Genomic DNA, 71486 nt, shown 5'->3' with positions numbered 1-71486 from the left:
GTTAATTTTGATTAAAAAAGATAACATGATTTCAACAAACCGTTTTCTTTTTCTCATATAGATCCTTTTACCCGCATCCAACTAGTTCTTTCACTAGTCCAAATAACCATAGTCACATTGCGGATAAGGTTACAAGGCATTGATATTATAGATCTATTTTTTAGTATTGTAATTTTTTTTAATTAAGAAATGAAAAGATGGTTTTTACATTTAATAAAATAAATTAAGAAATATATATGAAGTGATAAATAAAAATATTTATCACTTCATATATCTTGTACCAAAGACTGAAAAATAATTAAAGAAAATAAATCTTCTATTAAAATTAAATTTTCAAAAACCTAAGATACCAAACATGTATCAATTGGAAAGTAGAAGGATCAAAGTAAACATTTCACATCAATTTTGAAACCGCCATCCATTAATTTTCTCTACCTCTTTCATTTTAATCATCTATCTTTTAATTTTGTTCTTTATCAACAAAGCTGCCTAAAATTATCGTTAATATTATCCTTTAAGGGTGAAAATAAAGAAGATATAGTTTGAGGATGAAAAAAAAATACTATCACAATCTACAGTGTTCTATAAAAAGCTATAATAAAAGTATCATTCCTTTTAGTATTTTCTATAATTAATTTCTATTAGTCTTACATTTTGCGAGTTGGCCTATCATTTCACTTCACCAATTATTTGGTTAAAAAATATATAATAAATAATCATTTCACTTCACCAATTGTTTGGTTAAAAAATAATGATTCAAGAATAAGACCCAAATACAGTCGGGTTTGGTATTGAGTAGATTTAAATATTGTTGGGTATGGTGTTGCCACACTCAAATGCTATTAGACTAGCAGCAACTACCAGGTCAGCAGCTTGGCCTAGTGTTGCCAGGCCAACAAGCTGGGCCCGGAGCGCATCTCTTGAAGGTGTTGAGTCAAAGAATTTTCTACCATCGTGCCCCGAGCGTGGTTGGATTTGCTCTACCCATGAATTTAAACATAATACCTGAATCTAACGTTATTAAATTCTATAAATTTTTACAAAAAAAATATTAGATGAATTATTTCTCAACAAATAAGCTTAATTAAACAAGTTTACACTCCATTAACAATATTAGGTGTATTAAAATTTTTCATGACCTGCTATGTCACCATCTTTTGACTGAATAAAATGAGTAGAATATAACTCAAAATATCACGAAAGTGAAATTACACTCTAAGTTCTATTTACAAAATATCAAGACTCATGGGTTATAAATACACAATGAATCCTTCAAAATAAAGATTTATAATTTATATTCTCTACTGCATGCATATTTGAGAGCATCTCTCTCTATCATATTATTGTATTTTCTCTCTCTAAAAATATACCTACTTAAGCATATGAGAATCTTCACATTTATAAAAAAAAATCTTTTATAAGTATTAACTATAAGATATCTTGATCTATCAAGTATTAAGTACAAACTATCAAAACCATTTTAACCATGAAAAATAAATGAGATTCCTAGGGACCATTAATTAACTAATTATTTAACTCGAAAGTTCTATTTCTAAATTATTTGGATTTTTGGTACTTTGCCACCGAGTCTATTAATATATGATGCGATAATTAAGAAAATAAATGAATTCTAATTTGATGCCTTTTTCTTCTTCTATTTTTATTTTTTTTTCTTGAGAGCAAATCGGTGGTTGCCATTTGATCGTGACCGCATCATAAAAGTGTGTTGCCATGCCAAACAACTAAATCAATAGACTTTTTTTTCAAGTCATAAACTCAATAGACTGAAAGGAACTGAAATGTTACTCAATAATAACACTTCCAGAACCCATAAATCCAAAAACACATAACAAAGGCACCAAGACGAAAACAAAATAGACAAGCCACCGTACCCTTTAAGAGAGAAGTTGCGTTTGACCAGCTTTTGATATAAAGTTTGGTTTGTACTAATTATCATTCCATCTTTCATTTTTATATATGCTTTGATTCATAAGTTAATTTGTTTCATATTATCAGAATTTGTCTTTAAAATATAGTATAAATATATCAATTTGTATACGTACGATTCACTTAAAATTCAAATCTCAGCCACAAAAATTAGAAGAAGAAAACAAAAATAAATTAAAGAGATTTTCAATAAGAAAAAACAGAAAAAATTATGTTCTCTAAGAATTATTTTAAGGGGCGACAAAACTAGAAATATTTTTCCAGGGGGGCTATAAATCTAAATTTCACTAGTTTTCAACTCTAAAATTTTAATTTACTAAAGTTATGGGGGGTATTTTTAAGTCTTTTCTTCTTCTTTTTTGCAAGGGTTGAGGTCTCCACCAACCCTCTGAAAATAATTTTTAGTAGTTATTTTTTAAGCATTTTTTGAATAGTGATTGAAGGATAAAAATATTTTAATTAAACTGAAATATTTCTTTTATTTTTCTCTCTCTTATGTTTTTTTATAAATAAAAATAAGTATAAATAATTATTTACCAAACATTATAAAATGCCAACCCCACCATTTACTTCTTAAAAAATACACCCCTTCTTTAAAAGCATCTCAGATTGGTAATATGGTTTTTTTTTTTAATTTATATGTACTCTAATGGTTACAAAAACTAATTATATTTTAATATATTTAATATACAACTATTTTAATAACTTGATATGACCCGATTGACTTGACATGTCTAAAAGCAACTTAGATGATTCTCAATCAATCCAATATTAAAGAATAAAATTTTAAAAAATAACCCGAGTAACTTAAATGAACTCGTCAAACTCATGACTTGGATCATAAAACAAGGATAATCTCATAAAAACAAATGAAAAAAATCATGTGAAAAAAACTAGTGAAAGATAAATTATTACAATAAATAGTGTTTTAGTATATATTTTTTTTCAAGATATATAAGAATAGCATTTTTATAAAAGAAATGATAAAATAACATTTTATTTAACACTACTTTTATAACATATAAAATAAATAATGAAAAGCTAAAATAATTTTTTATTTTTATTTTTAGTTTTCCATTTAGATGCTCTGCTTTTGACAAAAAGGTCGCCACAAACTTCGGCGAGTAACGGAGAAGTATAGATGACAAAAGATGACGTGTCAGCAGATGGAGCTAGATAGACAAAATTTTCCTTTTGATTTTGGAGAAAATGGTGTCCCACGTGCTAGTTACGGTCAAAAGACGGTGCCCATTACGGGACACGTGTGAGACTAACACTCCAATAGAAACCGTAGTGTTGGAAACATTGACCATGAGCATGTATTAGCAACTCTACCTTTATTACATGACCCTGACTGCCTATAAATCGTGGGTGGTCACTCTTCAACCAAAAAAGGATGGGTTCAGCTAATCTCCTATCCTTGTTCATCCAACCTTTTCATTTCATTTTATTTTTAATTTCGAGCCAAAATAATAATAATAATAACTTTCCCCAATTTGTAACAAGATTTTAGAAAATGAAATGAAATTTAACTAAGACAAATATTTTATTTTATTTTATTAACAAAATATAGGGAGCGTGAAAAAAATATTGTAATACTAGAGATAAATTATTATGAATTGCAATAATAAATTGACTATTATGAATTGCAATAATGAAATTTTTTTAGATTTCATATTTTTTCGCACATTAAAATTACAAACTTACCCTTGGAATGAAATTTAATTTAGGCTTACTTTGGGGGCAATTTTGGATTTTGATGTTGGGTTTCACGTTTTAATTAGATTAGCAGAGGGGTAAATTGATATTTTATATTAATTAAAAATTATTTAATTTTTGAATCTATCTGACGCATGTTATGCACATTGCCGAGTGTGGAAGGATCGCACACACTTTAATGGGGGAGTACGACGTCATTCGAAGGTGAAGCATTATCTTCCGCTGTATCATTAGATTCTTTGCAACATCTTCTTCCTTTACCGGCAATGCATGTTTTGTTTTTCTAGACGAATTTCAACTAGAGTTGCCTTTTTTTTCTCCTGTCAATCACGCCTGGTAATTAAAATCTCAAGGTAGTCCTATTTGTTTGTTGGGGATATTTGAGTATCAATCTTTATTCTTGTGATTTTTTATTATTATCTTTGGTCTTTTTATAAGGTTTTTTTTTCAATTTCAATCTTCAATTTATTTATTTTTTGTTTTTTCCTTTTTTAAATTTGGTATTGGTTATTTTTCTTCTTCATTTTTCTCTTTATCTCTTTTATAAACTTTCAATTGTTTTTAATTTTATCCATTGATCAAAATATTTTGTTTATTATTTTTTAAAAAAATTGGTCATTTTTAGGTGGGTTTTTCTTTTAACTCTTTTGTAAACTTTATTTTTTCTTTTTATTTTAGTCATTCAATCCAAAATTATCCACCCTTTAATTTTTTATCTTGAAATTTGATCCTTATTTTTTTTATTATTATTTCATATTTTTTTTTGTGATTGAATGTTTTTTCTTTAATTTTATCCTTTGACATTTGATTTTTTAAGGTTTAGACTTCATGATTTTTTTCAGGTTTGATGCTTCTGTTCAAATGGTTCGGGTCACGAGTTTCATGAGTTAACACAGGTTCTCATTTTTTTTTCTTGTGGATTTATTTTCTGTTTTGATCTCATTAATCCATGTTGATTTAAAAAAAAAATGCTTCATAGCTTTTTTTATTTTTTTTATAGAGTTATCTTAATCTCATAATCTGACCCAAGAGTTTAGCAACTTAATCCAAGTAGGCTTACACCTTCTTGTTCTTTTAGTTATTTTTTTTCTTTGGGATCTTTTTGTATTATTGACTTATTTTTGGAATTTCAATCACATATGATTTACACTAAAACATGATTAAAGAATTTTGAAGTTAAGAAATTAATTAATTTATCAATAACAAACTTTTATTTATAAATTCCGGTACTTATCTCATATATATAGGATATCGAGCGAGTTTGTTAATTACTTCTAATTAAAATACAGTTTGGGATAGCTTATAGTAATCAGCTAGAATTATGAATTATTACCATTTCTATTAAGTTAGCGTTAAAAGAATAAAGATTTTTGAAATGATCGAATACTAGCCATGTGTTGGTTATATAGTCTACCATCCAAAATATACATCAAGAACTTTAATGTTTTTTTTTTTAATTATTATTATCATGAAGAACTTAATTTCAAGCTTCTAGCTAGTAGCCCCATATTGAATAAAATATAGTAAGAATAAATCATGGGATAAAATAAGCATTGAACATGCAAAGGGGTGTCCATACCATATATATATAAAAAATCGTGGAATAAGAATCCTTTAACATTTTTGGTAAATAATTAAAATCCCTAGTAATAGTGAGCTATTTTATCAGTATTAGGCCTGGTTTTGAAAACTAAGAAATTAAAGTGTATAGGCATGTAAAATAAAGAAAAAGAAAAAAAAGAGGGTTTTCTAGACTTAATAATAATGCTCGTACCCTGTTAAGGATTCAACCTTTGTTGCTTAGTGCTGGACATTGCTAACCAAATTGATAATTTCTATACTTAAGTGAGACTTTTGATACGGTGGGTTGAGTTCAATTAATAAAAAAATAGAAAAGAGTGGAGATTAGCCAAACCTACCATCTAAACTAAATTCTCCCTCTCCCTCTCCCTCTCTCGCTCTCTCTCCCAAGAAAAGTAAAATAAAAATCTAACAAAAAGGTCTACTTTTTATTATAAGAAGAAAACAGGCATCTTAAGTAAATCCCCTTCTCTGAAGCTTTCAAGCATTGTGGTGTATCTAGCTAGTTCCTTCCTCCTCCTCCTCCTCCTCCTTCCACTTCTCTTAATTCCCTCTTCTTGATGTCAAATGAAAAGGAGGATCCATACCATTATGACCCCTTTCACTACAATATTCAGCAAGGAGCCAACCGGCCGGTGTCGGTGTTTCCATTCTTCAATGACAATCTCTCCATGTACAATCAACAAGCACCCACACAAAACTTACAGGGGTTTAGTGATCCCTCATTTATGAGCTTCACTGACTGTTTACATGGCTCCATGGATCACTATAACACCTTATCAAGAGCCCTCGACGTGTCTTGCTCGTCATCCGAGGTAATTAGTCCCGTTGATCAAGATGGTTCAAGGAAAATTGGTGCTGGAGAGTCAGCAGCTACAAATCAATATACTCCATCCACACCAAATTCCTCCGTATCCAATTCTTCTTCTAATGATGGAGCAACCGAAGAAGACCCTGGGAAGAGCAAGAAACATAAGCAGCCAAAAGAGAGCACTGAAGATGGGGATATCGATGGGGATGCTAAGAAAGTGTAGGTTTCTTGATTCTCTTTTCTAAGCTCATGGAAAAGGTTAACAAGCTTTTTAAGTAACTCCTGTTCTTTGGTTTTCAATTGACGGGTAATTAGGGTTTGTGGACACCACTTTTTTTTTTTTTTTCCAAGACAAATCGTCAAAGTCTTTAATAACTGGTGCAGTTACCATTGCCTTTTCTCCTTGATGGTTTTTGAACTTATTATAAGACTTTTTCTACTTGCAGTACAAAGGGATATGGGCGATCTTTTCTTATAAACTATTGTACCATATGCATAGAATTGAATACTTAATCTATCAGTTTCCAGGAGGTTAACGCACAAAAATCTAAATACAATATAGAGTATTATGTTTTAGTACGTCTAGAAGCCCTAGTCAAATGAAAGAAATTTCTGCTTAGCATTTAGATCACTAAGATCTGGCTCTATGTGCTTTGACTTCGTATTTTCTTGATCACCAGGAGCAAGACAAAAAAGAAGGAGAAACGCCAAAAGGAGCCACGGTTTGCCTTCTTGACCAAGAGTGAAATTGATCACCTTGAAGATGGATACAGATGGAGAAAGTACGGTCAGAAGGCAGTGAAGAATAGTCCTTATCCAAGGTCATTTTGCTCAACTATATATCTAATCACCCATAATTATATGCATTCATTAGAGATGTACTTGAGTATTAATCGATAAGAAATCGAAGAATGCATGCAGTTCCAAATGATTGATAATCATCGTTTGAGTTAAAATTATTTATTATATGCAGTTAGATTTTTATTAGCCGGATATGCTGATGAATTGTTAGCATATGTATTTAAATATCACATCTCTATTAGCTGTCATTGCATTCATGGTCTTTTACCCTCAAACTCTATATATCGAATCATGTTGTCGTAAAACTCCATCCCTCGCTACATTTACTGTCTATAGGATGCTGTAAGCTTCCATTTTGTGAAGCTAAATTTTAGCCAAGAAATTTACTACTCAGAATGGCAAGCAAATTAAGACCAAGAACTTTGGTGTCAAAGTTGTAGGAGCTTAGTTGCATTAGTCCTCTTTCTTTCTCTTGATAACGTACGTATTAATTCTCTTTGGACTATATATCATATTTGAGCCAATAGAATCTATATTTAGTGATTTTCTAACTTCTTTTGTACTTGAAGAACACGTATGTACATCTAGCTAGCTGACCACTGCATTTATAATGCTCTTATTACCCTAATAGTGCCTAGATATATAGTTGCCTTATCTACAAAGTAGACGTGAGGCCCAATAGTACCGCCGTTGGTTCACTATCTTTCATTTTCTTGACCCTTGCTTAACCACGTAACACTGAATAATCAGCACGTTACAAAATTTAGCAGTAGGCTAAAGTTTATGAAAATCTCCCAGCTGGAACCTGTAGTGAAGTACTCTCGAGCTATGATGTAATTAATCTGCAAGCACTTCTTTAGGTTCTTGGAAGCTTTATGATCAGTTTCGGTTTGTAAGTTTGGACCAAGGTCCATTGTGTTCCTTTTGATCAATGAATATATGTCTTCAAATTCACAAATTTAAAAAAAAAAAAAAAAACCTTTCTCCTTTGCCCGAAATTGCAGGAGTTATTACAGATGCACCACTCAAAAATGCATGGTTAAGAAACGTGTGGAAAGATCATTCCAAGACCCGTCAATTGTCATCACCACATATGAAGGACAGCATAACCATCACTGTCCAGCAACTCTTCGAGGTAATGCTGCTGGAATGCTATCACCTTCCCTTCTGGCATCCACATCGATAGGGCAGAGCTTTCCTCAGGATTTCCTGACTCGCTTGCTTCCACCAAGTAACCAAGGCGACCAAACTTCGATTTTCTATCAAAACCATGATCCACAGTATCAGCATCAGCTCTATGCTCCGGATTACGGCCTCTTGCAAGATTTAGTTCCCTCCTTCATCCACAAGAAACAGCCTTGAACTCTCTCTAGTCTCTCTCTCCCTCTCATAATTAATCTGTCTGTTTCTTTAGTGTACTTGGATTTTCATGGACGAACTAATACCAGTATGGTGCTCACATAGAGCATTGAATGCATATTTCTGACTACTGGAGTTTATGTACATGTATATACACACATGTATTTATGTTGGGGTGTATGTAGAATTCTGATTGATCCTATAAAGTCGAACCTTTTCCCATTTGTCAAAAGGTAAATGATGGGGTTCCCTTCAAGAGAACGGCAGTTTGCTTGAATCTGCCAAAATTGGAAGTGAGAGGAGAAGGTGCTGATAGGACTTTCACGTGTAAATGTTCAATTTCAAGTCGCTACACTATGCAAGGAGATCAGATAATTCACAATTAAAATATTTGGGTCTGTTAATTTATTTCTTCTTGTCAAAGTCTTTCAGTTCGGCGTGCTCTCCTTTTTCCTTGTAAATTTAATGATGATTCTGTAATGGTCACGATGCCGCTAATGCTTTGTTGCCCTCTCATTTTCTGTCAAACTACACAAATTATATATCTCTCTGTCAATTTTTATTTTTTTTATTTTTATAAATAAACTACATGCTAAAATTGACTTCTAGTATATATTGTATGATTGTGAATTAAGTAGAAATTATAACAATAAGTTGCTACCTTTTTCTTTTTCTTTTTTTTTGCAAAATCACACGAAGTGTAACTAAAAAAGATAAAGGAACGGAAAAAATTAGGAGGGGACAGTTTTCCCGATTGTGTAACAGAAGAGTACAAATATAATTGAGAATAGTATGGCCATACATGGTTTTATACACGAACATCCTCTATGTTTCCTTTTTATTTTATTTATTTTTGAGAAAATTGATTGATAGACAAGGCTATTGTAGATTTATTTATTTATTTATTTATTTTGCATCTAGCTAGAGTGTTTTGGTCCCATGGCTACTCAATATTTAATCTTCAGCAGTTCAGTCTCAGTTTGAACACTTTATGTTGGAATATTGACTCGTTTACTGACAGCAATTTGTTGGAAATCAGAAGGTATCAATTGTTTAATCCAACGAGTTCTGCACTTGATTCCAACACAAAATAATTTTAAACAAGAGACAAACATATGTAATGATTAAGTTTTCTTGGAATCCTAGCTAAAACGCGCTTGTCCAAAATAGTTGATCAGTTTAAAATAAATATAATAAAAATATAAATATGAAAATATAAAATAAATATTTTTCTAAAATTGAATTTCTATATTTTTAAAATAAAAAAATCATGAGAAACATGTCTTCTTTCTCCGCTCTATCTTTGCTTTTTTTTGCATTCCAGAACAATAATTAAATATTATGCCTTTTTATAACTAAAGTGGACTTTTTTTATATATATAAAAAATGTCATGACCTCCTAAATTGTAGGTTTTTAATTCATTACACATTATATTGTCTCCGAGATTTTTAATTATTAAAGATTTTCATCAATTTCAAAAGTCAAAATCAATTCAAATCCAAAAAAAAACACAGTCAAATGATACAATGGATTAAAACCAACATCCCAATCACACTGAATACCCAATTGTTTTCCTCAAAGAACAACGTCGAGGAGGCAGTACTGATCATGTCTCACACAATAATATTATTGTATGTACGCAGTAGCTGGGATTCTTAGGACGTGTCCTCGTACATAAACTAACCTGGCAAATTCTGGCAAAGACAACAACATTTTTAAACACAAAATCCATGCAAGTCAAGGAAATTATATATGTTCATTGTATAATTATGTTCTCATTCCAAGGAATCGTGTTGAAAAAATTGCGTTCAAGGAATTGTCATTGAGTATCTTTGTCGATCTCTTACATATAGTATGATGAGCTATGTCATTGACTATGAAGCTGTTATTATAGTTAGTTACAACTATATATTGTACTCAATAGAGCATTAGGAAATTAATGGGATTACGGTGAAGTAATGAAACAGTTAATGTTATATAATATGGAGAATTAGGAAACTAATTATAGCATCGATCCATGGTGGACTTCATATGTTAATTATTATTAAAATATGTAATACTTTTATTAATTTTATAACAGTTTTAGTTATTTACTAATTAATAATTTTGAATTGTGTTGTTTGATCATATCTACTATTTGAAAGGTTTAATTGAGCAGAGCTTAATGCATCATGATTGAATTACTTCATTTGATTTTTAAAGCATATAAATTAAACTTATATATATATATATATATATATGCACTAAATGAAAATTAATAGCATATAGAGCTAAATTACCGTTCAATATTTGTAGTTTAATAGTAGCATTTTAAGAGACATATGGAAAGCCTGCATATTTTATCTCATAAAAGCTTTCTGTAAGCAAAGTTGTAACAAGATTTATCAACTCATGTAGATGAATAAGAAGATATGAATCATCTAATAGGTGATCCAGTGGTAAGAATTTAAAATCAAAAAATTTATTTTTTATGTGATTTCAGATTAGTCGACTAATTAATTCCATGGGCCTTAAAAAATTAAGCACATCTCGACTAATAAATCCTCATGTGGTTTCAGGTAATTCATAAATATAATTTTTTAAGGTCCGTGGGATTAATTAATCGAGATACGTATAAGTTAATCCGGACACCCACATTAATAATAAAAATATATATATGAATTATGCTAATTAACTTTTAGGTTTTAAATATTTTTATTTATATAGATCATAAGTTAGAAGAAAACATTAGATTCTTATAGTGCTCCTCTATTTACATTAATTACAAAGATAGATCGTTTTTTTAGTTGGACAGAGGAACAATACACAGAAAGTGCTTAATAAGTTTCTCAGAATTAAATAATATTTAATATTCGGCTCTAGGCAATTCATTTTAATTACCGAGCCACTTTCCATCCCAAATCGGGCCATAATTATACAATGAACTAAAAGATTGTGTTTTACTAAAAAAAATTACTGTTCGCTCCTTTTTTTCTGTCAGTTTTTTTTTTATTTTAGTCCCTCAAACTTCTTTTTTTTTTAATCTCATCCTTTTATGTTATTTTCATGTTAATGATAGCGTAGTTATTCCTTTCGGTTTGTGTGAAGTTCATATAATGCATTATACTCTTCGTATCGAAAACTGCCCTGTCTTTTAATTGATGCCAAATCTTACGAAATCATATCTAAATTTATCGATTGAAAAAAAAACAATATGGACTATATTTAACATAGAGGCAAAGATCCAGCCCTATTTTTTTATTGTTCAAGTGGCGCTGAAAGTACATGTTGGTCCTTGAATTTTTTAATTTATTTATTTTTGGTCCCTTTTTTAAGGTTTGGCTTTCCTGTCCTATAATTTATTTATTTTATATTTCAATCTCTATAATTTAAGGGGGGAAAAAAGAAAGTAGTTGATAAATAGAAAAGGAGAGAAAAAATTGCTAGTTGTTCATATTTTAGCTACTAAAAAGGTTGATATTTATATTGATAGGTTCCCCTCAATAAAAAAAAATATATATATATATATATATATATATTATTTATGTGTTTTTGAACTTCCATGTCATCACAAAAATCATCACAAAAGGTTGTGGGATAATTTTTTCCATTTTATTTTGTGTTTTTCAACCGATTTTATGGATGTTTTAGGGTTAGAAATTTGTTTACTAAATTTATTAAGGTGTTTATTAAGTATTTTTAAATAAAAATAAATTAAAAAAATTAATATTTTTCATCTAAAAAATCCCAGCCTGACTTTGTGACCACAAGAGCCAGAAGTTAAGGCGTAGTATATTTATTTTTTAAAAAAAACCCACTTGTCATCCGCCCTTAAACTAAAAAGAAAATTAAAAGAGGCCAAGCGCTTCCTTTGTTTGGCTAAGAGAGAGGCCCAAATGCCCTTACCCTTTTCTATGTTTTTTTTTCCATAATGTTTTTTAAATTTTTATTTTAAAACACTACGACTAAAATGCATACATTTAAATTATTATTTAATTTTGGCATAGTTCTTAAAAATATTATGTGTTTTTATAAGAATGTTAAAATTTCTTTTTCAGATATTATATGAAAAAAGAAAAAAAACAATAAGAATTTGTTCATGAATATTTAATAAAGTTTAAAAAAAAATGTTTGTTTCTTGTATTTCTAAATAGATTCTTGACATGATTTTATCATATTAATTGGTTTTTTATTTTCTTCAATCACATGCAAAATATTAAGGGCATTATTTTAATATATTTTTTTTTATTAAAACTTGCTTTTTAAATCATAACAAATTTTTATTTAAAAAATAGAGCTTTCAATTAAAAAACATCTTTCTGTTAAAAGAATAAAAGGATGCTTCAATAAGGGAATAGAGTTCAAATTAGAGAGATATATTTTTCTTTCTTAATTCAAATGATTGGACATTTTAGCTAATCTTTGTTTTAATTTTCCATGTCTTTTATTCAAAAACATATGTTATAAAATATTATGTCCTTGTTTTATAGAAAACATGGTTTTTTAAAATGGTATTATTCATTTTGTTATGAAGAATTATGAATTAGCCTTATATATAATTTTTAAAATAATTTTCTCATTTATATTAATAATAATAAAATATCTATTTTCTTAAGTTTTATATGAAATTTTTATATAATTTTAATAACTTTATTGTTCTTATGTTCTTTATATATTAGTTTGCCAAAATGATCGATTGAAACTTACTTTCGCAACCATAATAAGTTTTTTTTTGGTTAAAAAACAATGCTTTTCATGAAAATAACATTTTTTTCATCAATTAAAACAACCAACAAAAGTGTGCCCAGCATTTCCACTTATTAGAAGAGTTATTAAAGAGTTAGAGAGTTTGGAGTTCCTATAATGGGGAGATTAGTAACTCTTTTTTTTTCCTTAAGCTTTGTTGATGCAATCCAAACAACACCAAGAGATTTGTTAGAGGTTTCAGTTGGTCTCGTGACAAGATTTAGGGTTAAAAGATTCAAAAAAACTTTTAACGGACTTCTTCAGGTACATGGGCTAAGGTGGAATTCAAAAATATATTAAATAATAAAGTATAAATCTTGATTAATGTAATTCATGTTCAAGAATGACTTGTAGGTGAGCATTCAGATATTACAAAAAGATTGAAATAAAAATATTAAATCTACTAGTTTTAACCTTTTGTTACTGTTTTTGACGCGAACCTCGTGGTCACATGGTCACACAACTCACAATCAAGATTGAGATATGATCCTAAAAAGCTAAAACAAGTCTGGTAGGAGTGTGACACATTGAAAACTTATCTCCAGGCATCATTATTATCAGAATGAAATTGAATGACATTACGAAACCAGTTAATCTTTGAGAAGTTCAATTTAGTTCGTTCAAGAACTGAAGAATATAATAATCATTCTCGTATAAGTTAAAAAAAAAACATTTTGAATTCTTATTGATAAAAAAAGTCCCCTTTTTAGGCTTTACAAGGATTTAAATACTCATGAAAATACAACCCTGGATTAATTTGGCTTACTTATAAAATTGATCAAAAAACCCTAAACTGAAAAGCTCATAACTTGATCCAAACAAGACTTGGATCTTAGCTAAAAACAAAGTATTAATTAAACTTAAACAAGTCTTGGGTCGTAGCTAATAAAATAAAATAAAACCCATAATTTTAAATTATTGTTCTGCCATGAGAAGAAGAGAAGGAAAAAAAATATTACAGAACTAACTCAAGGCTAATTTATAGCCTTCCATGCAACCCATTAATTCTAGAAACTAAAGGAAAGCTAATTGCCCATGTTGTTTCTAAGTTGTAGTAAGATTCTGATATTAGATTTATGTTTTTTCTTTTTTTCTTTTGAAAGAAAGTAATTGGTGATATTAATTCTCTTCTTTTGCCACCTTTTAGGATCCTTCTAATACTAAAAAATACAATTAAAATTGTTGAAATAATCTTCTTACATAATTAAGAAGCTTTACCGCCCCTTTGTTTTCTAAGTCAACTGTTTTCTCCACATCTATACTAGAAAGATCAGCTTATAGTTTTAGTATTTAATTAGTATTAATAACTTTTTTTTCAATATAGTTTTTAATTTATTTTATTAACCATAAACATCACCACGCTTCTCAATAAAAATAATTCATGATACTAAAAAATGCATGAATAATACCGACACCTTAGTCTATTGTGTTAAAAATTAATTTGAAATCTTATTCAATCTGTAGAATACTAGTTGCATCTAAATATACGCACTGATATACTTCTAGCTGTATAAATAAATACTCTTGTAATAAGAAAAGAACAAAAGAGAGAGAGAAAGAAAAGTCTTTACAAATGTATATAGGTGTGAATGGTTCTTCGCACCCAGTCAAACACAACGTAACAAAGCAGCCTGATAAAACGTGCATCTATTCCTGCAGGCCTGGCATAGTACAGCATACAGGTGACCTACTCTTACCACAAAAAAACATAAAGATGACCTAAGCGATTGGAGCTGCGTGAGAGCCTGTCACAAAATGAAGCCCAAGAATAATGTCCAGAATCAGACCGTTGCATGTCCAATCCTGGACAAAAAGGTCAAAAGCTGGGTTCCTCTGAATTCAAATTTAGCGGCCAGCTAGCCTTTGCACGATCATTCCTCTGATACTAACGGAAAAGAATACGAAACTTGCGCGAAAAGCCGAAGGAATCTCGATAACCAGAACATTGGAAGAATCCAGTTACACGTTCATTCTTTAGCTATCATGCTGAAAGAGTCGGAAAGAAGTGAAAAGTTGTTCTTGATCGATATCTTGAGCGTAAACATGAAATCAGAAATCCCAGCTTTTGTGGTTAACTTGTATATTACCAGGCTAGGAAAACTCAACTTTGTGCTCCACGCTCGAGGGACGAGTCATCATGCATGTTAAAAGGCACCGAGAAGGAATCAGGGATTCAGATGATCAAGCGTGGCGATCAGAAGGGATCAGGCAGTGGAGCATGCATCATTGTAACGCAGCTACTGGCAAAGCCTTAATTGAGAACAAGAGCAAAAGAAGCAGCGTTGCCTGCTCCCAACTTGGTTATTTACGGTTGGTTTTGATCAATGAAATCATTAAAAAAATAAAAGGAAAAGTGATCAAGAAATAATCATTCACCATCCCAAGAACAATAACCAAGTGAACAACAAATTAAAAGAACCATAAATAATTATAATCATTATAATGAAAATAGAAAGCCCTTGGATCAGCAAACATCTGTACATCTCTCTCTCTCTCTCTCTCTCTCTCTCTCTCCTAAGTTACCTACTGTTGCGGGATTGAAAGCACTCTCCCCATTGGTGTGTCAAAGAAGGCAGTGTGGAACGAAGCCAACACTTCACTATCAAGATAACCTAAACTGGATCCACTCCCCCTCTTCCATGCAGGAAGAAAACAAACATCTAGGTTGTATATTATGGATGAGTTATTGAAATCTTTTAATTTAATGCATGAGAAGGCAATCCTTCTCCCTGGTCATGTTCGTCAATCCTATCCGTTAGTTGTCTCAGATAAACAGCTCTCTGGATCCACTATCTTGTTTTCAGTTTCTGTTGAGTCCTTCATGGATTCGATTTCCATGCTAGTTGTACGACTCTTTCTGTTCCTCCGATCCTGCATAGGATTGTACAGAGTCATAAATTCATAAGCTTTGTGATACTGTGATATCATGAACATGGTAAAATAATGGAGTTCTTGAATTCTTCATCCCTAGATTGATATAATAGTCGATAAATGACGGGAAAACATCTGATTAATTTGAGAGAAGTTTCGGCAACAGACTAGGGAAAAAAGCACATGCAGTTATGGTGAATTTCTCTCTTAAGTTTATGGTACTTTTGGGTTTCATATAAAACAATAGCTTACACAGAAAATAACCATTGCACTTGCTTGCGTTTGTTTTGTTAATTGAAATTCCAAACAGTAGACAATAAAATACTAGCATTTGGATAATTGTATGTCTGGAAACATGGAAGAGTTGTCTTCAAATGTAAAACCAAATGGTCTTATCCATTATGTAAAAGTTACCCTACTCTTTATGCTTGCTTAAGGGTCTACGTTATCATAATCAATAAATGATTTTATAACTTTGTGTGAGAGGAATAACAAGACCTTCATAGACAGATTCATAATGGTGTCCAACACAAGCGTCCAACCTGGCACCATATGGCCAGGTAATTTGCAGAATTAGCAAAAAGGGAAGGAGCTCAAGGTAAACAGTTTCCCAGGAGACCTATCCTTCTAGACAAAGCACTTTATAGAGATTGCTCGGGAAAGAAAAAAAAAAAACACTCATACCTCACGAGAAGGGTACTCGTCAGCTTCAAGCATTCTTGCAACTTGAGTCATTCTAGGTCTCTTTTCTGCATCAGGATCGACACACCTAAGTGCAACCAAAAGAGCACGTTTTAAAGCACGCGATGTTGGTTTAACTTCAAGATTTGGATCCACAACTTCCTCAGATCTTCTTGTCCCAACCATCATTTTTAACCACTCAACAAGATTAACCTGGCATAAGCAAGTGATGGGAGCTAAGCAAAAACTCTTGCACAAAAAAGATTTGTACTTTTCAAAGGAGGCGCGCGCGCGCGCGCACAGACAGTTTCAAGGAATTGTAAACTCAATGTAGATCAAAGAATATGGTACCTCATTAGCAGGTCTGCCATGGTCCACAGGGTCCCTTCCAGTAACTGATTCTAGTAGCAGGACTCCAAAGCTATAAATGTCACTCTTCTCATTTAACATGCCCGTATTAGCATATTCTGGTGCAACATAACTGAATTCCAAAAATGAGACTCCTATCAAAAGATCCTCCTGAGAGAAACATAGGCTATTGCAAAGGGAAGTTGAAATTAAACACATACCCAAATGTACCCATAACTCTTGTTGTGATATGACTCTCTCCAGAATCAAGGAGCTTGGCCAATCCAAAATCAGAGACCTTGGCATTAAACTCATTGTCAATCAAAATATTGCTGGATTTTATGTCTCGGTGAACAACCTTTGGTTCTATTGCTTCATGCAAATAAGCAAGCCTGCATCAGGTTTACAAAACAATTTCATCATCTTTGTATAGACGTCCAGTGAAAAAAAAATCAAATTCTATTTCTGCATCATCGTTTAAAGAAGTTTATTTTACCACAACTAGATAATCACTTTAGATGAAATGAATAAAAAAACTGTCCAAACTAAGCCATTTAAGAGAGCTAGTTTTGATATAGTAGACAAATGTGGTTTGAATAGAGCTAAGAACTTACGCCTTAGCAGTACCCAGAAGGACCTTCATGCGTGCCTCCCAAGTAAGCATACCATGATGTTGCATTGCCCCATGCAGCCATTGTTCTAAGTTCCCATTATTCACATATTCATACACCAGCATCCTGAGCAGATAAAATTTGTATGAAAAAAAATCACACTCAAAGCTCAAGGATCAACAAAGCAATATTGGGGAAGAATTGTGAAGCACACACCACAGATATAGCTTCATGCACCCAGTAACAGTGACAAGACTAATGTGAGTGGAAGACAGAATAATTAAATTAACATGAGTAAATGCCTCATACCTGTGAACTCCTTCGATGCAGTAGCCAAGAAGCCGTACAAGATTCTTATGTCGAACATGACCAATAGCCTCCACTTCAACCCTAAATTCCTTCTCTGCCTGTCCCCTAAAACCTCCATTTCAAAATAAATTGTTAAATAACTAAAAAACTGATCATAGCATCACAAAAGTAAGAGATAGCATCTTCAAAGCGTCCTTACAGGTTGTTAAGAAGCTTCTTCACCGCTACCTCAGTTCCATTTATTAGTCTACCCTTGTAAACAACCCCATATCCACCCTCACCAAGCACATTCTCTGCTGCAAAACGATTTGTAGCAAACTCAAGATCCCTAAGTGTAAACCAGTGGCCCCATCCAAGGTGTGAAATTTCTGGCAAGCCAATTAAGGGAGAGGCCGTGACAAGCCCTGCATATGATAATGAAGATTGCTTCCGAACAGTCCCAGAGCTTCCTTCTTCCCCAGAATGTGAACTACAGGCCCTCTCGTTGTGATAAATCGAGCTGCTTTGGCTGACAATGTCAGGATCACTAGATTTGCTCATTCCCAAATGAGCTAGCATTTTATCTGAATTCTTGTCACTCGATTTATCATTGATCGTGAGAAATGCACTTTCATGGTGATCAACGGGATTTTGAACCCCAACCCTGTCAATCTTAATATCTTTCGATACATTTGGTATTTTGGAATGGCAGTATTTGTCCACTGATCTCCTAGATTTCCTCTGAAATGTAATCCATACAGATAAGACACAAAGAATCGAAATTATAAACACTCCTACAGATATTCCTATTAAAACCCATAGTTTCAAACCCAAAACTGATGTCTTCTTTGATAATTCAGCATTTAAACTCTCAGATGACATCCCTGGTTCTCCAGAAAACACAACAGTCTGTATTGCCGATCTTACTTTATACCAAGAGATTAAAAGATATCTACCTGCACTTTAAAATGACCAACCGATATCAAATTTTGAACTTCATAGATGAGCAAAATGTTAAAGAACACTTTCTAAATTTAACTACTGAAGCAACCTATTGATAAAAGAAAGCTTTATTTTCCTGATTCAACACTAAAACCTCAAGGGAAATAAAAGGTAAGGAAAATTAATCCACCGGAAAAGAAAGAAAGTAAACAAAAGAAGGGATAAGAAAGAATCCACAGGACATTTAAAGAATTTCATTTGCATAACAATTGGCAGTTTCTTAAGCTTATGCAGTGCATCCAAACACCAAAGGCATTTGACAAATCAACTAAAACCCAGTTCCAGAAAAGTCTAAGAAAGAAACAAAGCAAATTCAAAGTTCACTGAAAAAGCAATCCCAGACCCATAAGTCACAAACAGTTAAATCACAAATCTCAAAACTACGAGAAAAGGAATAAGTTCTCAAAAGGCATCACTTACGATCCAAGTAAGAGACAGATAAAGAGAAATGCGAAACCTTCAAGAAACATAAAAAAAAAAAGAGGGAAAACATTTACCTTTGCAGTGATCTGAGTGTGAAAGCTAACCCCCTTGATCTTCTTCCTTGAGCACCCACAAAAGCAAAGAAAGGGCTTCTCTTTTTTTAGGCAAGTGAGACTCAATAAGCATAGATAGGCCAATGTAGACCTGAAATAACACAAATCACCCAAAACCCAGTAACCAAAAAAAGGCAGTAGTAGTTTAGAAGCACAAGTTGTGGCCTCCAGTGGGCCAAAACAGAAGAAGAAGAAGAAGAAGAATAATTTTGTGAATGATAAAAAAAGAAATGGCAAAGAAAGACAGACAAAAATCTAATCTTTCAAGGCAAAATGTGTAGAGAGAGGGGGTAGAAACATAAACGAGGGTGATTATAGGGTCTTAAAAAAGATAAAATGGGTAAAAAATGGTTGGTGGGTCTTTGTGTGCATGTGGAGAGAAGATAGAGGGACCTTGCAGAAAAGCTGGAAAGGAAACTTGGTTTGCAATGGAGGAAACCAGAGAGAGAGAGAGAGAGAGAGACACAGTGAAGGAAAAGCAGAAATGAAGTGAACAGAGGTGGCATTTATAACTAGGTAAAGAAAGAAATAAAAAGATCACTGATGAGAGCCCAACAAAAGCTAAGGAGAAAAAAAAACATGAAGGGAAGGAGACGGAGGGAAAAAAAAGAAAAAAAAAAGGGGGTCAAGGGTCAACTCAACAGGAGGCAGCTCCAAATCTTAGCCTGTCCATGAGTTTCTTTTACCAAATTGTCCTTATTCTTTTATATATATGTGTGCATATATATTATTTGGTGATATTCTAATTTTTCTCAATATTTGAGCAGAAAAACCCAATCCACTATAACCAAGAAAATATGTCCTAAAAAAAACTCTTCCATCGTAACTATATGTCTAAAATATACTCTATGGGCTACATACTATGTTTGGTATTTATTATATTTTACTATTTTAATTTTAACTCAGTGATAGATTATAGTGGGGTTTCTTTTAAAATCTAATTTAAATTGGTATTAATTATGCTAAATAATTAATATATTTATATATAAGTAAAAGCATAGGTGTTATATATATATATATATATATATATATATATAAGTAAAAGCATAGGTGTTATCTGCATCTTAATTAATGTTTGGTGTCGATGCTCAGCTTTTTTTAGGAAGGTCGTTTTGGGTTTAAATAATGTATCTGTTTAAATAATGTTGCAACGGTTATCAAGGGCAATTACGACTAACCTAATATATTGCTTTGGATATTAATAAATATTAAATTAATAATAGCTCGGAAGTAGAAAAGGCCACCCCAAAGGGGGGAGAGTCAATGAGGCTTTGGCTCGAAGCATCATGGATGTCTCCCACAAATTCCCCAACTTTGACTTAATTAACATGATCAATTGTAACCGTCCGATCACTATGAATCATGTGAAGAAGCATGACTCCTCATGGTAAAGGGCAGCTCGAGTTAGATCCCCCTCTTCCATTTGCCACTTGCCTTGCTAAAAGCCTTGCACGTGCATTACGTGAATGGCACGTGGAAAACACTCCTTTACCAGATAACAATGTGAAGTAATGATTATTGTTCTTGTATAAATATATTTAATAAAAATATACTGACCATAAATTGTAGTGTATTTAAATTGTCCTTCTATATGGGGACTGTTTTCTCATTTAGCATAGAACTACTGCGTGCTATAATCTTTTATGGCACGTGTTTAGCAATTATAAAGTTCTCACCATAAAAAATTCTTTTTTTAAAAAAAAAAAACACTTTCTCATTTTACTTCGACTCTCTTATATCTCCACACTTTATTTTTTATATTTTTTTTATTAATTCAAGTAAGAAAAAAAAATATTTGGAGAATTTTTATTTCATCAACAAATTCTAAGACTACATAAACAATTTCTAAATGTTTTCCATTTACCAACACATCACGTGACATATTTTGAGCAATCATCCTCCATATTAATTCCCAATTTTTCCCTTTTAATATTTAATTCTTAATTAATCTCCTTTACCAAAAATAAAAACATAATTGCCTCTTAAAAAAATAACTCAGGAGGCATTTGTTTTGTATAAAACATTTTATAAATAGAAAATAATTTGTGAAAAAACAATCTTTTTTTATAAAATATCTTATACAAAACAAACCCCTTCTCATATTAGCAGTAACTCCATGCCACGTAACCCCATTCCACACAAAAACCATGGACTTTGGTGGAAGAAAAACCTCTAACGAGTGCAAGACACTGGGAAGATATCTTTGGTTTCTTTAGACAGAAAAGCATCTCAGGGTCTGTTCATGCATGAAAACAGCTCTGGATTTAAAATCATCAAAATTCAAGGGCTACAGGAACTCTTGATGTATACGAAAAGAAAAGTGTTGTAAAAGTGGCTAAGAACACCAAGAACAAGGCCCCTCTCTATTCAATCGCATTTTCCAGGCTCCAGAATGCATCATCGGCAGAACAACCTTCTCATTAAAGAATTAAGACTTGAATAAGCCGAGTCTTGATCTTATTTTGTTTGATATTAGGGTTTTTGTTAACAAATTTCTTGGATTCCTCCAGCACGAGCACGTTCAGAATGTTGTCAGTCGCTTTATCTTTTCTATCCACAGACATTCCATTACCTATAGTCTCACACCCATTATTTATTTGCTTCCGTAACGGACATAATCAAGCTCTGCCATAGCTTTATCTTATGCAATTTAAAAGCTATAGATACATGCACTGGAGAAGAGTAGAATATCAGGGGGAAAGTACAATGTTCTTAAGGAGACAGTGGACTTGAGTTGGTAGCATGACAGGGCATTGGGAGGCAGGTAATTTATACACAGCTTTAGCTAGCCTCCTGCCAACAGGTTCAATGGGGTCATATTTTAATCGCATGTCATTCCTAAACCAGAGCTCGTTTATTTTGCCTAGACAGACAGTCCTCTTATTTTACATGAAAGCATGGTTTGATGATGATGGAGGGAGGTACTAGTTGCAATAATGAGGAGATGGTTATGGCTGGAACAATTTACTAGGTACATGAGAGCTGATTAGTTTTTAAAGTTTTTTTAACTTAAAAATATATTAAAATAATAATTTTTTATTTTTATAAAATTATTTTAAACATCAATAAATCAAAACATTTAATATAAAAACATTAAATTATTTTTTTGTTCTAAATTCTCATGGAACATCGTACACCTCGCATGACTATTATATCTGCCATTTTTACTTGCACCAGATTATGAAGCAAAGGAAAGAGGAAAAGAAGCAAGGCAGAGTGGTGCTTCTCGTTCGAAACATAGAGTTCTCAGTTGAAAATAAAGATTATGCATGACGAATGTGAATTATATTATATCCAGCTTGTCCTCTTCCCCTACCAAATTGAAGCAATATTTCTAATGAGAAATCAATCAAACTTGAAAGTTATCTGCAGTCATACATACTATTTTACAGAAAGAAATCATCTAACTTTACCAACATTTTACCTAGTAATTGAGTTTGAAGGAGAAAGAGCATCGCCTTTCTCCGATAAATCACACCGAAGGTGTTCAGCATCTTCATAATTCTGTGGATTGGCATTGAAATCATTCTGTAATATTTGAATGTCCTCCAACTCCTTCGTGACCTCTTTCATGGTCGGTCTTTTCTTCCTATTTATGTTGAGGCATTTATAAGCAACCTTGGCAACTGCCACGATTACCTCTTTCTGAGCCTGCAGTACAAGTTCAGCATCAATAATATCTCGAAGCCGATTCTCCTCCAAACAAAGCATGAAATATAAGATCAAACTTCCATCTTCTTCCGACCTCGTTGAAGAGTTTGGTTTTTGTCTAGTTAAGAGCTCAACAAGCACCACTCCATAGCTATAAACATCACTCTTCTCGGTAAATTGGCTTGACTGGAAGTATTCCGGGTCCAAGTACCCAAATGTGCCTTGCACCTGTGTGGTCACATGAGTTTGGTCTATGGCAACCGATTTAGAGATTCCGAAATCAGCAACTTTTGCTCGGTACTTATCATCTAAGAGTATGTTGGAAGACTTAATGTCACGATGGTAAATGGGCAGAGAAGCTGCTGAATGCAAGTAAGAAAGAGCTTCTGCAACTTCTATGGCAATCCTTAATCGCATATCCCACGTTAGCAGAAACTCCTCGAGTTGATCGTGGAGATACTGGGAAAGGGTTCCATTATGGATGAACTCATAGACCAGTAAAGGAACCTCGGTCTCCAAGCAACAACCTAATAGCCTAACCACGTTCCTATGATTAATTTGTGAAAGAATTACAACTTCGTTGATGAATTTTTCAAGTTTTCCTTCGCTAACCAATCCCGATTTCTTCACTGCTACAATCCTTCCATCTGCCAACATTCCTTTGTAAACAGTCCCCTGGCCTCCCTGTCCAGCCTTTCTATGCACACTAAAATGGTCGGTGGCCTTCTCTAGTTCGCTTGACCTAAACAGTTTGGTTGTGTTGACATTTACTTCACCTGAACATAATTGTTGCTGTAGCAGAAGACCACCATTTCTTTTAAAGAACTGTTCCTTCAATTTGAAGTTTTTTCTCTTCTTTTCTACTTTGTACAGCCACCCCAGTCCAATAATGCAAAACAGCAGTGCAAAACTTGTGCCAACACCTGCACACCTCAGTGATTTCAGAGGAATATTTTAATTAACAAAAAACTAAAACTTACAGCAATACATTGTTGGACACACTCACAATGTGGACGGCACCAATTGCAATTCTTTTTTCATTTCTATCCTCTTTTTTTTTGCAGTTTTGTCCTTGTATATTTCTTTTATTTTGTAATGAAAATATGTTTTTATTAGCTTACAATTCGGGATGCTCTGGGTGGCCATAACCCCGGCCGGCATTTTCACGCCGCCCCAGTGTGGTGAGCTTTCTCAAATCTCAAACTCTGGCTCATGGCACAAGCCAAGTATTGTTTTTAATTTGACTTCTAATTTTTGAGAACTTTTTAATTTAGCCCTAAATTTCATCCAATGTACCAGATAATTTTTTTTTTTAATTTGCTTCTTGATTCTGTGATGTTCTTCAATTTAATTCAAAAGTTCTTATCACTTGAGCCTGTGTAAAGGTCTAATCAGGAAGAAAAAATAAAAGAAAAAAAGAAAAAGCCAAATGACAAATGACCCCACAAGATTAGCTCATTCTAGTTGTATTTATGACACGACTCTCAAATTTAATGGATTAAACGGTATTAAATTAATATATTATTGTTTTATTATTTTACTTTTTAGATTTTTTTTTAATTTTATTTTTTTAATTTTATTATTCTACATTTAAACATGAGAAATTACTTCAATTGACTTGTTGTGCGGTTCTCAAGGTGGTGATAAAACAGCTGACATGTCTTCCACTCATTTGGTGCCTTTTTTTCCTCTTGACTTTTCTTTTTCAGATTTCAATTTGAATTTATTAAAAAAAATATTTTTAATTTTATTTTATTTATTTTTTTACGAATATTTATTTTTTTGGTGTCATTGAATTCAATGAGAGGTTTGTTTTAAAATAAACAAGTAAGTTTATAACTCCAGTGTTTTTTTTTAAAAAAAATTAAGCCATGTCATCATGGGATTTTTTTTATATCTATAATAGTGTCTTGAAAAATCATTTTTTATTGGAATTTTTTTATTGAGATTAATTTAAATAGATTAACTAAAAATGTTATCAGGATACTATTTGATAGGGTATAATTCAATTCCTACTTTTTTTAATAGAGTTAAAACATATTAACAAGTTCTCTTTCTGTGCATTTCTATATAATATTTTTTTCCCTGACATTTAATAGAGTTAAAAAATATTTTTTTTATTATATAGTTAAATAAAAAAACTTGATTTACCAAAAAAATTTTAAATCCACCCATAAATGTGGTGGGTTAACTCAGATTTACACAGGGAAAAAAATCAAAATCATCTAAAGTTTTTTTTTTAAAAAATTAAAATGTTGGTGGCTTGAAAATCTTTTTTGAGCCAGATCAGATTTTAATCGACAAAGGCTTGGCATTGGAACTCGTCATAAGGTTTTTTTGAACGGATTAAATGCCTCTTCAGCGAATACACTCTACTGAAACCTGTGATTCTTCAATAAATCAATTAAAGGTTTGCTAATCATTCCAAAATTTTTGTTGCAAAAAAAATTAACAACACTATAATTGATTTTTAATCCAACCCGCAGCGGTGACATAGAGTAGAGAATAGTTACTTACTATGTTAACATAAAAAAAACAAATATCTCAGGTGTTTTTTTCAATTTTAATCTTTAGTTTTTCCAAAAGAGTTAATTATGTCAGGATTCATTCATGTTTTATTTTTAATTATTATTAATTTAGATGTTAGGAGTAACTTATATATATCTTAATTAATTCTATAAATTCTAAAATTAACATCTATATAATCCTCGTAATAATAAAATTTATGGCCGTGAAGTTTTTCAGGACTCATTCATGTTCCATTCTTATTACTAGGTTTCACAACAAAGGTAACCAGGTTTCGTTAGAAGGATTTTAGACTGAGGGTCATACCTGTGAGGCCCACCGCAACTGGAGATTTTCTGAACACATGTCCATGTCGATGGCAACCCCAGCTGCCAATCGCATTTTGGCAAATCGTAGGCTTTGGGCAAGCACCAGGGACATCGCACTCATCAATGTCTAGCAAGGTGAAGGATCCAAGTCAAATATCCTTCCCTCTCCTTCCTTTTCGGATTGAAGTCAAAATCAAGAGAAGGTGGAGTTTTACAGTAAAATAAATACATACCTTGACATCCTTCAAGAAGGTAAGGATTTCCTTCAAAACCCTTGTTGCAATAACATTGAACTTTGGAGCTGTTGTTACTAGATGAGGCAGCATTGAGCATTGGACAATTAAAGTTTTGCTGCTGTCCCTGCGATTTCTCTAGCAAAGGCAAATCAAATGTCCATCTATCTAGCCACCATTCTAGCACGACAGGAACAGATTCCATTTTATTCACAGCTTGCAGATGTGCAAAATTGGCTGCAAACCATTGTTGGTCCACTAAGAAGGCATACTTGCATCCCTTACTGCCTTCGTTGTTATTCATGCCCCCTATGCTTGCGTTGTATTCCCTTAGATCTGAAGGGATGGTGGCCTGGCAGCAGTTGACGCCGAGGTAACCATCTGCACTCACTTTCTCGTTCTGGTCACAAAGTGGCATGCACCCGCCAATAACTGTGCTGTTTTCGCTTAACAAGGCCAGATTATCACACCCAATGGCAGTGAATTTAGTCCTTTGGGAGAATGCAAAAGGGCTGGATTCCAAATTAATGTGTACACTGCTCGTTGTTGCACCGTTACAACCAGAAGAAGTTATTGGCAGATTGACATGAATTCCATTGTTTTCTATTGAAATGTTCAGCACCTCCAGATTAATGCTTTTTGCAAAAGATTTTGGAGGGCTGAAAGTTCCATTGCAAACTATTTCAAACCATTCGTGGGAATAACAGCCTGGTCCGATTCCAAAAGGGAATGGAATGCTGATTTCTCCACAGAAGGCTTGACAGTTTGGCTTGGCTAGAGATGGAGATCGTGCCGATGCTTTTATTGACCACATCAACAGAATGGCCAGAAGTACCAGTTGCATAATCATCTTGCTTCTTCTTCTTTGGAAATTCTGGAGATTCTCTCACTTTTACATCGGAAAGGCTGGGATATCAATATAATCAGGCCAACAGGAAAACAGAAGGAGGTTTTCTGGAAGGGTTAACACTACATGAAAGAAACTTTGGAAAAATTCAATTTTATATGTAAAGAAAGTTATCTGCAATCCTTTAATTTGTATTCAGGCAAAAAACGATGAACAATGACAATTCTTGTGCATTGTAAAAATCGATGATTCGCATGCCCCTCTGGTGGTCTGGCCTCTATACTAGGCTGAAAAAATAACAAAAAGGACAACGCCTGCACCAATTTCTTGTCTTGAAGAGTCCATTTTCTCCTCTCTTTTTGTAGGTGAACATCTCCCTCCTCCATACTACGAGTGCGTTTGTCTACGTGTACGCGGCTGCAGCTGAAATAAAACACAGTAAATATATGTTTGGTTATAGAAAAAAAACGTCGTTAACTGTTCATGGATCCTATCTTTTACTGCATTGCAAACTCAGCAATCACGAAGCAGCAGGAAGCTACTTTTGTTTCAATAGTAAACAATGAGCAATATATTTACGCACTGTGCATGCTAATTAATTAGCATGAACAGTGTAACATGCATACAATGTACATTGTATGCATACAATGTACATTGTATGCATGTTACACTGTTCATGCTAATTAATTAGCATGAACAACAGTTCCGGTCGGACCGGTTCCGGTTCAAAACTTAAAATACATTGAACCAAGTCCAACCCAGTAAAATAAAAATTATTTTTAATTTTTTAATTATTTTTATTTGAAAAACTAGTGTTTAATATTATTTAATAACACTATATAAATTAGACAGAGATCGCTTGATAAAGTAACATTTGCAGAATTTGATCGCAATTTCAATTTTGTTCTTGATTATATTTTACCTGATGTTATTGCGCGCTTAAAAAACCAAAAAAACTGTAGTCCTTGTCGGATATATTTCATACGTAATGGAATTGTAGATATTTTAATGGAACAATAAAAAATATTTTATATAAAGTATTATTTATTTCATGATGTAATAACAAAAGTAAATCTACAATATTTAAATTAAAAACTATCAATATTAATATATATTTTTTAAAATTATTTTATAATCCCAATTTCAAAAGCATTATTAACCAAACACATTAAACTATTTTTTTTCAACCTCAATTTCAACTATAGTTTTAACCAAACACCTATTTTTTCAAACCAATCTTAATTAAAAGTATTTTTTATAAAACAACTTTTTTCAAACCACAACCACAACAGTTACCGCAATACCAGTGTGTGTACACTTAACAAGAATTACTTTTTTTTTCACGCACAGTCCTAATATGAGACCGTGATTAAGGGAAAAAAAAAACCTAAAGGAAGGCAAATTTATTGTGTATTATTGTGACAACGTAATTATGTTTTTTCACAATATCCAATACTCATTAAATGATTAATCAAGGTATATATATCTTTTAAGAAAAAATTATGCACAATAAAATATCTCAATTATTCTTTAAATTAAAAAAAAATAAAAGAGTATTTATGCTTTTTACTTTTAAAACACAGTAAAACAACAACTTTACTCTTGAAATAAAAAAAATAAAATATCCTTTCAAGGGTCTTTTGATCTTTTTACTAAGATTTTTTTTTTATTGTCACACTCGGACATCGCAACGGTCTTAAAAATATTCAAAGGAAAAGAACAGATTTCTAACATCTTATTCTTTGATGGAGAATGGTCTTGTTTAAGGAGTCGTCACCTGGTATTATGGCCACCTAGTATTATGGTCATTATGTTTTTTCACAATATCCAATACTCATTAAATGATTAATCAAGGTATATATATCTTTTAAGAAAAAATTATGCACAATAAAATATCTCAATTATTCTTTAAATTAAAAAAAATAAAAGGGTATTTATGCTTTTTACTTTTAAAACACAGTAAAACAACAACTTTACTCTTGAAATAAAAAAATAAAACATCTTTTCAAGGGTCTTTTGATCTTTTTACTAAGATTTTTTTTTTATTGTCACACTCGGACATCGCAACGGTCTTAAAAATATTCAAAGGAAAAGAACAGATTTCTAACATCTTATTCTTTGATGGAGAATGGTCTTGTTTAAGGAGTCGTCACCTAGTATTATGGTCATTAGAAACCCTAACTGGTCAGTAAAGATTATATGGTATGGGACTGGTTGTGGCTAGGGAATGTATCAACATCCCTAGCACACTCTACCTGAGGTAAGCTGCATTGTTGGTTTTGTCTTAAACTGTTAAAAGTTTGTTGGTTTGTGTTTTGATGGTTTACTTGTAATATTACTGACTCTGACGCCAGTGAATATTCAACTACGGATACTTCCTACTCTTGTGTCGGTAAATATTACGTAGTTATAAAGACAAAATAAATTTAAATCAGTATTTTTATTCTGACTGAATAAATAAATAAAATAAATTTATTTTTAATGCATACATATATTTTTTTATTTTTATTTTTAAGACAGGATTAAGTTCAGTCCATGAAAGCTGAGTTAGAACCAGCCAGTTCAACCTGATCACTGACTGAACCAGTGACCCGGTTGCGTAGAGGCGTGCGTTACACACGCCTGCTACAGAAACAAGAATAAGGTGAATTATAATTCACTTGCTACTGTAGCAAGCGATTTATAATTCACAGCTACTGCAGCTGTGAATTATAATGCAAAGGAGAGAAGAAAAGACTTACCTGGTTCAGGTGCTGCCGGAGGCGAAGATGATGACTGGCCAGTGTTGCTCCTCTCTGTTTCTGCTTTTCGTCTACTCCTCTGGTTCTTGTTTTCTTTGTTCTTCTTTCTGTCTACTCGTGCTATTTCTGTTTTCGTTCTTTTCGTTTATGTCAATCTGTGTTCTTGCGTCCTTGTTCTCTGGTTTTCTTCCTTTCTCTTCAGTGTCTTGTGTGGTTTTTGGTATGTCCCTGTTTCTGTTATTTTCTCTTCTTTTGGTCTTTCGTTCTCGGTCTCCTGGGTTCTGTCCTATGCTTCTTCTTATTTGTCTTTCGTCTTTGTTTCTACTGTGATCTTCTCCTGGAATGCTCTGTTTCTGGTGCAGTTGTTGCTGAAAATGGAGACCTGGAGCTGCTACTGAAGACGAAGTCGAGGACGTGCTGCAGGAATACAACGGTCTCACCTTTTGTTTCTCTCTTCTGTTCGTTCGTCCCCAGTTTTTTTTTCCAGTTTTTTTTCCTCTTTTCTTTTTTTCTCTTCTCTGTATAGTCTCCTCCTCTCCCCTGTGTTTTCTCCTTTTTCTCTCCGTCTTCGTCTGTGTGTCCTCCTGCTCCCCCCCCCCCCCCCATTCTGTTCACCTGCTGTGTTCGATATTTATAGGCAAGAGAACGCCCTTGCACAGAGTGATCGCGCAGCCGCTGGGATAGCATCCATTATTGGACTATTAAAGGCACATCGTGGGCGAAAGACGTTACCACGTTCCCTGCCGTTTCTGTTGAATCGGGATGGAGGAGATGAACAGCAAAATGTCAATGGCCATTTGCATTGTGGTCCTTGAAGTTTTAAAAGTTTTGTAATCAAGCCCCTTGGTAAATTATAATTGGAACCCTGTATTTTAGCGTCATTTACAAAATGATCCTTAAACTTTAATTTCTTGTAATTTTAACCCGAATCAGCTCCAAACCTTGATATTTCATCAATTAAGCTCCTGATTTCATTTCAAGTTCAATTAAGTCCTTAAACTTCTAATTTATGTTGTCCTGGCCTAAATTTCAATTTATTCCTCATTTTTTTTATTTCATATATTTTTTTGTTGTGTTTTTTTTAAATAAAATAAGAGTAAAAAATTGGATTATGACAATTCTTATTAGTTTCATGGAGGGCAACTTGGTCTTCGTACATAGATTAAATATTATTTTAATGGAAAAAGATGATGATGCATCACACCATATCGGTGGAATTACTTCGTAGTCCTTTTCTTTTTAGTGTGGCGTGTCGCACCCGACATCAAGATAAAATAAAATAAAAATGAATAAATGGATAAGGAGTCGCCATTTAATTTATAGTAACTAAAAAGTCTAACTGGTCTTCATAGATTTTTGGATAAAAAGTTGATTATACTAAAAAGAAAACCCATCACTTTGAAATATCTTACCTATGATAAACTGTTTTTATGTTCTGAACTTGTGATAATGTACATGATGAGCCTTTTTAATTTTTTTAACTGAACTCAACATGGATTTAAAAAGTGATTTGGAATTAGAATCTAGTTTAAAGCTCAATCATCACTTCTAAAATACAGGTGTTGGGCCTAAGGGAACGATAAATGTTGAACTAGGCTTTTGAGCTCATTTATCATTATATTCCAAATTAGACTTGTAGGTCATCACTCGTTTTCTATAGATTTTTTAGAGTTACATTGACCCAGTCAAAATCAACTCATAGTGTAGTATAAAAGAGAGTTTTCTAATAAAAATCACGAAGAAGTAATTTTAACATTACATACAAAAAATATATTCCTAAAATCAAATAATAAAAGATAAATAAGAAAAATAATTGTTTTGTATTTTTTATTTTTAAATAATGCAGTCGCCTCTATACTAACTCCGTCAGTAGGTACAATTCACTATACAATGTGAAAGGTAAGGCAGGAGGTATTGTATTGCCTTAAAACACCCTTAACTTACTAATCTAATTTCATGAAAACTAATTTTAATTTTAATTTTTTTAAAAGCATATTGAGAAAAGAAAAAAAAAATTTCTACCATGATTTATTTTTAAAAAATCTTATCAAGCTAACTTGAGTTAATCTAGGTTGAATTTTTTTTATATCATTTTTTACCCAATTTCATTATGACATATTTAATTAACTGAAAATTAAACTATATTATTTTTTTCTCTTGAAAAAAAGATTTATTCCCCTAGCTAACATGATTGCTTAAAAAAAAAAATTATTTATTTAGTATTTTTGCATGTGTTTTTTATTATCTCATAAAAATAAAATCAATTTATTTAAGCAGTCGGCTTTACAACCTGAGATATAAAGTTTTTTTTTTAACAATATGTTTGCAGTGCCTAAATATCTTATATATATATATATATATATATATATATATATATATATATATATATATAAATCTACAGTGTACCACAGGCTTATATTGTTCAATACTTGAAGCCTAGTACAACTTTGAGCTTGTACAGTGTTGTTGATGAATACCTGTACGGTTTCTAAACTAGGGAGATAGATTTAAAAGCCCAAATACTGGCCCGCAAGATTAAATAGACATTTAATCATTAAATGATCATAAATTTTTATTCAGAATGATTTTTAAGTCTCCCAGCTCTCAAGGTACTTTTTTATTTAACAATAAAAATATCTTAAACCATCTTATATATCAACTAAAATCAGAATATCAGCATACGCTAATACAGTATTTTACAATACAGGAAACAGTAACTTTAATAAAATTAGATTAAAATTACTTTCCAGCACATCTTTATACCTTCTAATACTTCATTCATAGCTTTTATCTAGAAGATTTATTTCCTTTTTTTTTCTTGTATTTTTAACAGTTATTTCTTTTGTTTTCTTTATTTAGAATCACCAGTGGTTTCAATTTTCTCTAATTTGCAGTCAAACTAAATTACGGCGGTAACAAAAGGATGATTAATTTAGCCGATGAGCCAAGCCTCTTAATTCAATCCCTTACCCTACCCATAAAAAAAAATACCCACCTATACCCATTAAGAAATTACCCTCTAAACTCGTATCCGGCCCATACCCGCTCATTTAATACCATTTACCCGCTAAAAGAAATTTTGTCAAAACATTTCATCTTAGTCCTTGTATTTCTCATGAAAGTCACTTGGTCGTTACAAATATTTGTTTTTCAATTTAATCCTTTATTAGATCTTTCTTAGTCCTCAAAGTTTTAAAAAAGAACTCAGTTCGCGGATGTTAATATGATATAAAATATGTATTAGCTTTTTAAAAAAAAAATAATTTTAATTACTTCCAATAAAATGATAGTTTAATGGTTAATAAGGCATGTTTAACAATAGAAAATCTACCCTGTAATCACTCACTTGTCTTCTTTTTTTATCACTTCTTAATGGAGGGAATCAAGCAATATCACGTGGGTTTGTATAAGATTAATAAATCAATTGAGATAATTTTCAAATTGTAATAACGTTGTTAGGCAAGCAACCTCATCTAATTAAGTTATGAAATTTAACCATATAGCAGGTGGCCCAGTGATAAGAGCTTGGAACTAAAGGGTTTGCTCCTCTTGTGATTTCAGGTTCGAGCCATGTGGTTGCTAATATGATGGTCACTGGAGGCTTACATAATCGTTAACTTCAGGGCCCGTGGGATTAGTCGAGGTGCGCGCAAGCTGGTTTAGATACCCACATTAATAAAAAAAAGTTATGAAATGTAAATTTTCATTAATTTGTAGTAAGTATCTAATTTTTGTTTTATTCCTGAATCCATTGTTTTGACAATTTTTAAGCAATTTTCTTTTTAAATTTTACTCAACCTCCATTTAGGTTGCAATCCTAAATGGAGATAATAGGTCCTCTCAGGCCTTTTAACTAGCCCATGTTAAAGGGATTGTTCTTTAAACTTTGGGTTGGGACTGGATTAATATTATATCAAGATAAATTATAACATTTTCCCTTAAGTTCGGAGTCTTACCCTTCTAAACCATAATTATTTTTTATTTTGATAAAGAATCTTTCATGAACATCTACATTAGTTAAGTTACTTAATGATCTAGGTTGGTAATTGAAAAAGTCCACAAACCTATTAGCAGAGTGGTAACTTGAATTGTACCACCAATATGCCATTGGAAGCCATCGAACTCATTTATAAGGCCTGTATATATTCATTCATCTCAAGTATGTTTCAAAACACTGGTTAACCATTTCTAATTGCTCATCTGTTTGTGAGTGATAAGCTAAATTCATAAGCAATTTCATCCCTAACAGCTTGAAAATTTATTTCCAGAATAAACCAGTAAAGATTTTGTCTTTGTTAGAAACAATTATTGTTGGCAACTCAAGAAATTTATAAAATTGTTCTATGAACACTTGTGCTATATCTTATGTAGTGAAAGGAAGTTAAAGGGATATATATATAGTGTAATTGTTTGTTATCCCTATAATAACATCCTTTCCTTTTGAAACTAGCAAGCTCTCAACAAAATCCATTATGATGTTTGTCTAAGCTCTTTTTAGTACTAGTAAAGGTTGAAACAATCCTGGATATGCCACTTTTTCAACCTTTGCTTGTTTACAAACTACATATCTTTCCATAACTTGTTTAACTGTAGACTTATTAGTTAACCAATAAAACGTAGTCTTCAACCTCTTGTATGTATTCTGGATTCCATCATGACCACCAATATAAGAATCATGTATTGCATTAACCAACTTTCTCCTCAAAGTGCTTTTTGTACCAACTACTATTCTTACCTTGTATTTCAAGACTTCATTTACCAACTGATAATATGGTTCTCATGCTAGATAATTAACTTGCCAGTAGTTATTTTCTATATTTGTTGATTTTTTTTGTAAGTATTCCTAACTTCTTTATACCAAGCTGAGATGACCACATAAATGACCATTAAACCTCATCTCTCATTAATATTAGTAATATCATCAATTCTGGACCCTTTATTCATAAGTGGCCATGTTGAAGAAAGCCAGCGATCTTGCTATTTTGGCTTAAAATTGCTTTCAATCCTGTTAAACAAGCATCGATCTTTATAATAAATGTATTATAAAAATTTGGTAATGCTAATACATGAGCTCCATATAAGGTTTTTTTCTACTAATTAAATGCCTCTTTAGTGAATACACTCAATTGAAACCTGATATTTTTCGATAAATCAATTAAAGGTATGTTAATTATGCCAAACCCTTTGATAGATTTTCTACAAGATCCAGCTAACCTCAAGAATCCTCTCAATTCCTTGACTAATTTGGGAGTTGACCAACCCTTAATTGCTTCAGTCTTTCTAGAGTCTTTGACAACACCATATGCTATAATAATATGGCTTAAGTACTTTACCTGATTCTTATAGAAAAAGCACTTGGACCTTCTAGCATATAACTAGTTCCTTTTTAGTACCTCCAAAACCTCCTTGAGATGATGTGCAGGTCCAATGTAGAGTTGTATATCAATATATCATAATAAAACACAAGCATAAATTTTCTAAAACAAGATTACAATACCTAGTTCATTAAAGCCTGGAAAATGACAGGTGCATTGGTGAGCATAATTGGCATTACTCTAAGCTCATAATAACCATGGTGAGTATAAGAATCAATATTTTTTATATCTTTTCCATATATCATAACCTAGTGATAACCGGACCTTAAATCCAATTTAGAGTAAAACTAATAACCATGCAGCTCATTCATCAGTGGAATAAGAAACCTATTCTTAATAATCAGGTCATTAACTTCTTGTAATTGATGCAAAACCTTCATAAATCTTTATTATAAATACAAGTGAGGCATAGGGACTGTAACTAAGCTAAATTATCTCATTTTGTAACATTTCTTTAGCCAATTTCTCAATTTCTTCTTTGTAGATAAAGAATTTCCTGTAGGGCCTAATATTTACTAATTTGGCCCCTAGAACTAATGGAATCTTATGATTTATCTTTCGTTCTAGTGGAAGCTATTTTGGTTCATAAAAACTTCCTAATACCTCTAAAAAGACTTCACTTGTGAATTTTAAATCTCCTAAGATGATTCATCAATAGTTTTTATGGAAAAAAAATTGATCAATGTATCCATAAATTGTTTTCTTAAAACTCTTATATAACTTGGTTACAGAAACCAATTATAACTGAGCTTTTTTAATAATTCCTCTTCGTTCAATTATTCTACCTTTCTTTTTAAATGACATTTTTATTTTGATAAAATAAAAAAGATTAGACAAGTATAGGCAACTCGCAAAACAACATCACACCTTCCCAGTTTAATTATTCTCAAATCAGCTTTCAATTCATAATCTTGAATAAACCATGTGAATTCAGGGCTCTACGCATCATATAACATCACATTTTCATTTGCCATTATTATTGTCAATATAGTATTCTGACAATTATAGCTTTAATGCTCCTAATTACACACACACATTTATAAAATTGTGTGTGCTAACACTATCAATTAGGATAATTAAGTCTTTATCCTTACTACTTCCTTTAATCCTAATTGTGTTGGGAGCATAGCTATCAGCTAAGATATTTAGTGATAAGCCGTATTCATCAACATTCTTATTGCCTATTGTTTTATCACTTCCTTTTTTCCTTCCACGTCGAGAAATTCTTCTATTGCATCCTCCATACCTTTTACCATATGCAATCCTTTATTATTACATTGATGACTAGGTGTGTACTTATCTCCTCATTTAAAACATAAGCCTAATTTTCTTCTTTGTTCATACAAGGTATCTTGTACATGCTTTGTACCCTGTGGTGCCTCATGCTTAAACTGATTGAAAGGTTTAGATGGAATGTTATCTGCTACTCTCGTGTACACACACACACACTAATCCAACAGTGAGAAATAACAAGGAATATCTAAAGGAAAGCCACTAATTTCGTGCCCGAGCGTACTATCGGAAAAAAGAAAATCATCATATCAACGGATTTTGAAAGAGTAATTACCATCTTTCTTGGACTCCAACTAGTTTTAGATACAATTAACAAGACAAAAATGAACGTGAAATGTGGAAACCCTCTTTCCTTCCAGCATCAGCTCCGTCTTTCTTTCCTGCATCAGCTAGCCTCTTTCTTTCCAGCATCAGCTCCCTCTTTCTTTCCAGCTAGAATCATAGAAATTTGGAGGCCTCTACTAAATGCTTGATTGAAGAGCAGGCGAGTTTGGAACTCCGAGACAAACGGGAACCATGACAAGATGGCTATTGGCATGAAAAGCAATAAGCCCATTATATATTCGTATGCCCTTGCTAGCTCCTTTATTGAATCCCAGAATCCTATCCACATAAACAACGACCTGCATGCTTGTCCAATCTACAAGGGACAAGAAATTGGATATTAAAAGTTCTCGTTCAGTTAAGACTACGAATCACCACTAATATTTCAGGTGGGGGGGGGGGGGGGACACCAAAGAGAGAGCTGTCCTTTTGGCCAAATAATATTTTGGAAGGAACTGGATTCATAGAATTGTTGGTGTATTCCAGTAAAAAATGCACCTTATGTCACAAGGAACTCCATCATGTGAGTTTTTGTTATTCAATAGATTCTTGAATAATATTAATATGCATTGAAGATCATATGGGTCTGAATGAATGCAATATTTGCTAAGGGTAGAATATCCTTTTGTTTAGATAAAACAGAGGACTTAATCATGCAGTGGCCAACTAAGGGAGAAGTTTTAAAGTACACTGCGCACTTGGAACAAAATGTTTGTACTTACAAGAAGAAGGGCCCACCCCGTGGGCATGAATGCGAGGATGCCAGCAAATAAATCTTGTATTGTGAGACCACAGACTACAAATAGAACAGTCATGACCGACACGAAGCCAAGAAATAGGAGTGCCTTGAGAATCCTGAACATGAGCTGGAAATCTGTACGGAATTTTCGTCTCCCCATTGACACCATCTGAGAGCATCGGAAAAAACAAACAGAAGGAGGCCAAGTTCAGAAATAAAGCATAGACAAACCACACACTTGTGAGAAGAAAAAGAAAAACCTGCTATATTCTACTTTCAAATGGTCAATATATAAGTTTAAAATTCTGGTTTGCCAGTTTTCGAATACAATTATTTCATGTACGTGAAAAATTTATTAAAGTTGCTCCCAATCATATTTACTTTTGCATGTGTTCCATTTGCATGCCACATACCTTGAGCACTAAAAGTGTAGTTAACATAACTATCCATGAAAGTCCATAAACCTACAAAAAAGATTTGAAGTTAATAGTAGAAAAGTTAGTGTTTGGTGGTAGAAATCAACCAAACAGTTATAGGCCAATAAGAAAACAAAATATCACTCAAATATGGACTGTACCAGCAAACTTTTGCTGTGATGAGCTATATCAAGGTGGTAGACAATGCCATACTGGTAGATAAAGAAGCGAAATGCGAGGATTATTTCAAGTAACCATCCCCAGATATTCGTGTGCTTGAGATGTTCTTGTTCTCCACCCCACCATGATTCCCAACTTTTATCAGGTGCAATCCCTATACCACCACGATTTCCCATCCACCTTTTCCAATCTGTCCAATCATCCACTGTTTTTTGCCAGTCAAATCCAGATGGATTGAACACAAATGGAGCAAACAACCAGGATCCAACCAGGAACCACATGGACAAGGTGACGAACAAATAAAGACTTGAACTGCGATATGATTTCCCATAGACTTCATACAAGACCAACAATATAAATAGTTCCAATCCCTTAACAAAGTGACTTCGTGAGTATAGCCTGTAGTTTTCTGCAAACTTTGCATGGAAAACAACAAAGCCACGCCCAGTAGCTCGATATTTGGAACCACCATGCAAAATTGTTCTTCCATAATAATGTGCTTTAGTTCCAAGCTGGAATGTAAAGAACACTGAGGCAAGCTGTAGCTGCATAATGACAAAATCACCCAGAGCAGTGCGGAACCCTTTCTCCAAACCAATTTCCATGACCATGGGTAACACAAGCAACAAGCCTAGCTGAAAAATGGATTGCGGAGCCAAAGCCTGTTCAAGGGCCTTGCTTTCATTTATGCTCGGGTCCATAAGAATCTCCCTTTCTAATCCACTCATTACCATGTATAAGCGTCCATATAAGAAGACATATACAGTAAGCACGGTTATCTGAAACAACAAAAGCATACCAAATCTTTCTAATACACTCTCCATTTCATGTAATTCTAATAGGACTTGAAGTAAATCATGCGTAAGAATATTAAAATGGATTCACAAGTAGCAAGCTAGCCTAGTGACCTGAATCGCTTGATGTTATCTAACCACTGATCTTATACTGCACAATATCATTTATCCAATTCAGATGATGATTGAAATTGTTGAATTTCATAAAATTTGGGTTGTTCTGTTTTAGTACCTCATTAACACAGAAAATAATTTAGAAACTATTACTATATGATATTAGTCACAACAGAGGATTGTAGCATAAGGCCCAAGCTGACAAACAGATGTTATACTTGGTGTTTAATTGTTTATATTTTGATACCAGCATAAAATGAGTCTCGTCCTCAACAGTGAACAATCAGCAGCTTGAAATTTGTAGATAAGAATAATCCGAGCACCATTTACCAGGGAGCCTAGTTATGCTATGCATGGTTTTTTTTTTTTTTTAAAAAAAAAAGCAATAGGGAGGAAGAAGAAGAATCCTCCAAGAAACAAGTAACCAATACACAGAAGTGTTTCTGTATATTCTGAACCTACTGCAAATTAAATAAATAAATCACCTTGAAGCTCCATATGCAGAGCTCCTCAAGGAGATCAACATACCACCATAACTCGAAACTTAAAGCAAAAGGGATATCACCAGTAGTAGTCATGGAGACTATTAGAGTTTATAGGAAACAAAAAAACTAAGAAATCTGTTCAGCACAAAGACAGTAAAATAAAGAAATCAGATCAGCATACCATGCTACTGAAATAGAAACCAGCTGTTGTAAAGTAGAACGAGAGCATCCTATAGAAGTCAAAACGTCGCCCCAATCGATAAACATCACGGCTAAGGGTCTGCTCTCCATTTCCATTTGCAACCTTTGCCTCAAAAGATGATATTTGGTTCATCCCCACATCACGCCCTTTTCCTACTTGTATGTATTCATGATGTGTTACATATCCCCCACGTAGAGTTGTGTTGTATCCTGAAGAGAGTGACATGCTTAATCATCGCATGGTGCTTATGTGATGTCAATAGTGTTCAAATCCATATAAAATTACCTGCAAATATATCCTCGCTTAAATTTATTGTTTTTGAAGCTTTGCTTACACCACCCCTTGTTATGTGGAAGATTCTGTCAAATATATCAGGATGGCCGTAATGGAATCGTACCCTATAAAATCAGACAACATTTATTAGAATCTTATTCTAGCAAAGTGCACCACTGAAGAATAATCTTGGTGCACTTTGGTCTTCAAAACAAGTATATAAAACAAAGTTTACTTCAGTTTAAAGCTTGCAATTGTTCCTATATTTGAAAGTTGAAACTCTCTGTAGTTTTAGACTCCTACTCTTTTCTATAAAAAAATTTTTTAAAAAGAAAACCAGGTTCTGTGGTCTTTTAATACTTTTAATCTGGAACAAAGTTCATCATTAAGTAAATCTAGATATCTTGTACTGGTCAACGAGTCTGTTCTGAGGAAAAGGGAAAAAACAGCCAAGCGGTGGTTTAGACTTAAGATTGGTCTCCAAGGGAGAAACTTTCCAGTAGCAATCAATGCAAACTTTTTTTCATTTCTCGTTTTCTTTTTCTCAAGCAGTGAAATATCATCTGTTTGAGGTTTGAAATATTTTTCTCCCATGTTTGATAATTAAAACGGAAAAAGGAAAAATAGAAATGTACGCGGATACAAAATTTAAATGATGCAACGAGCTTTCAAATTGTAAATGACATGTAATACCACATAAGCATACATTGATTGCTGGCTAAAATTAGGCTTACCTTAGAGGACTAGCCAAGATACGTTGGCCAATAGTCACAAAGCTGGTCTCCTGATTGGACATGAACCAAGCGAGTGATGAAACACTGTCAAAAGAAAGGGAAGAAATATAAGGGTTTATAATATTAAAATCAAAACATTTCTACTACATAATTCTTTTTGCACGCCAACATGTGATGCACAACCATTAAATGGTAAAGCTGACCTTCCAGTAAATATATGCTCCCTTATACCCAAAATCGTTGGGTTTTGTTTCCTACGATGAGATTTTTTAAGCTCCTCCAACACATTTCTCATTTTAAAAGCTTCTTCAAAGTAATTGTCCTGAAACAAAGAGAAATTCTAGTGAATTACTGTATAATGTAATTTATAAATGAATGGAAAAGGAACAGAGAGACTACCTGATTCATGTCTATAGTCTGTAGGGCTTCTCCACGAGTAAAAATAATGGCATGATTTTGATTTTCAGGTTTTCCCTCACCAATATCTGTCGGAGGGCCTGGAAGCTTGATTCGGTAGATTTCCTATCAGTGTAAGGAGTACAACATGTAAGAGAACGTGCTTTGGATTTGTAGAAAAATGGCAAAAGAAGCTTGTAAACAGGAGTAGCATTAACAATCAACTACTCTCAATATTTTTTTACTTGAGAACACAAAGGCAGGACATCTTTCTCATACTCAGCATATGAATTGAGGTGTCTAAACTAAGCAGTTCGGGAAACATCACATAAATGCAATTGTTCCTAAGACAGTCCCTAAGAAGTACAGTTTATTTTACAGGTGCATATAACAAATTACTTCGTTAGATTATCTAGCAGACAATAACCAGAGTTTTTCCAGAAGATAACTCTACAACTACGACCCTTTATTGCAGTTTGAAATGTGATAAATTTAATTGGAAGTGATCAATTGCTCTACTTAAGTGCAGCATAGAAATCCCGAAGCACCAAAATTCCATACCAAAGAATCAGTCCCGTACCTCATCATACTTATCACCCCCTTTGACGAGAACAGAGTAATACAGCTTTTGAGATTTTCCATTCACTGTGGTCTCTCTTTCATCTATGTAAGCAACACGCAATGATGGATTCCTGCATTAACGATATGTAATGAAGGTTGCCATCAACCTTTTGTATCTAAATGGAGAACTTCATGTAATGCATTGGGACAAATTTTAACTTACGCTAACATTAAATTCAGAATATTGTTGTAACAACTCCGGTCCCGTTGTTCAGTGGATTTTTTCTGAGCCCCATACACCTGACAAGAAACAACATAGGTGAACTTCAAATCAGCCAGAGCTTGTGCCAGATCAAAATAAGCTTTTTGATCCGTCTCAGGTTCCAAGGTACGGAAGCCATTCAAAAGAGCTGCAAAGCAAAACAGTGATTAGCTTTTTGAAAAAATAATGTACCATTAGAGGCAATGAATCAAATGCTAAATTTCAGAAGTAATGGCACGTATATATGTTAAGAAATCACAAACCATCATCTTCTGCAAATTCTAATAAGCACTGAAGTTCTAGGGCTTGCCTATAGTACATCATCCCTCTCACTGGAAAAAAAAAACATAGAGAATTATGTGTGCACACGTACGCATGCACACACACGCGGTTACATGATGGCCTAGTCAACATCCACAAACGAAGCAAGTAAATAAAGCACCAAAAACCTTCACTATTCAAACCTGTTCTAGCAAGGGTCTGCCCCCTATATGATACCCACTGACGAGTAAACTCCATCTTCTCTTTGGAAGGCCACATAAGTTTCTGATCATTTATACGTTCCTCAAAATTTTTCCATTCATCTGTTTTGTGTTCATTTGTACTTGATAAGTTTAACCCCATTATAAAGACTGAAAGTGTGATGCAGAAATTGGTAGAAACTCACCACGATATATTGTCTTTAGGTAGAACAAAATCGTTATCCCATCTTCATTTTCCTTATGAAGTTCATCATCAGAATAAAGAACATCTTCTTTGTAATAGGGAGTCAAAACACTAATGATATCAGAAAAGAAATCTAATGTCAAAACAAAAAAGAAAACTAAAATGAGTAGCCATTTATTTATGACCAATAAATGATCTAAATGGAAGAAAATGAGCAACACAGAAGCACATGACCAATTCTAAAGATAGCGGATAAGAGAAGAAACTGAGCAATCATTTCTTCATTTCTGATCGAATTGTGGTAACAAGCCATGATCATGTTGAAGATGATTTATTTTTAGAATATGTTGTTCCTATGAAGAAAGTATAGACAAAAACCATTGCCACCTATTACATTTTTTGCTTACAAAATTCGCATTTTTCAATCACTCACCTAAAAGAGAACATGTCTCGGACTTTTGGAGCCTTCGGCATGTTCATAAATAAGGAATTTGCAAAGAAAGTGATTCGGCGGCGAGCATCCAAGTTTGATGGCACATTTATGGCAGATTCCTTCGTGGTCAAAAGTAAATGAAGCCTGAGGACCTACAGAGAGATGTTGAACAATATAAAAATTGAAGATGTATATGTCACAAACATGATATTCGTACCAAAATACGCAAGCGTCAGAACAACCTTCTCCCTCCAATAATTGTTACGTGTAAGACTTAGATTTATCTTTCCAAACCTCTGTTCTTTCATACTACTTTGATCACTCGAGGTGTTTGAGTGAGCTCTTTCCAGAATTCTGCAGGGATAGGTAGCCAAACATTTAGTTATCAGGGCTCAATCTGTTATAAACTATTTTGACATCCCATTAAGTTAGTAATAATTCAGAACTTACTCATGGCCATGAAACATAATATCCTGAGTGATAATTTCTATAATAGACTGGAGAGCATTAACTATCTGAGATTTGTAGAAGGTGTCATCATCACCATGATTACCTAGCTGTCAACAAACTAGTGTGAGCACTCGAATATGAGCAAGTGTAGACCCTGATGGAAATAAGAAATTAAAGAAAAAGGAAAGCATAAAGAAAGCACATTACCAAGACTTTTAGAAATCTCTCCAAATATTCACTAAGCATAGGCAATCCACTCATCCGGAACTCATTCAAAAATCTATGTTGTTGTATGCTCATATCTACCTCGTAACGTATTTGTCTGACAATCCTGTTGAGAAAAGAATAATAAAAACAAATGAATAAATAATCGATCATAAATGGCCAGATTCATCTTATATGACTTTTGAGACTCAATCTCGCAAGATGAAAGCTTCTTACATCTTATCTGCATCATCTTCCAGAAGGCCAAATATTATGTACCCCAATGCCTCATAACACTCCGTCACTGCTGATTGCATATACTCATCCATCTTTCTATATAACTCAGCATCCTCCTTCCCCTTGAAATCTTTTGCCATGTCCAGTGCTATAGGGATCTGTCATGTGTCAATCAACACAAGGAGATAAGTTGGAATTGGAATTGCATTGAGTACAAATATTAAGAATACCAATGAATCAAGGTACATACCTTGCTAGCAAGCAAAAAAGGAGGCCACTGGAAGACAGAGACATCACTTGAAGAATAAGGCACAAGTAGCAAGTCTTTTTCACTGAACAGTGAAGTAAATTTAAAATCTTACAACTAGAAATATGATGCACTTGATGTTGTAATAAATTGTATAGCAAGAAGAGCCTCAACTGATTGCTGATCAAATCTTCCATTCTCAAAGAATATATGAACTCATTCCACACATGTGAAAAATTTGCAACATTTTTTCTTTCTGATTCCTCATCCTGAAATGACAAGAATTGTTGATTTAGACAAGAGAAATAAGAACGGGTTCCAATTGATTGCTATGTAAAACAAGCTGGAAAAAAAAATAATATTGCTGCTTTTTTATTTGGCACAAAATGCATCCAAGATGGAACATCAATAAAAAAAATACCGAACTGCCAGTGCAAACAAACAAACTACTACAGCAAAATTCGTTAGAATTGATCACCAAATGTTTCCTCGGAGCATCCTCGTGTGATGGCACAAGATGGCGACTGAAAGCTGAAGGCACGGATTCAAATCTGGACCGTAACATCCCTAAGGTCCTTATCTGAAAATAAAAGATTACGAGTGTTGTGCAAGATGAAAATCACAACTTGTCAACTCCATATTTTCCATACAATCAAATATGAACTAATATTCCAAATGTTCTTTAACAATCAAAATAATGTTGAATAAATGGGATCATTGTGCATCATATGATTGCTAATATATCATTATATGAGAACAAAATGACCACTAACCTCACCCAAATGGCTGAAGGCTCCTTGAATCCCACCAACAAGAGTAGAAAATATGGCATACCATATTTGTGCATCCAAAAAATAAACCTAATACAATAACAGAATTTACCCCAACTTAATGTAAAAGTTTGTTATGAAACACAATACTATAAAGTTTCTCATTCCTAAAACTTCATATTCAGTCCACTTACCAGAAGAATAGGAGTCCATATAGAGATAACAACACCAATGTTATGCGGAACTACACCAGTTTCAAAACATGACTTAGTTATAGCTCTATGATGAAAGAAAGTACAAAGAGTAATAAAAAAGGGTGAAATATTACGTTGGGGAAAGAATTCATGCCATTGATAGTTATTAACATGAATCTCCATAATCAACTTTGTTGGTCCAACTAGAGGCAATATCTATTCACAAATATGCAACATATGGGTTATAAGCAAATGAACATGACAGATTGTACAAGAAAACAAATGGTCCACGTAAAATGAAATTGAAAAGTAATGAACCTATAGCATGGACAAATACAAAATAAGATTGTGTGTTTTTCCACATCCATGGTATAGTTGCTGTAAACAATCACTATAACAGTACAGTAATTCAGGAAAACTATGTTTCTCCCAGTATTATACATGGCCTTTGATATTATTTCCCATAGGAATTGTAAATTATTTTTTTTAATCTCTAACCAGCCATGTAATTAGAAGTTTTAGCCTTGGAGAAATTTGAAATATCCCATGTGGAAACTACATCGAAAGAGTGTTTCAAATAGATGTAAATTCCAGGAAGTTAAAAGTTTCTATCTCTACAATGCATACAGTGTTCTTTAAATTGAGAAGTACAAATATATGTGACGAGCTAGCTATTCTGCAAGAGGAACACCATTTTAGGTGGTGGAGAAAAGACTTCAGAGTTCCTCCTAAACTTGTACGTGATAATTCTATACTCTTATTTTCATGTGTATAGATCCAAATTCCAAATACATGCATATAAGCAAATTTGTAACATTTTTGTGCATGCACATGTGTATACGCTGTGAGTACATAATGCATTTAGACTCAAAATATTGTTAACAAAATCTTGTCTCAATGGATATTGAAATTCAACAATTAAGTTGTTTAAGAAGAAAAAACCTCCACATAGTAGCTAAATGCTAGCTTGCAAATTATCAGCAAGACCCAGAACAAAGTATACCTGTGCATAGAAAAATATCAAGATTTTATAAGAAAGAAAGACAGGCATCACATTCATTTTAAATTTCCCAACAAGAATTCTAACATTGATAAAGTACAAGAGCCAAATCATGCAACTTCCTAGTAACCTCACTCGTCCCCTCCAAAAAGGTAAAAATGAAAATAAAATAACAATCAATAGCATTTGTTCTCTTACTTTAAAAGTGAGAACATATCCTCATGCATGCCTCTTCCTACATATAGTTTTGGCTGCAGGAAGGTAAAAGAAGTGTAAAAAAGAAGGCTAGGTTGAAGAGAAAGAAACAAAAACTAGAATATCAACCAAACCAAAAACACACACATGCACACAAACACTTGAGCCAGAAGTAAAAGTGCTAGATATACTTGCCTGAGCCCACCACATTATGAGAGTGACAATCTGCCAGTTTGAACGTTCCATGGTTCTCCGTAAAGGTGGAAGCACAAAAAGTAAAGCAGCCAACACATTTGGTATCAAATAAATTGTCACGGCGTAAGTATAAAATGACTGATTCTGCCAATCCATAGACCAAGTGCTAAAAAACTTTACAAGTCCTGTTGGATTCAGCACAGAGCTGGAATAACCAATTGGCAGAACCACAGCCCATGCAGCAGCCACAACAAACTTGAGAAGGTACCGTAGTATCTGTGTGACTTTTAAGCTCCTCCATGCATTAAAACTCAGAATTATATCCAGAGAAGCTGCAAAACCAAAGATGAAAATGTCAAGGGAGCACCAAAAAAGTCGCTCAAACTATAACAACAAAACCATAGCAATATATAACCATCTGCACAACTTAAACAAATACATATTAATGTTTAATATTGAGAAATTGCCAAAAGAAATGCAATCACAAGGCTTTATTTCACTTGGTTGATTTCCACAATAACTGCTACCATTAGCAAGACAATAATGCTGGCAAAGTTTTCATTTCTGATGAAATAGAAGCAATGAAATTAAAATAGCAATAAAAATATTGTTTATTTTCTGGACAAGAGAAAAATTATTAAGAAATTCATCAATACCTTGCAAAAGATTAAGGAATGCAGAAGTGACAAAAATGCTCAGAACACTTTTGAAGACATCCTCATCAAAAAAGGCTACAATAGATCCAGAAGGACTCCATGCAATAATTATCATAGCCTGAAAAACAAGTTCATATTCAATTGATTCCTAGTAGAGAAATTGATTGAAGACATTAACCCAGTAACATTTTAGACCACCTGCAAAGCCAATATAAAAAATATCCACATTCGGTCAAAACTTCTAAAAAGGTGCCAAAAAGTGCGGACTTCAACAAAATTAGTCTTAGGCTTCCTCATTCCACCAGTACCTTGGTTAGACCTCTGCAAAAAGCATACAAACTTCAAACACAAAATGTTTGGAAGAAATACATGATAGACCACTCCCCAAAACAATTAAAAAAAAAATGAAAAGAAATTCAGGAAGACAAAAGAACTTCAATAGTTCAGCGTTGAAAACTAACATTATTATCAATGGCTGAAAGATCACTAACATCATTACATCACATTTTACGGAAACAAAAAAGAAACCAGTCGAAACATATTTCAAAAATAGAGATGTGAATTTAAAGATCAGCAAGAAACAGTTGATAACATACACAATGCACTATAATTTCTCATTTTTGTGAAGCATAATTATCCGCATGCTTCAATAAAAGGCTACTACACTGGGATCAGGGTATGTTCAGATGCCTTACCCATTTTTTTTCCTTCTTGGTTAGGGGGGGTAGGGGGAGTAGAGAGATACCTCATTTGCAGGTGGCAACCCATCAGAATGAACAAAAAAATCTGCTTGAAGGTCCATTGGCCAATTTAACTTGAGACACTTGTCAGACCTGAAAAGATGGAAAAAGTTAGCTATCAGTTATCTTGACTAAATGTGGAAACATAACTTACTCTTCAAAGGATCTCACCAGAAGTACTCGTTCAGGTCATCATAATTTCTCCATTTTGAATGGCTAGCCTTGCCTCCTTTGTTTCTCCTTGCTTCCTTTTTCAGGAAATGAAATCATCTTCCAGATGTAACATGTAAGTGAAACATAAATAATAAGCAGTAAATTTAGTGAAAAATCACCTTGAGCAAAACCTGATAGATTGGGGTTATAACATTCCTCAGAAAGGCTTCATCGTCAGGTGCTGTTGTTTCATATGTCTCCTCACTAACAGGATGCGCTTTGCTATATAATATTCCATAGACTTCATGTGCCATCTTGTACATTGGGAAATAAGGAGAGCATCACATTTGCATACAAAAAAGATATATGTGAACATCAAAAAAATACTATGGAAGAAGCTAAACAGATACGACCCTGAAGAATGATTCATTAGATTTTCTAAAATAGGAGAATTATATGCCTAAAACTAATTCCTGGTGATGATAGAGTTCTGCTACCTTAACCGGCATCAATGCTTCTAATAAATTGATTTAAACAACTGTTAAATGGAATGAAAATAAAGGCACTATGCTATATACAAAATTGTTACCAAATAACAAGCTAGACAGACAGATGAATTCCAGTATTTGCAAACCAAGGCTAAAAATTTTATTTTAGACATTAGTAGATGATAAGCTAATTCCAAGAACTATTTACAAGTAAAGAGACCTCACAAGGCACTTTCTCAAGATGTTTTTCTCATGCAGCTTAATAATAGGAGACACATGAACACCTTTTGATACATTGTCGTTTGGCTTAGGATATAGAACACAACTTGTGATACCACAGGTTGCTGATTATATTGGTTATTCCTAAAAGAGATGAATATAATTTTAAATGAATTAAAGAAAGGGGTTGAGTTTCTTTTTAATTCATTTAAAATTATATTCATCTCTTTTAGGAAAACGAAGGACTAAAATGAAACCAAAAGAAGTCAATCATAGTTCCTACACATGTTATGTTGATTGTACTTCTAAGACTCCTGATGGATATCTAAAACAATAGCTTATCATAAGAATGATAAAAAAACTGCTGCCATGCTAATATTATTTAATTCAAACTTGACAATACTCCATGAAAAAATCTTATAAAAAAACGTACATTGTGGAAGATATAGCAAATGCATTCTGGCATGAATCGTATATTTGAAGCTTCACCCCATATAAGAAGATAGAGTGCAATGTAAATAAGCTTCAACTGTTGGTTGTCAGACTTTATGGGAAACCTACAAGATCAAAAAATTTCAACCACCTGAAAAATACATCTTTACCTACTGCAATCTTAGGACCAAAACTTACTCAAGATTTGATTTACAACGCAAATAGTTACACCACGAACGATAATTCTTGAAAATGGTTTCCAACAATCGTTGTATGGTCCCACTATTGAGCTGCAATAAGCTCTGTCTCAATCTTTGAAAGACAATGATATAAAGAAGTAAAACGAAAAAAAGGCTTCTATAGAGAGAATAGAAGAATGTTAAATTCATATAAGATAAGTGAGTATAAAGTATCAAGCTTTTACCGTAGTATAACCATCAAGACTCCTATTCCTTACATCCATATTGGCTAGTAGCAATATCAGGTGCTCCCTCTGATTTGCCACGTTTCCTCGCTTTGATTCCATGGACAAGATAAGAATATAAGGAGTCATAACTGAATCAGAAACTTGTATGCATACAGTTGGCTTGAGTATATGAACATAGCACAAGTTTCATTATGACCACCAAAACTACGATATTAGTGAAACCCCCACTAGTTATCTAACGAGACAAACAGATAGTCAAATCATGCAACACCAATCTTGTTTTTCCGTTAGTTAGTCACATTTGATTATTTAGAGAAGGGAGGGAGAGTTCGTTTTCTTTTCTTTTTGTAAAGATGAAGAAATTTTATTAAGGAAAAGATAATGGAATGCTGTAAGTATGATAAGGCATCTTCTAAACTAAAAAAAAAAATCTTCTACACAGTGGCAAAACCTCAAAGAGACAGGCCCTCGCCTGACATTTTTAATTTTCTAAAATACTATGTACATTTAAGTTCCTTTACTTTTCAAATAATTAATTTAGTCCATATGTCTCCAAATTTATTTAGAGTTGGATCCTTGATTTCAAAATTTGCTTTTCTTTTTCCAAATTAAAAGTCTCTCCCCCTCCATACATATTACTTCCAAGCAACAAAATGCACATCCTTAAAGTGTCAATAAGTTTTCTTTTCTTTTCCACGCATAAATTTTTTTAAAATAATATCTGTACAATATGCTCACTAGACCATCAAAGCTAATCAAAAAATTTGACACATCATCTTTTTTTCTCTCTTCTTTTTTGGAGTTTTGATAGAATTAAATTATTGTCCAAAATTGACATGGACATAATTGAATGATGACACAAGCTATAATACTGTATATTTAGTCATGTTCTTGCATCCCCTAAAATTTTGTTCAAGATCCACCACTGCTTCTACAAATCATTCTGAAAAATCAACTGACACAAATAAGTTTTAGAAACTACCCTAACTCAAAGTAATTAGTTCGACAACTGACGTTTCTCAAAAATGTCTGCATTTCTCTCCATTCAAACACACCATATCAGTGCAATTGCCGCACCTCTCCAAAGAGTTTTGCCTTCTTTGCCTCTCCCAAAACCCAAAGCAAGTGAATAATAAATCTTCAAGGTTTTACAGCACATCCATAGCTCACCAAAGAAAATGGCCCTGATCTTAACCACAAAATTCATTTATTTCTATCGATTCAGTATAACTGGTTTGAATGGAAATGGTATAGCTCTGAAGCAAAACATTTCCAGACTGTTCTTCATAAGTTATTCCAAATTAGAAATACTTCGTCTTTATGTCCATTTAGAAACATTCTGGGTTTTCTCCGCAAGCATTAAAAAGAGATGCATCAATTTCTTCATTACTTTCATTGTAATCTCCCCATTGCCATATAAGATTCACCTAGCTTCATAAGGAACAATACTGCTGACAATTCTCACAAGGAATAAGAGAATAAAGTATATGAATAACAGTGAACTGAGACCCAAAGGTCCAAGCGTTCAGGTCTGTGAGTCCTTTAAGCAACTTAAAGGTCTAGAAGCTAACATGCAGATTACTTCAAAACTGACAAACAAAAGACCCAAAACTAACATTTTAGCTGTAAAATAAGAAAAAAAATTGCAAAAATAGAACTGAAGGTGCATCTTACCTGAAACCCAAAAATAGACGAGAGCCAATCGAGTATGTCATTGACAGATGTAACCCTTTCCTTATGCATGTCACTAGAGGAATCATGCGGTAGTCTAATTCTGGGCATTGGAAGATTATCCACATCACGTAGAGCATGAAGTGCGGCTTTGATCTATATTTTCAAGGATGACCATGATAAAGTTCAGACATTCACAATCAATGTAATTAGCTCAAGCAAAACCAAGATTACATATTCTACACATATCCAACCTCTGGAAGTTCCATGATTGCTGGTTTTACCCCAGCAGCATACAGTGGAAGAATGTTGTAGTGTTCGTACTGTCCCCTTTTTCTCTTAACATCCTCAGCATATTTCTCTGTCTGTGGCAATAGAATCAATTGAACATACACGATTAAGCACCTTCCACATGCAAACATGTACCTTAAGAGCTCATGCCAGGATGCTGAAAACAATTAAATCAAACCTCATTGTCAACTTTTCCTGCAGGTACGACCGTTTGCAGCACATCATATAATACTGTAGCAATGCGAAGAATCTTAGCCATCTCCTCCCTGCAAGAGTTGACACAAAGAATAAGATATGATAGATGCTTAGAAACTTTGGCAAGACAGCAATTGGATAAAAAATAAATAAAGAAGAAGAAAATAGGCTAAAAATAATCAAGCCTCACGGTTTTTTTGTATGCTGTGCATCTTTAATGTTCTCCTTGTAGAATTTTTGGTAATACAACTGGATTTCACGCGGATCAGTTTTAGCAAGCTGAGGCTTTGTTTCTTCATCTTCCTACAAAAAGGGGAAATTTAAGTAGTCTTAAATCATTTCTCTGAGAACTCCAGAATATTATTTCAAGTGCGTTCTAAATACAGTAATCTGATAATATCTTCTTTTTCATAAAGGAAAATTGCAATCTGAATGTTTTATTGAGATAAAAGGAAAAAGGTATAAATAATCCTAGTTTATATATTGAACAGGTTGCCTAAGGCTCTAGGAAACTGTGATTAGGCTAAATCATAAATCAGTTAAGCAATTTCTCTATAATATGATCTTCAATATTTAGTTCAAAGCCCACGGTTTTCCTTCTTAATGAAACTACACTTTACTCTAGCAAAATATGCAGGTTGAGAACAATCCCCAGGAGAGTGAGAGCACAAAAGAAATAAATTATGGAACATATATTTTTCTATAGTTGGAAGAATTTGGAAAATAATGGGATAGCAAGCAAGAATTAAAAATAAAAGGAGATCCAGGGTAGAAAAAAATCACATCAATACCAATCCATCTATGCTGCAGAATATCATGAAAGACAAAAGGAACGAAGATCATCCACCAGCATGTTCACTAACAGTTAAAGTATTTTTATGCGATAATGAGATTAAAGGTTATATAGCCTAAGACAATTGAGATTTTTCAGCATTGAACAAGTTACCGCTGAGAAATAATTCCACATAAAACACATGCTATTCTTCCAGGCACTACACTATTCGTCTAAATTTCTATACTGTTAGAGAACTTATTACTAATTGTCACGCCCACAACTCTCTACCCTTCTGGGTGGAGACATGCAGCAGTGTACCTTTCATAAGATGCACTTGCATTGGGAAGTGGATTCTGAGGCCTTTTAACAGAAGCAAATTAAAGATATTGAAAATCCACAAGCAACAACAGCCACTCTTGTATCTTAAGGCCTTCGGAGGCATTTTGATAGTGTAATAAATTTGTTTAAGTGAGAAGGGAAGAGTGAAGAATGTGATTGAGCCAGTTAAAAATCAGAGGACTTGTTTATCCACCTTCAGACTTGAGAACAAGGAATCTAGCAGCTAATTTGGAGGAATAACAGAAATACATGATATGGAGGATGATGGATCACTTATTAGATAGCAATTGAAATTCAGTGGAAATTGAAACAAAAAATTAATTTAGGTTCAAATATTAACATCAACAGTTTCCCAATTGAGACGTAAATTCTGTAGAGCACCAAGAATGGTGCATTGCAGAGTGGCACTGGAAGTGCTGTCCAGAACAGGATTCTATAAATGTTTCTAATGGCTAGCGCATCCAATAGAAAGGCTTATGTTAGCTGGTGAGCAAGCAGCACACTAAATTAGGCTAAACCAGACTTTCTTATCCAGCTCGTTATATGATTACACAATGTCCCTGTCATGTTCAGGCCCAGCAGAACCATGCAAATGAGACATATTAGACAAGACAAAATACAGGCAATTTCTAATACCTTGCAAGTGTATCCAACCCAAAAGGTTCCGTAAGCTATTATTATAAAGTCATACCAAACTTCAGCTAGTATGCCAAGAATGCTCAAAGAAGTCAGGCCAGCAGTATGATAATTACTTCCATTGAGATTCGGGTCAGCAGTATGGTAATTATTTTTAATTAAGAATCAGGCAAGCAGTTAAACTAAAAAATCCCGATACCCTAAAAGAAGCGGGATAGAAACATCAGGTAAGCAGGCAGTTATTTTTACGGTTGTGATCAAACCACTACCTAAATTTGCCTCGTTTTACAATACGAACACAATTGGCATGTAAACTAATTTTGAGTGACATCTTGAACTTCAAAACACAAATTATGATGATTTTTCATAAAGCAGTGAAGATTTTTAAATTTACCAGATGCCGAGGAGCAAATACTGCCTGCCAGTTAAAATTTGAAATGCTAAAACAACGGGGATTTATAATGAGAACGCTAGGAAAATTCAGAAACAATGCACTTAATGTAAATTCACTTCATTGGTACTTGAAACAAGAAAAGAAAACAGCTATAAGCTACAAAATTCATTCAAGAAGAACAAAACCAACACCACAACTCATCTAGTGTTTTCGAGAATCTAATAATTAGTTCCAACTAAAATATCTAAAATTGAACAAGACAAAATAAATCCTGTAACAAAAGGAGACGATTCAAAACTCTACAATATATCATTCCCGAAATCCCGGCCATGAGGCTGAAGCAAAAATATTCTTAAAAAATATAAAAATCCCGAAATCCCGGCCATGAGGCTGAAGCAAAAATATTCTTAAAAAATATAAAAATTAGTTATACCTTCTCAAGCCTGTGCAACAAATAGGTCTTGAACTGTCGAACTCCACGTCCACTCGACGTCCGATCCATCTTATGAGCCTTCTCAAACGCATGGAATCGGCCTGATTGCATAAAAATATAAATAAACATAGCAGCAATTATATAATGTATTGTTTATGTAGTGTATAAATAAATGAATTTTTTTTGAAAAAAAAAAAGTAAAGGTAAAGGAGAAGTGGAGGAGGTTACGTACAGAGATAGGCGACCCGAGAATTTTCCTTCTCAATCTCGTTAGCAACGCGAAGAATAGGAGCGATAAGGGCCAAAGAAGACGGCACAACCTCACTATCAACAGGGGGACTATCCTCATCAGCCAAATCCAACACCGTCGTCTGCGCTCGCGTCATTCTCCGAGACAGCGAACGCGGCGGACCTCCTTCATTCTTGGTCCCGCTCGAACTCGCCATCTCCAATCACACCAAGCCAATCCACAAAAAGCAATAGAAATTATAACAACAATGCCTTTGATTTCAAGTTGAGTAAAAACGATCCAAGTTCCTTTGATTTTCGCTATCTTGTTTGTTATGTTTGAGAATGTTGTCGCAGTAGTGGTAATAGTGAGAATGAGAGAGGACATTCTTCTTTTTGAATGTATAGAGAGAAAGATGGATGCTTTGAGTGTGGAGTGGGTCAAAGACGCAAAGTGATTGCTCCGGTGGCAAGAAAAGAATTGGATTTAGGGATTTTTTATTTTTAGGGGTGGTGCTCTTTTTGCTTTTATAAGTGCAAGCTGGGATTGGTGGCGGGAATTGTAAAGGGAGGGAGAGGAGTTTCTTTTTCTTTTTGGATTTAGTGTGACGCTATTTACGCGACAAAATACCTGATTCCACGCTATCTTAGCACACGTGTTTGCAATGCACTGGGAGAAGTTATTTGGATTTTCTTTTTCTTTCGTGGGTTTAGCCCTTCTTCTTTTTTGCATTCGCTTTTCGGACGTCGGGAGCATTTTGGAATTCGGAGATGAACAAAATCGAGAAATTAATTATGGTCCTTGATGTGTTGGATATTTATTTTTAGAATATACTAATTAGATGCCCGCCGGTACTTACTTTTTATTTTCATAAAATTTATTGTAAAAATTTATAATATAAAAAATAATATTTTTTTAATATTAATAATAATTGTTTTTTCAATTTTATTAATAATATTTATAACATAAATAATAATATTTTTTATATGAATATTTAGAATTATAATAAAAATAATTATATTTATAACATAAATAATTATATTAAGAATTCCAAGGATGATTACCACACATAATAATACTTTTTATATCAATACTTTGAGTTATAATAAAAATAATAATATTTATAACACAAATAATATTATTTTTGATCTGAATACTTTGAACTATAAGAGAAAAAATAATATTTATAACACACATTATTATATTAACACATGAGGGTGGGCGTGAACGCTTCCAAACCCAACTTGGAGTTGGGCATGTACGCCTCCACCCCCAATTTCGGGTTGGGCGTGGACACGCCCAGACTTTTAATTATAATTATAACACAAATCATACTATTTTTAATATGAAAAATTTTAATTATAATAAAAATAATTATAACACAAATAATACTATTTGTAATATTAATACTCTTAATCATAAAAAAAATAAAAAAAAATATTATTATTTTTACTATTAATACTTTTCATCGTAATAAAAATAAAAATAATTATAACACAAATAATTTTTATTTAATAATAATAATAATTTTTTTCAAATTTATGAATTATTTTATTAATAATATCAATTATAATAAAAATAATAATATTTATGATAATATTTTTAATATTCAGACTATTGATTATAATAAAAATAATAATATCCCGCGCTACGCGGTGGGCTCACTTTTTATTTTCATAAAAATTACTGTAAAAGTTTATAATATAAAAAATAATTTTTTTTTAATATTAATAATAATTTTTTTCAAATTTATTAACTATTTTATTAATAATATTAATTATAATAACAATAATAATATTTATAACACAAATGATAATATTTTTAATATTCATACTATTAATTATAATAAAAATAATAATATTTATAACATAAATAATACTATTTTTTATATGAATATTTAGAATTATAATAAAAATAATAATATTTGTAGCATAAATAATTATATTAAGAATTTCAAAAATGATTACAACACAAATAATAATATTTTTTACATCAATACTTTGAGTTATGATAATAATAATAATATTTATAACACAAATAATACTATTTTTTACTGGGACACTTTCAATTATAAGAGAAAAAATAATATTTATACCACATATTATTATATTAACACATGTGGTTGGGAGTGGACATGTCCAAACCCAACATGGTGTGGGCGTAGATCGTCCACGCCCACCTTAGGGTTGGGCGTGGACGCGTCCAGGCCAACTTGGTTTGGAGTTGAGCGTGGACGCGTTCAGGCCCAACTTGGGTTTGGGTGTGGACGCGCCAAGACTTTTAATTATAATAAAAATAAAAATAAAAATAATTATAACACAAATAATACTTTTTTTAGTATTAATACTTTTAATCATAATAAAAATAATTATAACACAAATAATAATTTTTTAATATTAATAATATATATTTTTTAATTTATAAAATATTTTATTAATAATATCAATTATAATAAAAATAAAAATAATTTTAATATTCACACTATTATTTATAATAAAGATAATTATATTTATAACATAAATAATTATATTAAGAATTTCAAAAATAATTACCACACAAATAATAATATTTTTTATATCAATACTTCGGGTAGTAATAAAAGTAATAATATTTATAATATAAATAATAATATTTTTTATATGAACACTTTGAATAATAATTTTAAGAACCCAACTTGGTTTTCTGCGCAGACGTGTCCAGACCCAACTTGGAGTTATCATAGGCAATCATGCCTTTTGCTAAGACTCGATTGTCTTGGGTCCGATGTTAGATATCCAGCTCAATAGGGCTGGCGTGACCCAATTCTATTGGGTCTTGATGAAAGATTTTAAATATTATAATTTTTATTATAATTCAAAGTATTACTATAAAAAATAGTATTATTTTTGTCATAAATATTTTAATTTTTATTATAATTAAAAGTATTAATATCAAAAATAGTTTTATTTGTATAATAAATAGTATTTGGCTAAAAAACATTATTATTGTTATTAAAATTTAAAATATTCATATAAAAATAGTATTATCTGTGCTATAAATATTATTATTTTATTTATAATTAATAATATGAATATTAAAAATATTATCAGTTGTGGTATAAATAATACTATTTTTGTTACAAATAATAATATTATAATGACAATGGGAAGCGCCATGTGGTGCTTGGTCTGCCTTTGCGCCATGTGGCAGTTGGGCTGCTATAGCCAATCGGGCATTTTGTCAAGACCTATGCGTTAGGTGGTGTTTGGGTATGCCCCTCGCAAATGGAGCCGCCAAAACGCCAAGTGGCGCTCGGGTGTGCCCAAGTGCCACGTGGCAATGGGGCTGCCATAGCCAATCGAGCCTCTTGCCAAGACCCATGCGTTAGGTGACGCTGAGGTCTGCCCCGCGTACTGGAGCAGCCAAAACGCCAGGTGGCGCTCGTGTCTACCCCGCACAAGGGCCGGATAGCCGAAGCTCCAGCTGTCCTTGTGTGGGCAACACCAGCGCCAGGTGCCCGCTCCCCATGGCCTGCAGCCCCACCAAAACTTGTGCTGAAAATTTTTTCTCCAACTATCCTTTTAATGTCAAATGCACCCCAACGAAAAGACAACCTCATCTCTCCCCCGCTGCCATTGCAACTCTTTATGTCAAGGACTGGACTACTATTACATTGCTCCAATACAGTGCTTTGTGTTTATGGAAACAGTAATAGGGACACTAATCTATTTTAGTATATTATGTAATATTTAAGAAAATTTAAATTTGGTCATGAAGTTTAAGAGTTTATTAAAAACTCTGGTGTATGCAACTGGATGAGAGCGAAATGTAGTGTAGTGACCCGTCTCCCACTCATACAAGAACGATCCATGAAAATTTGTAGCTCTATATAGATATATGGAAGAGTCTAGCACTCTTGAACTAAGGTCAGTTTGGATTATGGTCTAAGACTCATTTAATAAAAAACTTTGGAAATAAAAGAAGGTATATTTGTTAATTTAAGATTGTCCACATTTAATAAAAATTTCAAGTACAAAATAATTTTTTTAAAAAACTCCACTTTATATATGCATAAAAAATTATAAAAAAATATCTTTTAAATATCTTAAAGTATTTTATTTATAGTTTTACCAAGATTCCATTAGCTATAAGCGTGTTGATGAATCTTTTTGCACATTTATTAGTGAAGGAAGCCCTTTTCTTGGATTTAGTTGCCTTTTGCCCTCTTTAAATTATTCATTGATCATTGATTTAGCTTGCTTGAAAACTTTGCTCCTTCTTCGTTTGTAGCCCTTTTCACTTAAAATTGTTACCTTGAATTTTTTAAACTCATAAAAAATGCTTGATAGTAAATTAAAACTAAGAATATTGATATATTTATTTAATATTTCTTTGCCACTATTTCATGCGAAAACTCATTCATGACAATTAAATTTCACTCTACATGAATGAATGAATGAATGGGAGGAATGTAGCATTCAAATGTATATCTTCATGTCTAGTGAAACCAGTTGAGTTTCCCAAGTTTCACGTTCAAGTGAAGGCACAAGAATTATTAACTAAATTTTGAGGATACATGGACAGCAATTTAAGTTCTGAAAATATATGGATCATGCTGGAATATCACAACGGCAAGAGAAGAACATGTATTTATAGATGCCAAACTTGATTTAAAAACTAGCTTAGATCACCCTGGATAATTATTTTTATTAAAATAATATAAAAAATAATATATTTTTTTAAATTATTATTTTAATATATACACGGGCCAAGTTAGCCGAGGTTCATCTCCAACCGGGAAGCTAAAAGAACAGGCAAAAGAAAAATATTGTACTTTTAGTTTTTTGTTTGTTTCTATGCACTCCAACCGGTCAGCTAAATTGACAGCTAAAATAGTTGTTGAACACAGTAATTGCTATTTTTACATTTCTCTGTAGCAAAAGGCAAATGTAAATAACAGTGTTGGCTACCGTTTTTTTCTCAGTTAGTTTATATCCGTTGGCCAACGTCTTTATTTTGTATCCGTTGGCCAACGTTAATTTTTTTCATTTAAAAGCAGAACGAACAGAAGGAAGAAAACAACATTTAAGCAAAACAGAAGGAAGAAAACTTTACCTGTAAATTTCAAAACATTGCATTGTGCCTCACCCTTCTCTCTAATTTAGAAAAACAAGAATCAATTGTCCTTCGATTAATTAATAATATCGATTGTGTTAATTAGCTGAAATCAAAGGGTATGTTTGCTTAAAGACTTTTTCTATTTTTTCTTTTGCATCTCTTGATTCTTGAGAGCTTTTGTTGTTAATTTGCTATTTGTAATGATTTTTATTTCTTGTTATTTTATTTTTTGATGTGAGTTAAGGAAGACAATTTTTATTTATATTGTTATCTTTGATAAAATTGAAAAGAAGTAATGATAGCAGTTGATATTAATAAAAACATGGAGTGACATATCTTAAATTTATTTTTGATTGTCTATTTTAATCTGAGGTCAATTATATTTTTTCTTGTTAAAAATGTAACTAAACCAAGTGATTAGATTAATTGTATGATTAGATTAATATTAGAACAAGTAGAAGGCAATTCTTAATATTAATTCACATGTATGGAAACTATAAAATTGCTAGACATTGAATGTGAGCTTCCTTTACACTCTCTTATAAGGTTTTAACTTGAGTTTTTTTTTTTTAATGTAGATGGATTCAAATTTTCCAAGCTCTTTTACCAACTTTCTTATGAGCGAGTCAAGAGATATTCTCTCTCAACCAAGTGATTCTAATCAATTAATTAATGACTTAACATACTCGAATTTAAATGTCCATAAAATAAAAAAAAATCACAAAGAAGTAAAAACTTCTCACCAGAAGAAGATTGTTTACTTGTCTCTGCATGGTTAAATACAAGTAAGGATCCAATTACAGGAGTTGAACAACAAACAAAACAATTCTGGGCTCAAGTACATGCTTACTTTGTAGAAAATGGAGGAAACTTGAATAATTATTTTCAAATAAGCATCTCAAGTAAATGGCAAGAAATAAATAGAGAAGTCGGTAAATTTGTTACTCAAATTGAAAATCGTCAACAAAGTGGAATGATATAAGAATCAAGGGTAATTTTAATATTCATTTCCATGTTAAATTATTTAACACATATTTTAACATTATTGAATTTCTTTAATTTTTTACCAGATTAATGATGCTCAGCAAATGTATACCTTTTGCGTTGGCAAACGATTTCAACTAGAACATTGTTGGGTTATCTTAAGAAAAGAACCCAAATGACAATTTAAACGTGCAAGTCAACATTAAAAGTCAAACAATAAACAAAAAAGTCATGTCAATGCAAGTCTGGCTTCATCAACTCCATCTACCCCTGATTCTGTTAGTTTAGGAGAAGATAGTGAACCATTGATTTATCAAGATAGACCAATCGGTCAAAAGGCTGCAAAGGAACAACTTAAACGTAAACAAGGAAAAGATAAAGTCGGGGAGGTAACTGTAACAAATATCTTACAACAATTTAGGGATACTCTAGTTGAAATTAAGGATCAGAAGAAACAAGACAGGAAAATTATGTTAGAGCAACAAGCCATGATGATTCAACAAAGTCAAGAGAAATAAGAATTGGACAGGATTGAGAAAGAAGAACAAATTATGAAAATGTATATTTCTAATTTAGATCCAATTTCTGCAGCGTATTTTCAAAATAGAAAGTTATAAATTATGCAAAAGAGAGGTTTTTAATTTCAATTAACTTTGATTGATTTATTGTAATGTAATGTATTTTTAATTAAATATGTAGAAAATTCTTGGTTATTTTAAATAAATTGTTATGAAATTGATATCAATTCATAATACTTTTTTGAAATTCATCTAACACTTAACAATAATAAGTAGGATTAATTAACTTAAAAGATAACAACCATAATGAAAAAAATATATAAAAAACTTGAAAATTATGATAACATAAGAAGTTCAAATCTAAAGATTCTACTCGTTGCCATATTGTTCCCACAAATGTTCAATCAAATCTTCTTATAGTTGAGAGCTAGTTGCTCTATCCCTAATTCAATTCTGAGTTTGAAGAAAATCATATAGTTCTGGTATTTCACCATGTGACATTGATATAAAGAAATTGACTTCACATTCATAGTCAAATCCAAGGTTCATTGCTCCTTCATCCTCAATAATCATATTATGCATTATTATGCAAGCTTTTATAATATTTGCAAGCGTTTCTTCATCCCAGTATCGAACATGTCCACGTACAATTGCAAAACGAGATTGGAGCACCCCAAATGCCCACTCCACATCCTTTCCTGCAGACTCTTGCTTGCTTGCAGAATATTTTCTCTTTGCTCCTAATGGTCTTAGGATTGTCTTAACAAAGGTTGACCAATTAGGATAAATCCTATCTGCTAAATAGTATAAATCCTATCTGCTAAATAGTATCTCATTGTATATTCATGCTCATTAATTGTATAATTGACAGGAGCAGTGCAACCTTTAGCAAGTGCAACGAAGATAGGTGACCGATGAAGAACATTAATATCATTTAATGATCCAGGCATTCCAAAAAAGGCATGTCATATCCAAAGATCTTGTGAAGCCACCGCCTCTAGAATTATAGTTGGTTCACGACAATGACCAGTATACATCCCATGCCATGCAATTGAGCATTTCTCCCATTTTCAATGCATACAGTCAATGCTCCCTAACATCCCTGGAAATCCACGCTGCTCTCCAATTGATAATAATCGATACATATCGGCCTCTTTTGGTGCCCTTAAATACCAATCACCAAAAACTTCTACGATTGCCTTGACGAAAGCTCTAAGACTTTCTATCGCAGTGGTTTCTCCAATTCGAAGATATTCATCAGTAAGATCTGCAAGAATATCATATGCAAGTATTAAGTGAGCTGCAGTTACCTTTTGAAGGCAAGATAAACCAAGAACACCAAGAGTATCTGTTCTTTGTTTGAAATATGGATTATGAGCTTCCACTGCATTTGCGATCCGAAGAAAAAGACGACGACTCATCCTAAATCTTCTTCGAAATTGACTTTTAGTGAATTTAGGATTTTTAGCAAAATAATCATTATATAATCTTAACGCACTTTCCTTTCTATTACGATTGACAATATTGTGACCAAGAATAGAGTCACGATACCTTGTTCTCCGCCCTTGATTATTCGATTCTTCTTCAGCCACCATAGTGGGAGCAACTTGAAAAGTGAACACAGGAGTGCCATCATTAAAATCAAAAGCATCATAAAAATTAAAATTAGAATGATTCATGATGAATTTTAATGAAATATAACAAAGATTGGAGAGAAGAAAACGATGAGAAAAAATGTTAAGGTATATGAAAATATTTATAGATGGATTATTTTTTCAAATTTTGAAATCTTAAAATGTTGGCGGTCATTTTTTCAAAATTTAAAATTTTAAATGTTGGCGGTTATTTTTTCAAAGCTTGATTTTAAAAAAAAAATTTGAAAAAAAAAATTTAAAATGTTGGCGGTTTTTTTCAAAGTTTGAATTTAAATTTACTTTTAAAAAATTAAATTTTTAACGGTGACATATAAAACTGAAAATTAAAAATATTCATATAAATAAATTTTAAATTATATTTTTTAATTTTCATATTATTTCATTAATTTTATATTACTTTTATAAATTACTCATATTAATTATATAATTAATAACATCATAATTATATTATATATAAAATATCTAAATTAATTGTATAATTATATTAAAATTAATTTAACATGAAATATATTAAAATATAATTGATTTTTTTAAATAACTTTTCATCATTGGAATTGGAATGTATATAATTAAAAAGATCATATTTACAATGATATTTTATCAATTTGACTTTTTAATATAGCAATTTTTGTTTAGGAGATGCTCTAACAACGTTACGGGGAGAATTAATTAACAGAGCAAAACAGATGGGAAGCTAACGTCATCTTCTGCCTCTTACGTGTTCACAGAAAATGGCACGACATTAACACCCTCGTGATAGCTGTACGGGCAAGTTACCAGAGCAAAGGCAGGCATCAAAAAACCTTCAGACCCTCTTAGCAGCACAAGAAAGGAAAAATATTTGAGGTGAAAGAAGCAGAATCTTTTTGAGATGTTAGCAAGAATCTTTTCATAGAGAGGCCTTCAAGGGTTGACTCTTCCATGGAGGCGATAAGAAAGTGGAACTATACGTTGCGAAAACATTAGTCTCGATTACTATAATAACAGTTATGTACAATCATTGATGTCAAAAATTGATACCCAATCGGGAGTACGTAATTTAAACGTGAGGAGTGAAGGAAGCAGCTGGCTCCTCATATTGCACAATTGAACTTCCACTCGGAACAAATAGCTTTCTACACTTTCCGCCTTCTTTAGCACTGGTGTAGTAATCATGCTTATATTGGACTTGCTTTTAACACCTGCAATGAAATTAAAAAAAAAATACAGAGAGAGAGAGAGTTTCAGTATTTTTAGTGCAGTTTCATGCTAAGGTAAAAATGCACAAGAAAAAGTAGTTGCTGCAATCACAAGTTTATTGCAAAAGCACCAAGATTACCATTATGTACGAGGGTAACAAAGAAGAAACCTTCCTTCTTGTGATTGTAACCAGTATAGAATTTTGAGTTTTGGCGTCTCAAAGCCTCCACATAAATAGTTCGATGGGCAAACTTCCCTCTTAAGGTGTACAAGTATCTAGAGTGGATTTCTAGCTTAAAATGCTACACATACTTGGAATTTATATGCTTTACAATATCATCATCTAACTCTAAACATAATTCACAATATTTGTAGCTTGACTTGTGCGTTGGGCACCTTTTATCTACATACTTCTAGACAGTTGAAGGAACAATGCTAGGCGTCATCGCTAGGATTCCTAAACAATGTCCAATATGCCATAATAAGGATTTTCTAGTTGAACTTTCAGAAAATTTCAAATTTCCAATTCTGAAATGCTGTTTAACATCAACAACACCTACATGAGCTTGAGGAAATAATTAGTTTCTATATATATATATATATAAAAACCTGATTCTTTGAAGTTGTTGCAGCAACCCAGTGCCGAGGATTTAGTGTTTCTTCGGCCCCATAACTGATGAAAGTTACTGCTCTTGATTGTGCTTGCATATTTGTAACTGGGGCTGGCAATTCTCTCATGACCCATAATACAAAGGCTGAGGGCACTGATGAACCTGACAAAAACAAGCTTTTAGCAATAATAGACATGCCGCTGACAAATTCACAAAAACATGTGCCTATCAGCTGAATAAAAAATAATTTTGCCTCCATAATAGCAAAAATTAAGACCCGTCCCTTAATATCCAAGGACTAAGGAAACAGTAAATGACAAAATAATTTTAACAATTAAAACCTATTAAACCACGGGTCACTTTCTGTTATTAAGGGAAGTCTCTCTCAAAAAATCCAATCTGGCTAGTTGGGTAAAATCTTTAATTCTCAACATTTGGCATGGATGTATAAAATTGATATCATCCCAAACCCGATAGTGTAATAGCACAGTGATACATTTGAATATCACATGCCCTGGCCCCTTCTCCAACTGTCAAACTTCTTCCATTGGTGATGGATTCATAACATAGATATTATACTTCCAGTTTCATAGCAAAGGCTAATAGCACCCTTAGGAATTCGGTTAATCTGAACCTTGTTGCCACAAGTTATTGCTACTAAGTCCGGCATTTGAAAACATGGACCTAGATGATCAAGCACACATACTTCGTGCTCACAGCATGTCTAAGTTCACTGTATCAAACAACCAATCTTTGGGTATGCTGAAAAACATACATAAACAAGGTCGAGGGAGTACCTATAAAATAGTAAAAAACTAGAAGAACTAGTGTTTTCACTTCATTTATATTCTTCATACTCCAATGATATAGAAGCTGCCAAAGGAAATGAGATTAAAAATTGTACATGTCAAAGGCAGGAACTGATAACCCAGCAGCCATCAGCCACTTACAGGTATATCTGTAAGAAGAGCTACCACAGCACTTGACGTAAAACATACAACAGAGACAACTGCTAGGCCAGCAACCTGCATATCATGGAAAATTTTACAAAATCTTACCACAATCAAGTTATTCCATTTTGCACAGAAAGGAAGTGCCAATATGTTTTATAAATTATAACCCTCGAAAGAATAAGAATATAGTTGGATATTATAAACAAAACCTATAACAAAAGGCAAACACAAAGAGAATACCTTCCGCATCTCAGATGAAGCTGTCTCAGACCTTACTTTCCTCAATTTAAGAAATAGGATAAGACCTGAAAAAACAACCAGTGAAATATAGTCCAAAGAAAGGACTTATATAGGTAAGAATGCATGGAACCATTCATGCTAGCATACCAGGTAAGAAACATAGATGGTTAAATAGACACATAAGTTATAGTTTGAAACACATGCATGATCATAACCACTGTACTAACTGATGAGAGATGGAAATGAAAAGTCACATGGCTGATGGCTGGAAACAAATACATGATGAATCAACACTGATTATGGATACAACCATAATTCTTCTTCGCTTAGCATCTATAGAGCTATTCATTAACTTAGATCCTTTTGTACCCATGTGAGTTATAATAGCCACAACAAGCATTTTCTGGAACTTCCTTTCTTTAACTATATGTTTTTGTTATCCTCTATTCAAAAAGAGAATAGATGGACAAATCTACCTTCCATCCAATCATATGGTAAAGTCGGAGAGAAAGCAAGATAAAAAGTGGATCGACGAAAGTAATACCATAGGATTCATGCACAAGATATAACACAAAATCAGCATAAAAATGGACATGATAATTCATACAACAGAGAAGATACGCTCAAAAGTGGCTGAAAATAATAAAAACAAAGAATTACAACCATGCATTGGCCAGGGAACCAACCAGTAACCTTATTTTATGATTAAAAATTTACTCTTCCAACATCTATTGGTAAACAACTTATCAATAGAATATTTAGCTGAGCAGAAGTTTATCTGAAAACGTCACATTTCTTTATGGTAGATATTTCGCAAATCGTAACATATTTTAATATACCATAGTCATTTCCAAATATATATAACTGACACGGAAAAATATTGCAGTTACTTACCATAGCAACCCAAAGCCCCTCCCAGTATAAGGACTGCAGTAGCGAAAAGATCTACATATACCTGCCCAGTATATTCAGGTAATTAACAATGATTTGTAGTGCTGAAGATAAAATGCGTGTGTCATATACATTTTACCACAGCTTTTCTGTCATTCACAGAAACGATACACAATTCATTCACAACTTCCAGAAGATTTAAAGAACTAACAATTAAATCCTTAAAAAGAAAAGGTTCTACTATTTTCATGTGCTGTATCATTATAAGCAGGAGGAGATAAATTTAATACCCGAGCAACTATTGAAGAATCAATTGGATTATTTCCCGCTCCAATCCAGATTACTACAGCAAATGACAGCATTAAGAAAAAGATCAACACCACAACCTACATTATTGAAAAAAAATCATAATCAGAGAGAGAGCTACAGAGCTACGGACAGAGAGTCATGATAGTCCAAAATCAATAGAAGGAGTATGAAAATAAAATTCACAGAATAAATAAAACTACTTCTCATACTGCGATAACAAATTTCTGATGACTGCCAACTTGAATGCCACGGAATGAGCAGCATCTCCAATAACTATCTGTGTTCGTCGAACTAGGTTTATTCTTTGAACTTTCCAACAAAGGCTGTTGAGAGCTATTTTCTTCATCATCATCATCTTCTTCATTTGCCTGATGGCAAAGGTCGACCCTATAAATCATTACCCATGAAAAAGATATATGTAGCTGAGGGCCTTAAATGCCAAGAAGATGACCTTCACATTCATTTGAACACTAGTTTTATTAATCAAATTCATGATGTGCAAAGTACCGTGTGAACTTCAAATTTCTTCCAGCAATATTAACATGCTGGCCTACTATGAAGTATCTATAATTAAAGACATCTAAAGCCCAAAGTTTCCCAAGATTAATTCCAGAACTACAAGATAATAAATAAATAACCATGTTGATTAGTTGATATAAATTAATAGGAATCAGCTCCAGTAGCATGGAATTATAATAACCATGTTATGTAAATAATCATGCTTCAATTGGGTGAAGTTGGTTCTATATGTGAACTAAATCAAGTTTTTGTGCCATTACATCCCATGCTACTGGAGCATCTTCTTTTTACATAACATAATAACCAATCACATAAGGAAGTTCAAAGATGTTCGGGCAGCAATGATGTATTGCAACTGACCCAGTCTACAATTTCTGTTTTTTATGTATTTGCCTTATCTGATTAATCTCTAATTTGTCGCTCTTAACTGTCTTTCTTTCTTCCTCTTACACATCCCTAGAAAACATAATAGACAGGACCTTTATCCACCAAATCTACCCATCAAACACCATTTGAAGAAGTATGCATTGGCCTTGCAAAATTTGTACACCACATAGGACAAAAAAAAAATCTTCCTACTACATGAGTATTGCCTCTTCAACGCTCCAGAAATTAATTACAGCCACATCAAAGTATTTCTTTCTGCTGTAAATCCATCCTTCACTATGTTCTACTTGTATGATCTTCTCTTCAAGTTGGACAAAGAAAAAGTCATCGTTGATCTCCATGTGAGAACCAAGAAGACCAAATACATTATCTTACATATAAAGCAAGTGAAAATAGATAATCTGACCCAGAAAATAGAATGAAGCTTTAAAAGGTCCTGATAAACTTACCAGAAAGACAGAAGAAGTAGAAACACTGCAAAAAACAGAATATTGGGAAAAGCTGCAAGAAATTTCACAAGTTCGCTAAGACCACTCAAGTAGACAGAAACAATAAAAACCTGTATAAAAGTAATATAGAGGAAAGCCTACCCATTAGGATAAAACCACACGCATGAGACCAGCAAAGCCACCTATTACAAGTAGCAATGACGGTGGATATAAAGTAGATGAAGTAACCTGTCGAATAGAAATCAAAATCCTGAAGATTAATTACTTTTGCGGAATAGTTTTGGGCACTCTTTCACAATACCTTAATGCTTCCAAATTTTTCAGTATCAAGACAACAGGATCAGGGTTACAGCTTTTTGATGACTATATAGAGTAGCTGAGAAGTCCTCAAGAGTGGTTTTTAAAATGAAAAATCAGAAAGCTTGATAGAGTTTAGATGGGATTAAGTGCTAAAAAATAACAAATAATTTTAAGATATCAAGGAAACCAATCAGTTAATTAGCTAATTGGAAGATTTAAAAAATCAACATGGTAATCATGCAATAGACCAAATGCCTAGACATTGCAAATTTCCTTGAACGGATGTGTCTTTCCAATTTATCATGATCTGCATACTTAGAATCATATCTAGTTGCAATATCCATATGAATGTGTACAAAGAGAGGGTAGTGTGCCCAAACCTTGCACTAAAACATCATTTTGATCAAATAAAAGCTAGATGTAAATTCAGAAAGTCATGAAAAAAAAAAAGAATTGGAAATGCAAGTCCTATCAAACCTTTGCACAGTATGGTAAAATTTCTCAAAGCATGCTATTCTCTCCAGATATCATCTGGCTTGTGAAATGATTGACAATAAATGCGGAGGTTTGTGACATATTACTTTTTTATGAATCCTATTATTCCATGAATTAATTCATTGCTAAAATGACCATGATTTGCCAAACAAGAGTTCAGAAGAGTCATTGCACTTAACACTATACTGAGATAAAGAAAGATCTTTGCTATATGAACCCTAACGCCTTAGACTTACCCAAGTTGCAAGATCCAACCATCAGATGGAGTACCTGCAATTAAAACCCCCACCACCAAATGAATATCCTTAACAAGTCAAACTAGATTCTAACAAAATAACATGATTTGCATTCGGTTTCATAACAACAATGGATTGAAGCTTCCTGTAGCAGAATATCCTCCGATGGGTGCCATGGCATGAGGGTGAAAAATCCCGAAAAGGGAGAAGAAAATGATATGAAAGATTTTAAGGGGCGCCTCACAGGAATGGATTTCGCCTAATGCAAGGAGATAGGGCTTACTTTTTGTCGTGTCCATCCAGATTGTTGATTTCGCAGAAAAATCCTGATAAGCTGGTGCATAGCTAGTAAATGTCAGAAAAATCAAATAAAAAGAGGGGGGGGGGGGGGGGGGGAGCAGGGCAATCAACAATATTAACATGCAAAGGAATTTAGTACAAATTTGTTATAAAAATACTGAGGACGTAGAAGTCAGACTGTTCGTAGACAAATTTCTAGCAATTCAGAGCATATATTCAACAACGATTTCCACCATTTAAATGCACGCTCATATTTCAAACCTTAGTGAACAAAGCTCCACTCTAACATCTCCTTTTGACTGGTATCTATTTGCCCAGAATATAACATGCAAGAATCACAAATTGGGAAGCTTGAAAGAAAATATAAATTCCGATACCAAGCACTAGTAATATTCTAAGTATTTTTTTTTTATCTATCCCTCAAATTCCAACACAACATAAAATCTCCCCTTTTCACTAATTCAACCCAAACCCAATTATTCTAAGTACATTCAATCAAACAGAATCAATAACTCATCATTACTTATTCCAGTTATCTACCAATCCCAGATTGTGAATTCCAATGCCATCAAGAATGATACAAAGTAAAGGGGTATACACAAGAAAGAAGAAGAAAAGCAAGACAAAACCTGAGAGAATGCAATAGAGGCAAGAGCACCATCGATGCAAGCAAGAGCTATGTTAGCAATAAGCAGGTCCAAGGGATAGCAGCTTGATTTTCGATTCATTGGTTTTTCTTATTTTATTTGTAGCCCACTGAAAAGAATCTCGCAGCAGGAGGAGCAGCAGCCTGGGCGAGGAAAAGCTAAAAGAGAAAGGGAAAGAGAAAGGGAAAAACGGGGTTGTGTTATTTATTATTATAATTACATTTTTTCCATGTGTGGTTTTTATAATTTATATTTATACGCTAAGGAGTACCTAAAAATACGATGATATGAAGTGTACGGAAAGACAGTGACACAGGATCTGTTCAATGTGTTGAATCGCTCCTCTCCTGTTTTGGCCCTTTGGCGTCCTCTTGTAGTTGCTTACCCATGCTACCTTAGCGACCACCTTAAAATGGCTTCTCTGTTTCCTTCCTGGCTGCCTGTGAATTTGCCCAGAGAGGTTTGGTCGGCGGCCTTATCTTGAAGTATCTCCGCCACTCCCGACTTCCGACTTGTGCACCTCCTGATGGAGTTTTTTCCCACGTTAGCTGAGCGGCAAAACTTATTTTCCAAACTAGAACGTTTGGGAAAATAATTTTCACAATAACACACAATTAGTGGATTCACATTCAGTATATGTGCACTTTATAGGTTGCACTGATACTATATGTTCTACCACCAGCCGTGCATGTAGTAAATAAGCAACCTATTAAAATCTTATTTTCCCTTAATTTCGGTTATTTTCGCTTCTTGCCCAGCAACATAGTCATAAAAACAGCAACGATATATCAAGCAAACATTTCACAAAATCACATCAACAATATCCAACAACTAACATAATTAACTAATTTACATTGTAGGTAAATTTATAATTATAAAAATAAATTACAATACCAAAATAATTCATTACAATAACAAATATCAAGTCAATAACAATTTAATTAAATTACTTAGTTAAACATCTAACAAATTAACATGTTAATGGACCTGGACCGTCGGAACCATGGGTACGTCGTCGATGCACATGATAAACATAGTCATCCTTCTCTATTGCACTGTCCAAATGCTCAGCCTTCCCAACCTCGTCAAGTGAAGAATGGCACAATGAGAACCAAGTATTGAAAGCACCGCGCACAACATCGTTAGTAGCATCACGAACTATGGCTACAGCTCTTCGACCCTCTTGTATTAAAAATTCACTTAATAGGATTGTGAAAAAGATTATATTATCTTTTTTTAATATATAAATAAGAATTTTATTACATGTTAAAAAAACTATTCCATACATAACAATATATTGTATCTTAGTGCA

At 32.9% G+C, this 71486-nt stretch overlaps 6 protein-coding genes across 9 annotated transcripts; 1 reads left to right on the top strand and 5 right to left on the bottom strand.

Moving 5' to 3' along the window:
- Nucleotides 1-5605: 5605 nt before the first annotated feature.
- LOC133693133 (WRKY transcription factor 71-like) lies at nt 5606-8716 on the top strand. The gene is made up of 3 exons (XM_062114266.1): nt 5606-6277; nt 6739-6879; nt 7864-8716. The coding sequence occupies exons 1-3, from the start codon at nt 5808-5810 to the stop codon at nt 8219-8221; spliced, it is 969 nt and encodes a 322-aa protein (XP_061970250.1). The 5' UTR covers nt 5606-5807; the 3' UTR covers nt 8222-8716.
- A 6637-nt stretch (nt 8717-15353) lies between these two features.
- LOC133695279 (probable receptor-like protein kinase At2g42960) lies at nt 15354-19858 on the bottom strand. 2 transcript variants are annotated; one of them, XM_062117194.1, is made up of 8 exons: nt 19243-19858; nt 17964-18704; nt 17765-17869; nt 17459-17581; nt 17066-17236; nt 16848-16977; nt 16500-16709; nt 15354-15815 (listed from the first exon to the last, which is right to left on the bottom strand). In XM_062117194.1, the coding sequence occupies exons 2-8, from the start codon at nt 18623-18625 to the stop codon at nt 15693-15695; spliced, it is 1524 nt and encodes a 507-aa protein (XP_061973178.1). In that variant the 5' UTR covers nt 18626-18704; nt 19243-19858; the 3' UTR covers nt 15354-15692. The 2 variants fall into 2 exon arrangements, with proteins under 2 accessions (XP_061973178.1, XP_061973177.1); XM_062117193.1 differs by having other exon boundaries at nt 17964-18699.
- Nucleotides 19859-22668: 2810 nt separating this feature from the next.
- On the bottom strand, nt 22669-26849 carry LOC133694284 (wall-associated receptor kinase-like 22). Its single transcript, XM_062115774.1, has 3 exons — nt 26000-26849; nt 25765-25893; nt 22669-23855 (listed from the first exon to the last, which is right to left on the bottom strand). The coding sequence occupies exons 1-3, from the start codon at nt 26847-26849 to the stop codon at nt 22702-22704; spliced, it is 2133 nt and encodes a 710-aa protein (XP_061971758.1). The 3' UTR covers nt 22669-22701.
- A 9629-nt stretch (nt 26850-36478) lies between these two features.
- Nucleotides 36479-54885, bottom strand: LOC133694737 (callose synthase 7-like). Of its 3 annotated transcripts, none has more exons than XM_062116417.1 (42): nt 54408-54885; nt 54176-54276; nt 51789-51901; nt 51582-51669; nt 51367-51477; nt 51116-51268; nt 49439-49528; nt 49213-49304; nt 49016-49139; nt 48055-48189; nt 47894-47970; nt 47728-47815; nt 47181-47303; nt 46983-47100; nt 46327-46658; nt 46135-46187; nt 45879-45939; nt 45071-45152; nt 44937-44986; nt 44746-44832; nt 44451-44552; nt 44147-44241; nt 43976-44057; nt 43726-43883; nt 43492-43615; nt 43285-43391; nt 43077-43188; nt 42835-42986; nt 42403-42512; nt 42200-42319; nt 41999-42067; nt 41697-41883; nt 41493-41604; nt 40916-41038; nt 40720-40838; nt 40517-40600; nt 39795-39907; nt 39489-39718; nt 37896-38693; nt 37732-37782; nt 37302-37487; nt 36479-36895 (listed from the first exon to the last, which is right to left on the bottom strand). In XM_062116417.1, the coding sequence occupies exons 1-42, from the start codon at nt 54619-54621 to the stop codon at nt 36641-36643; spliced, it is 5781 nt and encodes a 1926-aa protein (XP_061972401.1). In that variant the 5' UTR covers nt 54622-54885; the 3' UTR covers nt 36479-36640. The 3 variants fall into 3 exon arrangements, with proteins under 3 accessions (XP_061972401.1, XP_061972402.1, XP_061972403.1); XM_062116418.1 differs by having other exon boundaries at nt 48067-48189; XM_062116419.1 differs by lacking the exon at nt 47181-47303 and having other exon boundaries at nt 54408-54884.
- A 6565-nt stretch (nt 54886-61450) lies between these two features.
- Nucleotides 61451-62598, bottom strand: LOC133694283 (uncharacterized). The gene is made up of 2 exons (XM_062115773.1): nt 62085-62598; nt 61451-61797 (listed from the first exon to the last, which is right to left on the bottom strand). Exons 1-2 carry the CDS (start codon nt 62596-62598, stop codon nt 61451-61453), a joined length of 861 nt encoding a protein of 286 aa, XP_061971757.1.
- Nucleotides 62599-63609: 1011 nt separating this feature from the next.
- LOC133693508 (tobamovirus multiplication protein 1-like) lies at nt 63610-70401 on the bottom strand. Its single transcript, XM_062114727.1, has 13 exons — nt 70157-70401; nt 69511-69561; nt 69228-69261; nt 68338-68424; nt 68197-68248; nt 67051-67228; nt 66823-66918; nt 66536-66596; nt 65642-65706; nt 65399-65473; nt 65246-65321; nt 64447-64610; nt 63610-63839 (listed from the first exon to the last, which is right to left on the bottom strand). Exons 1-13 carry the CDS (start codon nt 70253-70255, stop codon nt 63816-63818), a joined length of 1062 nt encoding a protein of 353 aa, XP_061970711.1. The 5' UTR covers nt 70256-70401; the 3' UTR covers nt 63610-63815.
- Between the last annotated feature and the right edge of the window lie 1085 nt (nt 70402-71486).

The sequence above is a fragment of the Populus nigra genome, chromosome 5, assembly GCF_951802175.1.
Source record: "Populus nigra chromosome 5, ddPopNigr1.1, whole genome shotgun sequence".
NCBI classification, from domain to species: domain Eukaryota; kingdom Viridiplantae; phylum Streptophyta; class Magnoliopsida; order Malpighiales; family Salicaceae; genus Populus; species Populus nigra.
Note: the sequence above shows the minus strand (reverse complement) of the source record. Positions and strands in the feature narration are given on the sequence as shown.

Bases quoted from the DNA above. Each gene is read 5' to 3' on its own strand.
- LOC133693133 (XM_062114266.1), top strand. From the start codon at position 5,808: ATGTCAAATGAAAAGGAGGATCCATACCATTATGACCCCTTTCACTAC. The intron at 6,278-6,738 runs GTAGGTTTCTTG...CTTGATCACCAG, and splicing joins GATGGGGATGCTAAGAAAGT to GAGCAAGACAAAAAAGAAGG. The intron at 6,880-7,863 runs GTCATTTTGCTC...CCGAAATTGCAG, and splicing joins AAGAATAGTCCTTATCCAAG to GAGTTATTACAGATGCACCA.
- LOC133695279 (XM_062117194.1), bottom strand. From the start codon at position 18,625: ATGTCATCTGAGAGTTTAAATGCTGAATTATCAAAGAAGACATCAGTT. The intron at 17,582-17,764 runs GTATGAGGCATT...TTATCTGCTCAG, and splicing joins TGCATCGAAGGAGTTCACAG to GATGCTGGTGTATGAATATG. The intron at 16,710-16,847 runs GTACCATATTCT...TGCTTATGCCAG, and splicing joins ATGGCAGACCTGCTAATGAG to GTTAATCTTGTTGAGTGGTT.
- LOC133694284 (XM_062115774.1), bottom strand. From the start codon at position 26,849: ATGATTATGCAACTGGTACTTCTGGCCATTCTGTTGATGTGGTCAATA. The intron at 25,894-25,999 runs GTATGTATTTAT...TCACCTTGCTAG, and splicing joins CCTTCTTGAAGGATGTCAAG to ACATTGATGAGTGCGATGTC. The intron at 23,856-25,764 runs GTATGACCCTCA...TGAGGTGTGCAG, and splicing joins AGTTGCGGTGGGCCTCACAG to GTGTTGGCACAAGTTTTGCA.
- LOC133694737 (XM_062116417.1), bottom strand. From the start codon at position 54,621: ATGGCGAGTTCGAGCGGGACCAAGAATGAAGGAGGTCCGCCGCGTTCG. The intron at 44,987-45,070 runs GTAATATTTCAC...AAACTGGTGTAG, and splicing joins GCATGAATTCTTTCCCCAAC to TTCCGCATAACATTGGTGTT. The intron at 39,908-40,516 runs GTAAGCCTAATT...CTGATTTTATAG, and splicing joins ATCTTGGCTAGTCCTCTAAG to GGTACGATTCCATTACGGCC.
- LOC133694283 (XM_062115773.1), bottom strand. From the start codon at position 62,598: ATGGTGGCTGAAGAAGAATCGAATAATCAAGGGCGGAGAACAAGGTAT. The intron at 61,798-62,084 runs GTATGCATTGAA...ACTATTTAGCAG, and splicing joins GATGTTAGGGAGCATTGACT to ATAGGATTTATCCTAATTGG.
- LOC133693508 (XM_062114727.1), bottom strand. From the start codon at position 70,255: ATGAATCGAAAATCAAGCTGCTATCCCTTGGACCTGCTTATTGCTAAC. The intron at 65,474-65,641 runs GTATTCTCTTTG...CATGATATGCAG, and splicing joins CTTCATCTGAGATGCGGAAG to GTTGCTGGCCTAGCAGTTGT. The intron at 65,322-65,398 runs GTAAGTGGCTGA...TTCCTTTGGCAG, and splicing joins CTCTTCTTACAGATATACCT to CTTCTATATCATTGGAGTAT.